The following is a 72,089-nucleotide window of genomic DNA, read 5'->3' on the forward strand; positions in this document are numbered from 1 at the left end:
CAATGCCCCTTTGTGACACCATAAACCCCAGGAACTTGCCTGAAGAAACTCCGAAAGCGCACTTTGCAGGGTTGAGCTTCATGTTGTATTTTCTTAGAGTCCGAAAAGTTTCTCGGAGGTCTTCTATGTGTTTGTTTGCCCGAACACTCTTAACCAGTAGGTCATCTACGTATGCCTCAACGTTTCGGCCAATTTGACTTTGAAACATCCGGTTCACCAGTCGTTGATATGTGGCTCCAGCATTCTTCAATCCGAAGGGCATCATCTTATAGCAGTAAAGTCCTCGGTCTGTGATGAAAGCAGTTTTCTCCTGGTCTGTTTCTTCCATGCAGATCTGATTGTACCCCGAGAAGGCATCCATGAAGCTCAAGAGCTCATGCCCGGCCGTCGAATCCACCAATAAATCAATCCGAGGCAGGGGAAAGCTATCCTTCGGACATGCTTTATTCAGGTCGGTGAAATCTACGCACATCCTCCACTTCCCGTTAGACTTCTTTACCAGCACTACATTGGCCAGCCACTCGGGATAATCCACCTCTCGGATGAATCCAGCTTTCAGCAACTTCTCTACTTCTTCAGCAACTGCCATGTTTCGTTCGGCAGCAAAAGCTCTTCTTCTCTGCTTCATAGGGCGATAATTTGGGTCCACATTCAGCTTATGGACTATAACCGAGGGATCAATCCCCGGCATGTCTTCATGGCTCCAGGCAAATACATCTTTGTTGCGCCTCAAGAACGCCACCAGATCTTCCTTCAGGGGTTGAGGGAGTTGTGAGCCTATATGAATTTTGTTTCCCGAGTCGCCTATCTCGAACTCCTCCAAGGCTTCCACAGGCTCCCCCAACGGTGATTGCTATTTTCCATCCTCCTTAGTTTTCTCCCCCCGACCGTGCTGCCTCGGGGTATCTTTCAAGGACAGATTGTAGCATCTCCTAGCCTCCTTCTGGTCTCCTTTTACCTCTCCAACTCCTTCTTCTGTTGGAAACTTCATGCTGAGATGTGGTGTTGAAGTCACCGCTTTGAAATCGTTGAGAGCCGTACGTCCTATAATTGCATTGTAGGCCGAGACCTTATCAACTATTAGGAATTTCACCATAATGACTTTTTGCCTTGGATAAGTCCCGGCTGTCACAGGTAAATCGATAGAACCGAGAGGCAACACCTTCTCTCCGGCAAAACCCTGTAGCTGGCACGAGACCGGAACCAACTTCTCTAATGGAACACCCATGTGATCGAAAGCTGATTTAAACAGAATATCAGTCGAGCTTCCAGTGTCAATGAGGATCCGCCGGGTCTGATAGTTTGCTATGGTCAAGGTGACCACAAGGGCGTCTGTGTGCGGAAGCGAGACTCCAGCATAATCATCATCAGAAAACCCTATAACCAGAGGGTTATACTTCCGAGACTTTGGGGGCCTCTGGACCGAGTAAACTTCGAAATCATCGAGCTGCCTGGCGTATGCTTTCCGAGCCGAGTTGGACTCGCCTCCTCCTCCGAATCCTCCCGAGATGGTGTGGATGATAGGGATATTGCCTTGCTGTGCCCCCCGAGGCCTGCTTCTACTTCTCTCCCTTCTTTCATCCCTCCGAGGCCGAGGTGCTGGCTCTCGGCTTCTTTCTCTTCTTTCATCTTGTCTCGGTTGATAGTTTCTTCTATTATCCCGATCTTCTTCCCTCCTAGGCCTCGGATAGTGATCTCGCTCCTGTTGATTCCTCTCATTGGCGAGGAATCGGACTAGCTTCCCATTCTCAATGAATTTCTCGATCAACTGCCTCAATGAAACACACTGCTCGGTCAGATGACCGTGTGAATCGTGGAAGGCGCAGTACTTGTGAGCCAAGTACGGAGGGGGATTTCCTTGAATGGGTCTCGGTTTCTGGTAATTCGGATCTTTCTTGAGTTCCATGAGCACCTCGGTGATGGAGGTGTTCAACGGTGTCCACTTATAATCTCCGAAATTTTTCTTCACCTTCTTATATTCTGCGGGACTAGCATCCTGTACGGGCTCAGGATTCTTCTTTTTCTTAGGCTTCTCGGTGGACGACTGCTGTTGTTGCTGGGAATTACTGAGGAGGGCTCGGAGCGTTTCTTCCTGGTTGATGTACCTGTCCATCTTCACCATAAAGGTTTGAAGATCTTTCGGCAGTTTCAACGCCAATTCCGCCATCAGAGGTCCATCTTTTTTCAAGCCTTGAAAAATTGCACCGTAAATGAAGTCGTCTGGTGCACTCTCTGTGTTCAGCTTCTCCTGGTTGAACCTCCACAGATAGTCTTTTAGAGACTCATTTGGTCCCTGCTGCACAGAGAGTAAGTACCCTCGGGGTTTCCTTCTAGCTCTCCCGGATACGAACTGGGCCAGGAATTTTCGTCCAAGGGTGTCGAAGCAATCAATCGACCTTGGTGCGAGATTCCTGAGCCAGTCTCGGGCTTTTCCTGACAGGGTGAGAGGAAAAGCTCGGCATGCCACAGCATCTGGTGTCTTGTGCAGGGAGACATGGGACCTGAAATTGTCCAGATGCTCCACTGGATCTTCGCTGCCTGAGAAGACAGGAATGTCAGGTACCTTGAATCTTCCAGGTAAGTCGCAGTTGGACATTTCTTCGGTGAATATGGACTCCTTGTGCTGGAAGAGGTTGTCAACAAGGGACTCCTTCCCATCACGCCTCTGGTCAATCGTCTTTGACAGCATATCATATTTCGCGCCCAGATCCTGGACCATCTTCTGCAACCTCCTTTCTGCCTCCGTGGGTGGAACCGGATTGATGGGCTCTCCACGATTCTCGTTCCACCCGGCTCTCTCTCCATGGTTCTCGTTCCGCCCGGCTCTCTCTTCATGGTTCTCGTTCCGCCCGGCTCTCTCTTCACGATTCTCGTTCTGCCCGTCATGATTCTCGTTCCGCCCGTCATGATTCTCGTTCCGCCCGTCATGATTCTCGTTCCGCCCGTTTCTCTCTCCTGAACCTTCGTGGTTTGTCCCATCGGCTACATCATGATTGGGCGGCGGAGTTCGTGCGGCTAGGAGCACAGCGTTCTGAGCCAACAAATCCTCCACATTCTTCTGCGCCTGGGCTAACTGTTGACTCAGTTGGGTTATCCGGGCCTCTGGATCCGCAGATTCTGCTTCTCCACGAGCATCGTCTCGGCTGGTTGGCGGCACTTCGTTTAAGATCGATTTGGAACGTCTCGTCGTCACCATTGCGGATTTGTTTTTTGTAAGAACAATTGATCGTTCCCACAGACGGCGCCAAACTGTTGGTACAGTTTCCGGTATAGTGACGTGTCGCCTAAGGATTCGCTGCCTGATTTTCTACCGAACACTTCAACCCTACAAAAAGGAACAAACAACTCGTCGGGGGTGCCGACCACGCCCACTCCGATGCCTAAGTCAGTCTAAAAAGTTTTCTGTAGAGAATTCTTAATCTTAATCTCAAGAGCTTAGAGAATTCGTGTCTTTATACCTGGTGTGACGGTCTTTATTTATAGGCCGGACCCTCTTGACATTGAGTTGGATTAGGAGTTTGAGTCCTAGCCTGGTTTGAGTTTTAATCATATCTTCTGGGAATTTGAGTAGGAGTGTTGAATCCGCAGTTGATTGCGTTTGTACTTCTTTAAATTCGATTCCATGTCAATAACCATCTTATCCCATAAATCATGGATCTGTAGTTTATCCCTGATCTCCTGGGATTCTATCCTTATCGAATTCTGAGACGGGTGTGGCGGATGGCACCTTCTTAGGAGACTGTAGCACATTTCAGCTGACCTCCGAGGTGATGATATCCGAGACGTTTCCGCTCTTACCTGGAGATCTCGGGATATATCCTCACCATAACAGGGTTGTGTAAGTCCGAGATGTTTATACTCTGAGATGTTGACTCATCCAATGGATATCACCCCGAGAAGATACCGCACCGACTCGATATCATACCGAGGTGTTATTACTCCGAGGCACAAATATCCGAGATATGTTCACACCATCTTGGCTGGGAGATCTCGGGATATTTTACATACCGTAACCTGGAATGTTAAGACCGAGACATCGTCATATCTCCGAGATGTCTTCGGACCTAAACGACCTTCCCTTCACTGGATGGAACCATGCGGAACAAGTAGCCGAGACATAACTCCGAGATGTCATTGGATCCACGTGTCTCTAGGGTTGATTTTATCCCTAACACCTTCGAACTTACAAACGCATTACTTGCATTTTCTATTGAAAGAGAATGAAGGCGGATATCAAGTAGTTTGTCACTGAATGTGAGACGTGTCAACGCTAGAAAGGATAAATAGTGGCGAGCCCTAAACTATTACAACCATTGGCAATACCGAAGTGTGGATAAACATATATATGGATTTCATAGATGGGTTACCACCATCACATGGTAAAACTACAATCCTAGTGGGTTGTGGATCGGCTCACAAAATATGTTAATTTCTACCTATTAATCGCATCCCTACGCTATAGTCACTATTGCTAAATTATTTTTTAATAATATTGTGAAGTTGCATGGAATTCGTCAATCTATAGCAAGTGATCAAGACAAGTTGTTTACCTTGAATTTTTGGAAAGAACTTTTTCGATTACAAGGAACGTATTTACAGATGAGTGATAATAACTTAAATGTGCACAATTATTTTAATTAGTAAGCATTATCATACCTTATTTTGTACAAATTCTTGCATTTGATATTAAATGTTGGAGTTTTGTTCAATTATTAATCTTGAGCTTAAATGAATATTTATGCAAATAATTTTGTTTTGTAGAAAAGAAAAGAAAAGAAAAAAAAAAACATATATATATATATATATATGTGTGTGTGTGTGTGTGTGTGTGTGTGTGTGTGTAGGCAATTTAGACTTTTTTTGGTCTTCCAAATAGTGTTTTAAATGCATGTCACATGAGTGTTTAAAATAAAGCTAAAGGAAGACAAAATGTGAAAAAGAAAAGCCAAAGGAAAACAAAGGTTTGTCTTGTAAATTATAAGGTGGAAAGAAGAGCGCAAAAACAAGAAAGCAAGTTGTCTTTTGTACCAACTGCCAATGATTTTGTTCAAGGTCAAGTCTAAAAGTGAAGCAAAATAGAGCAAAAAAAAGGATGTTGAAACAAAGACCAACGAGAGACAATTTTTGGCTCTTTCAAGGAACTGTGGAGTGTGAGATAATTTTTTTGTGCAAAAATAGGAAGGAACAAGCTTTCTTTCATTCTGAAAAATATAGAGAAACAAAAGCAGAAGGAGAGACAGCCATGAAAACCTCAATTTTGTTTTACAGTCCAAATGCCCCAACCTTGGTTGGAAAAAGGACACAGTATGCATTCTGATGAGAAGAGGATCAACTGGTATTTTGTCTTGACTCCTATAATCATGCTTCAACGGTAATTCCACGCTAGTTAAGAGACAAATTTTGTCTCAGCAGTTGTGTCTGAATTCAGCTGGGAGAGAAAGAACGCAACAACCATGAGGCTATGGTTGGGCGTAAAACAAAATAAAGAAGAAGAAAAAAAAAGAAAAAAAAAAGGCTAAAGTGTACGTGGGTAGCAAGCTGTGTGGAAAGAATAGGGGAAAAAAATGCACGAAGTCTCCAAAAAAGTAGGGGGGCTGGACGTGAAGCTCTCTGAATTTTTTGGAGTCAAGAACTTAGTTTTTTTTCTCTCTCCATTCGGCTAGCCCATTTGTTGTTCTTAGTTTTTATTTTTCTTTCGTTTAATGCTTAGCACTTTGAACATGAAAATTATTTCTATGATCATGAATGACTAATCTTTTAGCTAGGGCTAGAGGTCAATCTTAGTATTTTTATTATATGTTCTTGAGACTATGTTTAATGATTGAATGTTAGGGATGATTTTAATTTGAGAAAGATTTCATGTTGACTAGTTTTTTTATTCATTATCTTTTTTTGTTTAAATCAAATGCTTACTTTTTGTTTGATTTGTTATGATTCGAATTTATAGTGAATGCTTAATCTCTCTTAACATGTCATTGAAATCAAATCTTCAATCAAATCATGTTCAATTAATTTTATTTTTAATTAGTGCTTGATTGTTCAATCTTTCAATTAGGAGAGTTGATTCTCTGATAAATACTAAATGTTATACATTCAAGCCCATTAATTCACATATGTTAATCTCTTAGGTTTGTTATAATTGATGTTTTGTGTTGTTTTTATATTTTCTTGTATTTTACAGGTTTTGGAAGAAAATACTCAAAATTCATCAAATTTCAAGATTAGAACAAAGTCTGCAAGAATATTGAAGTCGGCAAACTCACTTTTGGAAGGATCCAACTCCAAATCAATTTTGAATTTAAGAAAAGAGAAGTCGACAAAATCTGTTATTTTTTGAAAGAATCCAAATTGAGCACATCTTTGTATTTTAATCATAACTTTATGTTCAAATATATGAATATGATGAAATTAGCGGCATTGGAAAGCTAATACAAAAGGCAACAAATATGTCTGAAATAAGGCTTTCCTAATTCGGACGTTTACTTTATCAAAATCACCTCGCAATAAAAAGACCGCAAATATAGACGAATTTGGAATCTTTTTCCACCTTGGATTGGGTTTTTCTTCTCCTACTTGGACTAGGAACTAACCTCCGATTTTTCAAGGATTTTTAGGGCTTCTAGGGCTCTCTTAATCCCTATAAAGAGACCTCTAATTTATCCATTAAGGGCAAGCCACAATACATAGAAGAAATCAATAGGATTAGTGGCTAGTTTTAAGGAGAAAAATACTTCAAAGTTTCAACAGCTTCTTGGAATTGATTTCTCTCCAACAAAGACGATCTCCAGCAACTCCATGAGCGGCTAATTCATTCGTAGGGTATTGATGTAACCATTTCCAAATAATTATGGTGTAATTGTGTTTTTCTTTGGAAATTTCTATGAACTGAATGATGATTGTTTAATCTTGAAAATTGTGCTTTAATGTTTATATTCAATTTTGATAAACTTCTTATCTTGGCTTAGAAAGTTATTTATTTCTATTGTACTCAACCTTTATATTTTCTGGATTGTATGAAGGATGGTTTTACAATGGTATTAATTGACATATGATCAAAAGGGTTAAGTAGGCCATACCTAAGGAAGACGGATTGTATTATACCCTAGTTTAGTGTAATTTAGGTAGACGGTTCGTGCTAATCGAAGATGAGTTATACTATTCCATTGATTATATGTATGCTAATTAAGCGATTTAATACTTCATACCTAGGGAAGACGAATCATACCACATCTTAGTGGTTAGGTGGACGATCTATGCCAACCGAAGATAGGTTATTCTTATTTCTAAATAGAAGAAAATTCTTGACGACATCATTGGGTACTTGACAAACACACACAACTCATATCATTCATGTAAGTGAAATTCCCATGTGAAAAACAATTTTTCATTATTATGATGTTAGTGGTAAAATCAATTCCCTACATCTTCTCCATACTATCTTATCTTTACTTTTATGTTTTTATTTAGTTTCAATTATAAAACAAAAAATCAAATATCTTTTCTAAATTATATCAGAGTTAATTTCAATAACTTAACAACAACCCACAGTCCTTGAGGTTCAACACATTCACATAGACCCTATTTTACAAAGATTTTTTCTATTGCGAGTGGTAATTTATTATTGATATATTTTTACTTTAAAAAGACCACATCATTCTCTACCTAGTTGAGCTAAAAATGTCTCGAGAATATGTAATAAAAGGCTAGGTGGATCCGTGAATCCCTAGTGTTTTTCCTATTTATTTTCCTTAGCTCTATTTTACTTGTTAATTTAATTGTTTCATTGCTCCACTTCTTAATGGAAAAACAACAATCATCTCATTTTATTTTTCTGTACGATAATAAAAATTTCACTTGAGTGTCTACTATTCCTTGTGGTTCGACCTCAGTCTTACCTAGAATTTATTACTTACGATAACCTACACTTGAGTTTTGCAATCTTTTTGACGTAGCAATGAATACTGCCTATCATCTTCAAACAGACGGATATATTGAAATGATGAATCGATGCTTAGAAAATTATTTGCGGGAGATAAATCCAAGGAGTGGACTCGTTGGATTTCATAGGTTGAATGGTGGTATAATACAACTTATCATTCAGCCATTAAGATGACTCTGTTTGAAGCTGTATATGAGCAAGCTATGCCACTCCCTAATTATACTATAGGATTTTCATCGGTTGATGAGCTAGATTGCACCCTTCAAGATTTAACTAAAGTATTGTGGCTCCTCAAGGACAATCTCAATGCCGCCCAAGCCCGAATGAAACAACAGGCTAACAAGCATCAAAGTGAGTGGGAGTTTGAAGTAGGGGATTGGGTCAACCTTATCGTCAAATTTCTGTCAATGTCCATCCTTCCAAGAAGCTTTCACCTCGATTCTATGGACCTTATAAGGTGTTGGAACATATCGATCATGTTGCCTATCTTGTAACGCCCAGTAATTTCAAGCTCTTAAGAAATCATTGATATTGTTGAGGAAACAATATTCATAAGTTTTACAAGCAAACCTAAAAGTGGTTTTGAAAACTTAAAGATCAAGTTCTAAAACCCTTAAAAACCTAAAAATAACATTTAAGCTTTAAACTTTGATTTAAACCGAAAACAGGTCAAACAGACTCAGATTTAGTTGATTCAAAAACCGTTGTGCTCACAAAAGAAAGATCTATCCTATGGCAAAAGTCTGTACAAAAAGTCCATTTGTTGACTTTTGACCTTGAGGATTGACCATTTAGCGACAAGTGACACTTTTGATTGAACTTTGACTTCTAAATTTAGACTTGATAATATGTTTTTGTGGCTTATAATTACTCTATATAGTATATATAAAGTTTATACTTCAATTCTGTGAAGTCAGAATTCAATTTGGCGGTAGTTGACTTTTTGGCCAAAATCGGTGCCTTATTAATCCAACTGTCGAAATTATTAGCAGAAATGATTTTTAGTACACTACCAGCCATCCCTAGCCGTCCCATAGACTGAATTATTTACCTTCCAACAAGTACTGGAATTTTAGTGGGAAGCAAAGTCCAAGTGATTGGCAAATGGATTATTCAAGTAGAAAAGCATGGAAAGGAAGGTGGTAGAAATCTTCCCTTGTTTCCTGATTTTTCCAACAGCCCTCCACTCATGCACTAATTCCTTTCATTTCGTTGATGTTCTAAGACTCCTATAAATATGAGACAAGCCTTGTCTTCCATTTTACCTTATGACAAGTGAAAATTTCATACAAAACAATCTAGTCTTTCCTTTGTACACTATTTGGTCTAGGTGAAGATTAAGTGAAACTTTTCTATTTCTCTCTTTTGATTTTCTGTCCAGCAGTCTTAGGGGAGCTAGATATACCTCTTACCTTGCTATTTCATGGCCTAGATTTATAGAACCAAGATCCGAAACCAAAACAGCACTAACAACTCCAAAACCTGTCACTAAAGGCTTAAAAGAGGACTTTTGTTTCAAGAATTGTTTGATAAGTTTTCTATGTGTTCAAGTGTCCCATAAATGATTTCTAAGATATATTTGATGTTAATATGATGTCTAAAATATAGAACACAAAAGAAATAAGGTTTGAAAAGAAAAGAATTCAAGAAAAGGACCTACAAGAACACATATGCCTCTCTTTGATCTTATTTGATATTATTGTGTATTATTCTTGTTTTATTTTAGCCTTGTGATGGTATTGGATTGTCATAGGTAATTTTTATTACTTGAGTATTTATTATATAGCATTCCATATAAATTGTTAAGATTCATGTTTGAGCATTATGTCACCTCGTTTCAGTGCTCAACCATGAATCAAAGAAATGATTTTAATTGATTTAATGACCTTTGGTAAAATAGTGAATATATTCTTGTTAATATATTTATATATATATTTATCTTAGCATTTGCATTCCTGCAAAGAGGCTCAGCCACCTGATTACCCTACCCCTTGCATCATAATATCATTTAAGATTCATGTGCAAGCGTTATGTCACCAAGAGCTACGCTGTGTTTCAGTGCTTAAACATAAATCGTTGTAGTATTTATATTTACTTTTATGTTCTTATGATATATTGTAATAATTCAAGTTCATATTTGGTAGTATTGGTCATATAGCCTTGTCATCAAATCATGAACCAAAGTTTTAAGATTGTTATAAGTTATTGTTTTAAACATAATGAAGTGATGAATAATAATAAAAATAAAGAGATGAGAGTCTATAAACAATATTTTGTTTGATAGATAATTGATATATATTTCATTGTGTGGATTGATTTATATGCAGAAAAAGGAGCTAAATTACACCAAGGAGAGTAAGTATGGATGTACTTACGGAGGAATGATTCTATGTTTCATTAGGATTGTGTGGTGTGTGTTCATTGCATGTGGTTGCTCATGCATTGCATGTTGTGTTCAATTAATATAACGGCTGATGAGATAGCCATCAACAAGCTGATTTGGTAGCAAGTGGAAGAAAAGCTAGTCAGTGGTCCCAAGGGGTTCATAGTGACCCAGGGGTGTCCGAAGTCCTAATATATAACTAATGCTGGGACCGGTAGGATTCCAGTGCAAACATGTAAGACTTTAAATGGGAGGCAAAGGATATGAACGGGTTCAGATAACCTAGAACGAGAGGTCTAAAGAAAGATGATCATAAAACACCAAACTAAATGGTTACTATGATGCATATTCATAAAACCCTTGCATTTACATTCTTTATGAACTGTTATTAGTTTGATGGTAACTTAGATATGAAAATAGATGACTCACTTGTTTGTCTATGCAAATATGATGACGTCATATTTACATAGTTACTGATGGGGATTTGGAAGTTGATAGCATGGACCCATATGCCAGTTTTGATGGATTTTGAAACCATCTTCGGATTATTATGTACTAGACTAATAACTACTTGTATTTATGTATGTTTTGTTTTATGGCATGCAAGTATGTATAACGATGTTATATTTGACATGTTTTATGTTATATGCGTAAGTGCCGTCTGTGGCACTAATTTTGATGCACCTAGTGTGCATATGTTATGTAAAGATAAACCTAAGTAACTTTTAATAAATGTATTGAGGTATTTCAGTCAGCTCTAATGTGTTATACTATCAATTCCTAAGACTTTAGAAGAGAAAAATATATTTCGCTGCGAGAGTTTATCTTTGATGTAGTAATGTCACGTGGAAACCAGAGGTTTCTGCTTACGAATTTGCTGGCTCAAGTTCGGGGCGTTACATATCTCCTCAATTTGCCTTAAGAATCTAAGATTCATCATGTCTTTGGTTTCTGCTTACGAATTTGCTGGCTCAAGTTCGGGGCATTACATATCTCCTCAATTTGCCTTAAGAATCTAAGATTCATCATGTCTTTCATGTCTCTTGCCTCAAGAAGAAGTTAGGAGAACAAGTCTTTTGTCAGCAACAATTACTTGATGTTACTTCTACTAGGGATGTGCGTATCAATCAGCTGCAATTTCGGATCGAATGATGATCAAGCGATATAATCAAGCTGATGTCAAAGTTCTTGTCCAATGGGCTCATTTACCAAAGGAATATGCCACGTGGGAGCCATACGAGACCTTAAAGGCCCGATTCCCTAAATTCCTTAATCATTAACCTTGAGGGAAATGTTGTTTTTAAGAGTGGGGGGATGTTAGAAACCTTCAAATTAGTATTATTTTAAGCTAATAAATCATTTCCTTATTAGTTTAGAATTCGTTTCCTTGCTAGGTTAGGATTATTAGATTAATAAGGAAAGAATTTATTAGCTTAATAATAATAATAAATATTTGAGAATTGCTAACAATACGAAATGTGGGAGTACTAGTTGTAGGGGAACCCTTTTTATTTTTTTTCTTCTTCCTTTAGGTTTCTAATCGGCCAAACAATGAACTAAGGATTTGAAAAAGAAAGAAATGAATTGAAAAACCAAGTGGTACAAAAAGCTAAACATGTCTAATGGAACCTGTTAAATGTTGTGATTGTGAAGCGAACTTAGAAGGGCTTCGCCAAACCGTCTCTGGGACTTCGAGAGAGATTGTATGTCAGTTTAGGCGTGCAAGCACCATTAATATATATATATATATATATATATATATATTATTTGTGAGATGTCATCTAATATAAATCTAACGGCTGAGGTCAAACTTTGTTTCTATAATATTCTATAACATTAATTAACGTTGTTTTTTTTTTTTTTTAATGAAACAAAGCTTTTAGAACCAACAAACAAAACAACCCTCCAGTGGAAACTAGAATACTATCCTAGTTAGGATAACACCTACAACCACTGCCACTATAACCAGCAGCAAAAACAACTAAAATACAAAAAGAGCACACAACACCCTGCATAACAGGAATCTAACAACAACCTAGTGCAAAACAGAGCAATTTACAACAACGAGTGCAGATTCCATATAGATACAAGTGCCAAGTTCTTTCCTAGACTCTTTAAGTGACCTTTAGCCAACACTCTAGCTCGGACCTCTCATTTGATTTGAGCTATGATGAACTCTTTTGTGCGAGGAGTATTACAGTGAAGAAGGTCATTCCTTTGTCTCCAAAAGTGATAGACAATAGCACCAAGACAGAGTCTTCCCAAGCTAGCTTTAAGGCTTCTACCTTGTAGCACAGTAGATCCCCAGCTTTCAATAAAATCCCAATCCACCGACACATCCGTAAAAGAACAATCAGTCATGATCTGCAGCCAAATCTGCCGGCTTAAACTACACCTAAAGAAAAGGTGTTCCTTGCTTTCCTGTTTCCCATGGCAGAAAAGGCATAGACTCCTTTCTGAGTAACCCCCAAAACACATTTTCTGTCTAGTGACCAAAGCATCTCGAAATGTTAGCCACAAAAGAAAGGCATGCCGGGCAATAGCCATTGGATACCAAACCATCTTCCACCAAGTAACAACCGGTTTCATCTCTCTCAAATTCTCCCACGTTTCAGCACAAGAGTACTTTCCACTCCTAGACTTCCACACATGCATATCCTCTCCACCTATCATAACTTCATGAAGATGACCCTGAATTTCCACTAGTGCATCAGAACGGGCATGAGACCAAAACTAGTCACCATTTTTAATAAGTGATGCAAGCTTGGTGTTAAGAGAGAGGCCCGAGTCATAAACAACTCGATAACCAAACATGTCCAGTAGGTAACCTGCAGGGTGCCAATGATCCCACCAAAGGAACACCCTACTTCCATCACCTACTTTATACTGGATGGTAGCATTTTCACCGATGATTAAAAATAGTGATTTTGGTTTTGAAAACTAAATCGGCTTTGAACGACTACTTGGATTTTAATATTTATAACTGAACCACTCGCAATAATACAAATCAGTTGTACTATAGTAAAGGTTATCAAACCACAAGGATTGAGAGGTTGTTTTGCATAACAGGATATCTAAGAACTTATCTAACTTAACCTTGAAAAAGAAAATATAAGGGTTGTAGAATTGAAGCTACAACAAATAAATTGATGAACAATGGACAATGAAATAAATGAAAAAGTAAACTTATGGTATTGATCTTTATCTAATCTGCATACTAATGGAAAGCTTAAAGACTCATGTGGATCTTCTTAACATGTACGATATGAGCGCATAATGGGTGTCAACCATACGACAACCAATACATGAAATTACTTAAAAATAAGCATACATGATTTATGAATACCATACTAAAGACATAATGATAAGATATCTTAGTTTCACACTAATCACTCCACGTAAAGATTAAACTATAATTGAAAAGCTTTTTAAACTACGAAATGTGTGGAGTGATTGATGTTCCCTGGTGAAAAATAAAGTGACTTCTAGTTTAATGTGCATGTGTGCAACGGGTAACAAAATATTGTAAAAGCGGAATTTAAATGGCACAAATATATTGTTAACGAAGTGAAAACTCAATTAAAAGAAAAACCACTCTGGGGCAGCCAAACCCAGGAAATCCACTATTCAGAAGACAAAGCTAGTTACAAAGTAGTAGCACTCACATACCCCTAATACAGTGGTCGTACTTTGAACTCTGACGCATAACTCAATGCGAACGCCTCCTAACCAAGTCACCTACTTGAAGGGGTCTTCAATGAAATCCTTTACCTTAGGGCTCCTCACTAAGATAGACTTCACACGAACACAGCAACAGCACTTCGGCAACAGCTTGAGAGCAACTGGATTAGCACAACAATTCCTAAGATATACTCTTTAAGCACTATGAAATTCAATACTGAATTCTTACAAATTACATGCCTAGAAGCCTTTATTTATAGGCTACAGAAGACCTAAATCGAGTCTGAATCGATTTTCTCTAGGTGACGTCCAGACAGTAGCTGATAGTGTCTGGACGGCCAACTGTGCAACCAGTTTTTCAAAATCGCTGATATTCTTTTCTGAATAGGGCCGCTTCCGGACGGTGTTGCCCTAGCGTCCGGACGATTTCACTTCTGCTACATAGAATTTTCATAATAAGGACTGAGCGTCCGAACAATGTAGACTGACGCCCGGACGGTTGTAAATCTTCTGCATGTCTTGCCTTATCAAGGATAGCTTCCGGACAGAATAACCACGTCGTCCGGACGGTTGTAGTTGTTTTCCAAATAAGAAAATCCTTTTACTTGTCGAACACTGAAAGGTGTCCAAACGTGTTGCTGAGATGTCCGAACAAATGCAACCTAGAACAGTTTGAAGCTTCTGGACACAGATGGGAGTCCGGACGAAAAGTTCTCGTCATCCAGACGGAGTACTATGTTGTCCAAACGGATGCAAGGGACTTGAACTTTACTGTCTTGAATTCTACATAGAGTCTTCTTGAAACACATAACTGAAGTGTAGACTCTGAATATAACAATATCCCTGATTAAATAAGCAACATTACATAATAGTGAGTTTATTTAACAGAATGTAGCCAATCACAAACTAACACCTGGCATACCCTATAAAACGACTCTAATAAATAAACATTCATCATGTCAAATGGCATTATTGCAGACATCGTTCCCTCAATTACAGAAATTGGGAACGTCGATTTTACTCAAGAAATCAAGAAATCTCATAGACAAGAATAACTCATTTTCATGAACAAATATGGATTGGAATATTAAAAACAAAACTATTTGCAATTGTAACAACAAGGTTTCAACAATCCTCAAGTCTACACAATCATCATACATCTCAAGAAAAACCTTAGAACATTAAGAAAAATCCATGGTTTTTGGAAAAGATTTGATCAAACCCTAAGAACGGGCTTAGCTACACATGATAAAACTAAATCTAAGCATTAAATCTGTCAAACCAGTAAAGAAAACAAGAAGAAAATGAAGAACAAAACTATATTAAAGCTTAGAGAATTCGGATTACAAAAAAGAAAATAAAAGGAAATATAAACTAAACTATAAATGAAAAGACAATAAGAAAAACAAAGAAAACGAGCTCTCTAGATTTTGGCCCACAGAGTTGCATCAAAGGAAACTAAAAGGTACGGAAATTTAATCTAAGATACACTTGGAAAATCAAACCCAATAAAATGCATGTCTAAAACCCTAGCTATCATCTCATATTTGTAGAGATTTAATCTATCAAACATGTCCAAACAATCCATCTCAGCCGCACAAATGAAGAGCGTTGATATCTCATTTCAATCGCATAACTTGATTTTGAAATTTGAATCGCATGAAGATTGGGTTGATATCTGCAGCTTTATTCGTAAGATTTGAAATCGCTCGATCGACCCGTGAAGTCGCTCGATCGACTTTTGCTTGATCGATTTTTATGTGTCTCTCGATCGCATGATCGATTTTTCTTCGACCGAGGAATTTCGATTGATCGATTATAAAGTCAATCGCTCGATTTACCTTGGCTGATTTTCCAATTGGCAGGAGCAAACTTGAACTCTGGAAATGATTAAAATCATTCTTGATGTATTTTCATGTCTAAGTCAGATGTTTTGAATTAGTTTTCAATGAAGACTTAAAAATAAGACAAAACACAAAAGCACAACAAAACATTATATTTACAATACAAACTAGGTATAACATTTGTGAATTAAGGGGTCTTGAATAGAATATTTCAAGACTTATCACCGGATGAAGCTCTTTGCAAGGTCACAAAGTTTCAATATTTTCTTCCAACTCTAAGAGCAGGAAACTGGAACAGAAACCTGCCACAAGCTCCTACCCTTTAGCCAATTAGCTTCAGTCCAAGCTACCCATAAAGACCCAGCCTTGGTGAACATATTCCATATATGATTAAGCATAAATGCCTTGTTCCACTCCTCAATTCTTTTAATTCCCAGCCCTCATTCCTTCTTGGGGAAACAAAGCTTTTCCCAAGCAACTTTGGCATGAGCCTTAGAGTCTTTACCACTCTCAAGAAACTAGTTGAACTTTTGTTCAATCAACCAGATAATATTTTTAGGCAATATGAACACTTTAGCCCAGAAGACTTGCAAACCTAGGAGAACTGAAAACAGAAGCTGTAATCTGCCGGCAAAAGAGAGATTCCTGACCAGTCAAGAATCTATATGTGCAGTAATTTTAGCCACTAAAGTCTCACAATCCACAGAAGTAAGCCTCTTAGTAATTAGGGGAACTCCCAAGTATCTTACAAGGAGAGTACCTTTCAGCATGCTCACTAAATCCAGAATAGATACCTTCAGCTCTTGAGAAACCCCAGCAAGGAAAATGAAACTTTTGGAGGGATTAGCCCACAACCCCGAGATAGTCTCAAATTCAGCAAGAATCCCAATGATGGCAGTGACTGAATCAAGAGTAGTTGGAAAAAACACCAAAAGGTCATCTGCAAAACAAAGATGGTTTAACCGAATAGCCACCTCTTCTAATAAGAGGGAAAGATCTTTTATCGCCAAAACAAATAGGTAGGGGGATAGGGGATCCCCTTACCTAAGTCCCTTCCTTCCTTGAAAGTACCCGACCAAAGTACCATTAAGAGCTATAGTGAAGCTTGGACTAGTGATACAAGCCCAGATCCAAGCTATGTATCTAGCAAGAGCTCCTAAACAATTTAGATAATGCAAGATGTAATCCCAATTTAAGGAATTGTATGCTTTCATTAAGTCCACCTTTAGGTACACCTAGGAAATCCCTTCTCCTTATGGTAGTCACAGACAATCTCTTGAGTTAGGAGAATGTTCTCTACAATACCACATTTAGGGATAAAACTGAATTCTTCAAAGTGTGCACGCTTGTTTTCACGACCCCTAGCCTCCTCTTTTCGCTCATGTCATGGTACTTCTGCCGATGGAGGAGAGGATCTCTTGGCATCAACTTTGCCAAGTGAGGTGAGTCAAGCCTTAAAAAAATATTATTAATTTGTTCGTTATAAGAAGGCTGGCTTCTTCGTGTTGGTGCTATTGACGGTGAAAACATCTTCAATTGTATGGTGACAAACCAAGAAACAAATGAAGAGACGTATTTGCACAAGATTCTCTGCTTGCCCAGAGAGAGAGAGAGAGAGAGAAGAAGAAGAAGAAGAACTGCGTAGAATCTTCCTGGAACTTCTAAAATTGCTTTCTTGAAGCTTATGATACTGAAACTTATCATAATATGACCCTTTCTATATTAGAGAAATAAACTCTAATAAATTGGAGATTCTGAATAATACGGTAACCCTATTTCAGACAACAACATTACATGATAAAAACTAACAGAATGAAATATGGTTCTTGACTGGTGGAGAAAACCAAAGATGGTGTATGAGATTGTCAAGGTTGGTGAGATTTATGGCGATTTGACGTGGGTCTCAGTGATTTTGTAAACAGAGAGAGGGTAGGTACCATAGAAGGGGAGTGGATGATGTTCAAAATATATTTGATGAAATGGATAAGAGTACATTGTATAAGTCCAGAAGATGTTTGATGAAATAAGTAAAAACAGATGGTATAGTATTACATGGTTCACAATGGTTCTTCAAATTTTATAAAAACTATATGGTGACTATTACATGTCTTTGAGAATCAACATGCAACATGCTAGTTAACTGGAATTGAAGAAGGATCGTTTCTTCTTTGATTTCCTATTTTGGAAATCTATAAGAAAATAGTAAAATTGCCATAATTTAATTCTAGGAATTTTGGGCGTCCTAAAATAAGATATTTCTAGGAGTCTTAGGCTATCTTACAAACAACTAAGTTTGGAATGGAAATACATCTCCCACCCTTTTTGTTCACTTTGAATGTCTTTAAATAAGACTTACAATGTAATGACAAGACATTATTTAATAATTAGAGTATAAAATTTGAGTAAATATTAATTAAAATTATTTGTAAAGGAATATTTTTAAAGTCCAAAGAAAATAGAAAATAGAAATAATAGAAATGAAAAATAAGATATAAAAGAAATTAATGAATAAAATAAAATAAAGAAAATTAAAGAATTAAAGAATTTAAAATAGAAAAGAAAAGAAAAGAAAAAAAGAAGAAGGAATAAGTAAATAAAAAAAAACGTGATGTGAGGCGCTAGTTAGCACCCCACACCACGTGATGCGCCCCAAAACGGGGCGCATCACTAAAACTTGAAGGGCTAAACTTGAAGGGCTGAATGGCCCTTCAGTGTAAGGCGCCCAGGGCCTTAAAATTTAAGGCACGTCCGGACCGAGATGGGGCCTGTTCGGACGGCACTTGATTATAAAAGGGCCGAATGACCATTTTTCTCGGCCATTACGGAATATAAATGCCCCACTCTCAATTTTTCATGGGCTTTTGATATAAAAATCATGAACTACGGAGATCTAACCATTCAAACTCAAATTCGTTTTTGATAACGTGATCTACGAAGTCCGATCTACATTTCTACCGATCGTTTTGAGGTAAATAGTTAAATTCATATTTTGAAATTTTTGGTTAAATCTAGCAAAATATGAATTTAATCTAGTTTTTTTTTAAGTAATGGGTTACTTGGAACTTGCTTGAGGCTACCCAAACCATGGGTTTTGGTTTGGTGAATTTTGGTGAGTTTTCTCATACCCTAACTTTTGGGTATTTAATTTTAGTTGTATTTTTATGTGATTAACCTTTAGTAAATGGTATAGATTAATAATATTGTGTTTAGGGTAGTGATTTATAAATTATGGGTTAAGATTGGAAACCCTAATTTGATGGGTTAAATTGATTTGGGGTTTTTAGTGTTTAAAACCTAGATTATTAATTTGTGGATTAATTATAGTTATTGTGATGATTAATCCCAAATTAGTTATGGTTTTGTAAAAATAAGTATTTATGGGGATAGGTTCTAATATTAGTAAAAACAAATAATTATGTGTATTTTGTTTAAATAGTATTGTGAAGTTAACCCTAAGATTTTCTTATGGGTTAATATTATTTTAAATGTGCTAATGATTTAAGTAAATTAATTAGTAATTAAGTTAGTAATTATTGTAAAAAGATTAGTGAATGTAATTTTAGAGTTAATGTTAGCATAAAAATGTTAGTGAAAATAATTGTGAGCTAGTAATTAATATTATAAGTAAATAATTAAATAATAATTTTAATATCTAACATTTAGTAAATATTTTTGGGGTTAGTGTTATTTAGGTTTAATTAGTGTTTGTTAATATGGGTAAGAGAATAGGATGTAATTTTAGTGTCTAATCTTAAACAAGTGTTTTGGGTTAGAGGTGTTAGATTAAAATTAGTAAATAAGGTTTACAGGTGTGTAATTGGGATCCTTAAAAATATTAGGGGTTTTCCAACGGTTTAGCCTTGAACGATTCAAGTGCTAATTAGGGTGTTAATTATTTAAAGTGCTAAATAGTGCAATGTGTTATTCCACAGTGATACATTGTAAGGTGGCATCTAGGAGACCTAAACTTGATATCCGCGCAGCGAAGTAAGTATTCTACTCACTGAGGGATCTTAGGAATTTAGATATATGAATCGCTATGTTTAGTTTAATTTGATGTTAACTTTATGATGATGATTTGATATGTGTAATTATGAACTATATTTTGAAAATATGTTGCTAAACTGATGTTGAAGGATGCATGAGATTATGTTATAAATGTGATTGTGTTGTAGAAAGTGGTATTGTTTAAAGAAAGATGTTTGGGAATACACATGTGATGATATGTATGTAGTGTGGATGCTTTGGTATTATGAGAACTCGGTAGTAGATAGATGGTAAGTCCAGTGTTGTAGTATCTGGTACAGTGGTAGGTCAAAGAGTAGTGGCTCTTGGCTGAGATATGTGGTAAGCCTAGCATTGAAGTACTAGCACTCGTGAGATGTGTGCCCTGCGAGTATGTGGCTTTACGGGCGGTGTTAAAGGTAAGTCTAGAGTATGTAGTTCTAACACTTGTGTATTGTTGCCCTGTGGGTATGTGGTTTTACGGGCATGTGGTTTTACGGGCGGTGTTAAAGGTAAGCCTAGGGTATGTGGCTCTAGCACTTGTGTATTGTTGCCCTGCAGGTATGTGGCTTTACGAGCGGTGTTAAAGGAAAGTCTAGGGTATGTGGCTCTAGCACTTGTGCATTGTTGCCCTGCGGGTATGTGGCTTTACGGGCAGTGTTAAAGGTAAGTCTAGGGTATGTGGCTCTAGCACTTGTGTATTGTTGCTCTGCGGGTATATGGCTTTACGAGCAGTGTTAAAGGTAAGTCTAGGGTATGTGGCTCTAGTACTTGTGTATTGTTGCCATGCGGGTATGTGGCTTTACGGGTGGTGTTCAAGGTAAGTCTAGGGTGTGTGGCTCTAGCACTTGTGTATTGTTGCCCTGCGGGTATGTGGCTTTACGGGCGGTGTTAAAGGTAAGTCTAGAGTATGTGGCTCTAACACTTGTGTATTGTTGTTCTGCGGGTATGTGGCTTTATGGGAGGTGTTAAAAGTAAGTCTAGGGTATGTGGCTCTAGCACTTGTGTTTTGTTGCCCTGCGGGTATATGGCTTTACGGACGGTGTTGACGGTAAGCCTATCATTGAAGTGCTAGCACTCATGAGATGTGTGGAATATTGTTTATGGTATGCGTAGAATATTGTTAGTAGAAACCATGATAATATATAAGTGTGTGATGAATGGTGTGACTTGTACTTAATGATGTGTTGTTGTGTGGACTTAATGATTTAAGAAAAATATTGTTGAATCTTGTATGTATGTATGTTTGCGTGCATTGTTTACTCCGTAGTGAGTCTTATACTACGGAGGTGGTGAACTCATACTTTCACCTGTACAAATGTGGTCAACCCTACAACCGTATAGACTTTGATGCTTTGATTACAGGTTCAGTGGATCTAATGAATGACGTCATAGCATAGTACTTGAAATGTTATGATTGAAGCCCGACGGGACAATATAATGGTTGGACCATGGGTTTTCCGCCTTTTAGTAGACTTTGTTTATGGCCCGCGTCGCCTGTGACACTTGTATTTATGAGCCAGTCTTTTGGTATGTATTTAATGGTTATGTAGAAGCCTTAAACAGATAGACATAGTAATTGCTCTTTTGTTGTGATTAACTGTTGTTATAGATGTACCTTCCGCTATGTTGATAATGTTATGATGTGTTATCTGCTGCGTAAATATAACTCTAATTGTCAAATATATGTTATGGAATGTATACCGTATGTTGGTTGAGCGACATGTAGTCGTGCCACTATGAATATCCGTTTGTATGTTTAAAAAAAAAAAAAAAAAAAAAAAAAAGGGTTCTCATATACGAGGCTAAAGACCCTGAAACTAACAATTCACAAGATAAACTCCTAAGCTAATATGATGAACTACTAGATGATTGACTCACTAAATAACTTAAGCCCCCCCCCCCCCCCCCCCCCCCCCCCCCCCCCCCTAGGCCGCTACCCTTAAGGGAAGAAAAAAATTGTTATATTACCCTCATGCCTCATCCAAATTGTCTCCACCCCTGTTGTCATCATCTTCGATCTTCTTCAAGGTAGAAGCTTTCAATGAGAAAAAGCTTCTTACATCCATGGCCGAGACTAAAATTTTCATCATGATTGAAGCTTAATCCCTTCTCATGCCTCTCATTGAGTTTCATGGTTGTAAGTTTTAGAATGAGAGGTGCTCTTGTTTGAGGCAAATTAGAGGGTGACAATGATGAAACTTACTATATATCTCTGTTGGTGAAACTTTTTGTAGGGCTTGATACTTTGCTTCATAGAACCTTGCCAGACCCATGGCAGTGGATAGAGTAAACCCGGGTTTTGCAGCTTGCACTTCGATTAGAATACTCTCCTTCAAATAGCTCATAAAACAACCCACTTGTTGAGATGATAATTAACAGCGTTCTCTCCCTATTGCACAATCTTTCAAACTGCCATTGGTATTCTTGAACAACTCCCCATTGCTTCACTTTATAGCAAGATCACCAAAAGATTATTCAAATTAGGTAGGTCTATACATGCAAACCTTCTTTTGAGCATCTCTCAAGCTACAAATGAAGTTTTTCCTCCTCTTCCATGCATTGAAATTCGAAAGAAAAAAAAAACTATGGCTTGCAATGTCTCTTCCATGTGCTTCATCAAGCACTTTTAACATGTGCGCGATTCTCCTTATGACTCTTGTTGCAATGTTTGCTACCATGTGCTTAGAGAACAAACCTTGTTCTTCAAACGTTTTAATGGTGGTTAGACATGACTAGTTGTGATATTTAGCTTGGAATGTAAATTTAATTCGAGCTATGGTTGTCTATGATTTTTTTTTTTTATTATTTTTTATTTTTAGCAATTAAATATGTGCATTATCTTCGTTGCTCATGAATTTGGCAATCAAGAAAATAGTTTCTGTTTTTTCTTTTCTTTTCTTTTTGGCATTCTTGCCTACCAAATGGAGTATTTTGGATGCTTTACAAACATGAGACTTGAGTTAAAAAATCTGTGAAAAGATAAACATATACGAAGATGGATGACTTAGGCGTGAAAGATAATTTTTTTTGTTTGCATCTCAAGTTCATGGTGCTGATGAACCCATAGGTACTTTATCTTGTACTTTATATTTGACTGTAGCATAACCAAAGGGAGGAGTGTCGTCACCAAAGAGGGTGGAAACCAATTTTGCTTGAGAGAGAGAGAGCAAGAAAATAGTATTCTAAGGAGGAGTGTTGCCCCCAAGAGAGCAAGGAAATAATCTTCAAAGAGGACCATGGATGCTATCAAGAGAATAATGAGGACCATGAGTGTTAAACATTAGGTTTAATGACAGTTTAATTCTAACTTTAGGTTTATTTTTTAACAAGTTGCATCTATATATTTAAAGATGGGACTGGATGGGTGGGTTTTCAATGGGGGCTAAGCCACTCCCCTAATCACATCAAATTTACAGTATATGCATATATTTAAATTCTACCGAATATTAAATTATGAAAATAATTTTCCACATTACACATCCCTTCAATACAACCCTTATAGAACACACACTACACATCCCCACCATATTTCCCTGTCACTAAACTGTCTCTCATAGTAAGCCTAAGTAAGAAAGCATTCCTTAGCTCTTACCCTAATCGTATTAGAACCATTCCACAAATACCTATTAAATTTAATAATTTATGTTCCAAAATCTTCCCAACCTTCTTTGACAAAATAAAGATTCCAGACCAAAAAGATTGCACATGCTGTAAAGCACTGCCGAAATGAGCTAGCTGAAGTCTGTCAGCAAAAGAAAATTTATTGGCCAACCAAGAATCAATCTTGCCAGAAATCTTATCTATTATGATGCCACCACAATCAGCAACCATGAGCTTTCTTGTAATGAGAGGAACTCCAAGGTACCTTATAGGTAAATGCCCTTCTCTAATCTGCAAGCACTCAATTAGCTTTTGTTTCTCTGCTGGATTAATTCCTGCACAAAACAAAGAGCTTTTGCTAGGTTTGCCTGAAAGACCTAAGAGATCATCAAAACTCTGTAACACTCCTTTAATGGTTTGCATCGATTTGATAATAGCAGCCGAGAAAACTAATAGATCATCGGCAAAACTACGAGTAATCTGTAACCTAGAACATCTCAGATGATACTCAAATAACTCCTCTGCCATCAACTTACTTAGGATTTCCATTGCCACCACAAGAAAATAAGGGGAAAAAGGGTCCCCTTGTCTCAACCCTCTACCTCCTTCAAAATAACCAACCAAGATCCCATTTACAGAGAACCGAGAGTTGGTGATTCCTCTCTAACCCATTGAACATAGCTTGACGACACACCAAAGCAGCTTAAACACTTAAAGATGACCTCCCATTCTAGAGAATCATAGGCTTTCTTCAAGTCAATCTTGAGTGTACGTCTAGCTTTTCCATGTTTTTTATGATAATCTCTCACCAACTCCTGTGCAAGAAGCACATCTTCTGCTATTGATCTAATCTGCCTTTACTTGCTGGATCGACATTTTCTGCTATGTCAATCCTGCACCAATTCTGCCTTTACTTACTGGATCTAATCATTGTTAATATCTAAAATATGTTTTACTCGTGATTTTTAAGCTTGGTATGGAGGAAAAAGAAATGAAGAAAAAAAAAAAAACTACAAAAAATGAAAAATAGAAGACAGAAAGAAGAAATCTTCCTTATGAAGCATACTACCAAATCACTAACAAATTAGCAAAACTTAGAGTGGGGTAAACTAAGAGTTTCCCCCTTATATCAGTTATCTTTACAGCGATCCATATAATATATTTCAGACAAATACACCTAGCCTCTTATTCCCACATATTACAAAGAATATTACAACCATAACCCATAATTTTAAGATAGACCAATCCAATCTATAATCGACCAACCCAACTATCGTTGGTATCCCATAGCTACCACTGTAATCCTCACCTTGTGCCCTCGGCTGCCTTTCATTAAAATCTCTCCAAAACTGTATGTTCCAGTCACTGATCTGACTGTGAGAGACACGGAGAATTTTCGTGATGCACCGGCTCTCAAAGTCATTGCCGGAGGGCTGGCTTCAATGGCAATGGCCGGTGCCATTCTGGTGCTGAATACATAGGTTTCTTCCTCGGCTACATTCGTGACTGTGCGGGTAACAGTCTGAGTTCCCACAAGATGGGAGACTGTGATTGATGGTGAGTTGAGGTTTGATGGGTGGCCCATGGTGTAGTTGCAGGGTGAGTTTGTGTAGTTCCTTATCTCATGAGCATCAATACCAGGAGTTGTGCACAGGAACCCCACGTAATCCTCATAACCTACAAGAAACAACTAGCAAATATCAGTAATTGATTTCAGATTTCACTTGATGTGCCAATTATGATTGCCAACCCCCTGTTTCACCCCAAGAGGAAACACCACAGTGACTGGACAAACAAGCTACAAATATTTTATTAACATTTAGGAAAAATACGATAAAAATAACTCTGCCCTTTATATTCTCCTTATGCTATTTGCCTCACATAAATTCTGCCCCTAGGTTTCTCTTCCACTTTATTCTATCATGTTCATGTCCGCTACATGTTCAGTTTCCTAGTCTGGTTAGTGTTTTGTAGCTTAACCAATCCTGCAGGATGTCCCAGAAAAGCCGCTAATAATCTCTCCTTTGACTCCCTGTTTTGATAAATCCATGCATTGTTGTGCCAAATTACCAAGCAAAATGTTAAAACAAAATTTTGAAGAGAAAGGTAAAAATAAACCTGCGTCAAAAATAAGTCCTGGATCCAGAGCAGCTCTCGGATTAACATGGCCACTTCCATAATCAAAAGGTGTAGCAGCAGCGAATTTCATGGCTTCTGTTTCAGAATACTGTTGTGCTTGAAGAGGCCTTCCTGCTCTGTCCAACGTTGTTGAAGTTGTCATCAAGGCTGACTTGATGGCAGCAGGGCTCCAGTGAGGGTGCTTCTGCTTTACAAGAGCAGCTATCCCTGCTATATGAGGCGCAGCCATGCTAGTTCCAGATATCATGGCAAATCTCTCTCCTGCACGAAGCAAATAATCGCTTAAATTGAAATTTTTTTCATTTACAGCAGCACGGTTTTTTTTTTTTTTTTTTTTTTGGGAGTGGGGGAATAAGGATGCTTTTAATTTCTTTTTGTTTTCATTTTATGGCCAAAAAAAAAACTATCAATGTTATTAGTTGCTCATATCTTTTCCCTTATCTTCTCGGCAGAAAATGGATAAAAAAAATTAGCAGAAATTCCAAAATCATGCTTCCAAATTTACTTGAGTAAACACTGATCTCCAATATCTATTGCTAATACTTTTCTTTTTGAGTCACATAAAATTCAATCTCCTATGTGAATTTGTGGGACTAAGTTTGACCGAGTCCCAATAATTGAAGCATTGGCAGAAAGTTTGAAACATCAAAAACTAGAGAGAGAGTTGAATGGATCCATTTAACTCTTTACCAACGTAATTAGGTTCATCTGTTCCATTTGGAGACCAAGCAGCCCAAATCAGAGAACCAGGAGCTAGAATGTCTGGTTTGAGCAGATCTGCATCTTGGAAGCTGAAATCTCTTATGTTGGGCCCTCGAGCAGAAAATAACGCCACCTGTGGTGCTGATTTGTGGAGTATAGGCATCAAACCATCCCCAATGCTACCTATAGCTTTGAAGCTTCTCACTCGTCCAGTCCAATCTCTTGGTGTAGAGATGTTGTAATAGTGTATAAGATCCTACATATAGCAGTGATAGCACATAATTATAAGGATAGTGTACAAGTGAGAACAACTATAAAGAAAAAGAGAGGGCGGGGGGTTTGGGTTTAGTGGATATGAAAACCAAGACCAAAAGTAGTCCACATGAGTACCAAGTATTACTGCCCTTTTTCCTTCCCTCCCTGCCTCCCTCCCTCTCATCTAAGGAATTATGTAAATTTTATATAAAATAATACTTCGTACTTTTTTTCCCTAAGTTTCTTTTCTCAGTTTGATCTTTTTTTGCCACATGAGACATACTCGTCCCTTTCCCGATCACAATTCAGGAGGAATTATACGGAAAAAAAAAAAAAACGTATATTATAATCTTGAAGATACAGATATACCCCCACATAAGAGTGTCAACCACTCAGCAACATACCGACGCTAGATTGAGATTCAGGAAAAGTTAAGAACAATTCTCAAGTTAAGGATCTAACCCATCATGGACAGCTATGAACTTTGGGGAAAGCCACGGCACTGAAGGAAAGGAGTAAAGATAATTACCATTGACTTGCTGACATCTGTGATAAGAATCCCAGGAACGCCAACAGGAACAGGATCAAATTTTGTCCCTGGAGAAATATTTTCCACAGCTAAAACAAAGCCAATAGCACCAAGGCTCCTGACTGTTTCTGAGACTTTCTTGATTGATGCAGTACCCACAACAAAATTAAAGGAGTAGCCACAAAGAAGAATGTTCCCCTGAACCAAGTTCTTGTTTAGAAGCTCTGGTCTCTGGCAGTCTGAGGGGTTGAACTTCATTACTGAAGAATCCAGCAGCACATCATTTGCAGCAACCAAGGTGTATGATTTATTTGGATGTGTAGAAGCTGCATAAGAGCTTGTACTTCAGCTTTAGAAAGCAAAAGAACATAAAAGAAAATAGCAGGCAACTGACTGGCAGCTAAGCAATTATAGATAAAATGTGCTTGAGCATATAAGATTATGAAGTACAGTAAGCCAAATAAAATTATAATAATGAAAATAACTGCACCAGAAGTGAACTTTAGAAGAAAAAATTTTTGAAACTTCTTACAGGATTCACATGAAATTACACAACTCAGTCTCAAGTCAAAAAAGGCAGAAAGAGCACATATTTTAGTTGTAAATATATTTTTCTCTAACTTTATGGGTTTTATTCTTGTCCTCAATTGTCGAGTACTTTATTTCCAATTTTACCATATTTTGATAAAAGTGAAAATTTATCATAAAAGCCAACTTAAAATCAGGGTAAAGGAATGAACATGGTTTCAAGCGTGTTCTTAAGTAAAGAAGCCACATCTCCATCCAAACTCTATTATCATTTTAACAAGGTATAGGAATCATGCAAAAATGTCTTGTTTTCGCAAATTACTAATTGTCAGCAAAATTTCATACCATGTATAAACATGGATAGGTTACGGATGCGCAATATTCCAGAGAATTTGAAGATTGGCTTTTGGAATATTTAAGAATATAACATGAAAACTTAGCTTTGATAAAATCCAATGACACAACATCACGAGTGCCACAACACATAGCAGTGGCTGCTTGAAGACACTTCACAGAAATTAGAATCATTCTAGTAAATTTCTGCTAGACAATTTTTCCACAAAAATGACTAGAGCAGTCCATATTTTGCACATTGCCCTCAGTCTATGGAAGTAAACTTGAGTGGTGGCACACCTGTGAACTTGAATTCAGGAAATATTTGCGCGTCTGTGTCATTTATGTGTATATATATCGACTGTTTTTTTTATAAGTAAAAGAAGTTCATTAAAAGTGCAAGGGACGCAACTCAAGTACACAAGAAGTATACAAGAGAAAACACCCAGCAAATCAAGAACAAGAAAAGAGAGCACAAAAATCTACAAAGCTAGTGACATTAAGAAGGGTGTTAGTGGAGATCCACTCAAAGGGGATTTAAGAAAACAAAACTGTAAATCCGAGCTCGTCTTCTCGCAATCATCGAAGCTTCAGGTGTTCATTTCTCCAAATGTACCACATTAAAAGGGAAGGGATTACATTCCAAACAATATTGATACCATTCCGACTGACCCTTCTTTTCCAACACACTAGGAGATCCACCACTCATCTAGGCATACCCACTCTACTCTAAACATTTAAAAGATCATATTCCACAAATCTCTCACGACATCACAATGAAGAAGGAGATGATCTGGGGTTTCACCATTCTTTACACATACAACACCAATCTGTCACTATGATGTGATGCTTGCGAAGATTATCCAAAGTGAGAATTTTTCCTAGGGATGTTCTCCAAGTGAAAAAAGCCAACCTCAAAGGAACCTTAGTCCTCCAAATGCTATTCCAAGGAAAAGGAGAAGTCAACATTTAGAAGAACTTTGTAAAAAGATTTTACCTCAAAAGATCGTATTTTCAAAGGAGTCCAACATAACTTATCGTGTCGCCTCCCAGACCCAACCTAACGGAATACAAAACATTGAAAAAAGAGGTGATGGAGTCCACTTCCCAATCATATGCTAGTCTAATAAGATTAATGTCATAATGTATACCATGTCATTGTTATTGTTAGAATATTAATTAAATTATTGAATTTACCCATTCCTATCATCTTAAGCTTTTGAGATAAGTAGTGATTTAACATGGTATCAAGGTCAGAGGTCATAAATTCGAACCCTAACTCCACAATTCACCCCCCATTTCAATTAAATATCCCACGCGTTGGGCCTCATGAGTTGATGGAGAGTTTGAGCCCATTCGTGAAGAGTAGTGTTAGAACATTAATTAAATGATTAAATTCACCTCTTTTTATCAACTTAAGTTTTTGAGATAAGTGGTGATTTAAAATTAATAATCCTAAAGTTAGCCACTAGAGCAACCCTATTCCTTGAAAGGCAAAATAACTACAAAAAAGTACCCTTCAAAAAACAATCCCCACACCAAACATCATGTCAAAACCTGGTACGAGAGTCGTCACCCACCTCAACACTAACAAAACTAGAGAAGGCATCCCACCCCTTCCTAATATGTTTCTAAAGACTCACCCCATAAGGTCTAGTGATACCATTAGTGCACCAACCACCCGCCAAACTCCCATAATTTCTTATCACTCTCCACAACAAACCTCCATAACCACTTTCCCAATAGAGCATGATTGAAAGTAATCAAACTCTTGATCTCCAACCCTTCAAGCTAAATAGAAGTACAAATTGTACTTCTTCCAATTAAAAAGATGGAATTTAGACTCATTATCCTAACCAACCCACAAAAAATCCTCTGCATGAATTATACAGGCTATTGAGGACTTGCCTTACAATCTGAAAAATATACAAGAATTATAAGGAATTAAATATTTAAGGAATCAAACAAAACCACTACTTTATTTTTTAATTGGAAGAACCGCATGTTAGAGCTAAATTTATTGAAGAAGAAACCAACTACAGAGGATTGAATTACCACTAGTTTGTGTTACAAAAGTTACAGGGTGTGTTTGGCATTCATTTTTATGGTTCCTTTCTTAAAAAGGAAAGATGTTTGGTAAGAGAGATCATTTTTTGCTTTTATGCCCCACACGGCTTTTTTGAGAAGACTTGCTTCTCAGCTTTTCAGAGAAGGGTCTCTTCTCACTGAGAGCAGAGCTGAGTCGTCCGTTTTTTATACAACCCACACGCTGCTCAAGAAACAAAAAGACCTCAGCAGTGTATGACATAAAAGGCGTTTGTTACTTCAGGACAAGTTCTAGAAAGAAGCAAAACGGCATTGACCCGAAAATGGGAACCCTACGGGTTGCCAAACTGACCCACAGCCTTTCTCAACCCCAATGTGAACAAATTGACATGATGCAATACCTCCACATGAATTTCACATATCAACTTCGATATCATGTGATTGAAGAACTATGTCAAACAAGTTAACTAGTGCTTCTTTCCAAAGAATGACAGATAAAAAGAAACAAATAGAAAAGGTGAATAAAACTTACGAGACAATCCAATTCCAGCTAAGATATTTCCATTTCCGAGAGTCAGATGGTTTTTGTATCTGCGATCATCAATTGCAGCTGCTACAGATGCTATCCATGGGCTGTAAGAGACCAAAGTTTTAGGAAAAGGACCTCCATTTCCAGCTGCCTGTGCAACAAATACACCTGCTTTCACAGCAGAAAGAAGTGTAGCATCAAAAGGATTTAAATACGTGGTCTTGGTGTTTGCTGAAGGACTGTTTGGCCCCACCGAGAGGCTGAGTATATCCACCCCATCAAAAACCGCCTGTTCACAAAAGGTCTCTCAAATTAAAATCACTCTACCAGTAAAAATTTACCATTTTTTAATCACCCTATTGGCAAAGAATAATCTATTCATTTAAAATTAATAATAGAGAATGCAGCTCTTCATAAGCAATTAGCTGAAAACTCTTTGAATTTTCCCCTCCTACCAGGAAGGCAGTAACCCGTCAAGATTTTTCTCTAGACAGTCAACTACAAAACATGCACAAGGATGCCTATCTATGTAAGAATTCCAAATAACAAGAGAACAGAACACCAGTAACAATATTTTGCTCAAATGTCACTTAGAAGAGATCAGAAATATAAACGTTATCAGGCAATGCAGCTAAACAATATTCCACCCAGAACCCAAGCTGGAATCCCCGTCTCCCCCCTCCCAAAAAAAAAAGAGATAAATAAATAAGCAACAAAAAGAAAGAAAAACAGCAAGACTAGCAGTATATTTTGTCAGGCGTTGAATTCCGGCAAACCTGATCTATTGCAGCTACCACATCCGCAACAAACCCTCCAAAAAGCCTGTAGAGTGCCTTGTACACAGCAATCCTGGACACATAATTTGTAAGTGTCTGTTATAAAGGAAAAGATAGTGATTTACTAATTTATTTTCCAATAGCTAGTGAAGGTTATTTTTCCTTACCTGGCACGAGGAGCCATTCCACTTGCCTTCCCAAATTCATGGCCATGTATCCTAACAGGAATTCCATTATTTCCAGCAGCAATTGACGCTGTGTGACTGGTAGCCGATAATACAGAGAAAGAGGGAAAATTGCATCAGATTTTGTACAAGTCTTGTCCAATAATCAGGGATTTTTTTTTAATTAAGAAAATAGAACAAAGGGAAAATATATATATATATATATATATATATATATATATATATATATATATTATAGATCTCCACAAACAGGAGAGCAATGTTGTCAACTCCAAATAGTTGGGATGATTATTGAAATAGGAACAGGCCATCACGCTACAGTGACATAAGAATAATCTATACATCCAATTCAAGGGTTATCAATATTTAAACAAAAAGAATGAAGGCTACTGAAAAATAGGAAATTTGGAATCTCCCCAATGCAAAATAATGTGAGAAATATTTTGAGGAATGATAAGCAAGACCTTCAGCAGAAGATGTTTATAAACTATAAAATTTAGGAGAAAAGTAAAGTGTTTGTGCTTGACTGAGCTTCTTCTCTAGTTTTTGAAGTGGCTAGAGGAATGTTGAAGAGTAAGTGGGCGAAACCATTCTATTTTTCTTTTTCTCTGGGCAAAAAGGGGGGATGCCATTCTTATTTATATGTTGAAGTTGCCTTTTCTTCCCTAATCTGCTTTCAGCAGAACCTTTCTACACCAATAAGTGGGCAATTGCCATTGATTTCAATATCTTCAGAAAACCAAAGGTGGAATGTCCCATATGTACCACAATCTAGAGTATGAAGTGTCCTGCAGCCTCATTTACCTTCTAAGAACAAAACAATCCATGTTCCAGATTACTCAATGCAAGTTGAGTAATTGTCAAGATTTGTTACTAAATGAATATATTTATGCATATGTAAAATAGAAGATTTGAGTGGCACACACAGAATAAGGTTTGAAGGTCCATGATTGTCACAATTGCATTAAAATCATATTGAAACGTTCTCACAGCACCACCTATATGTGGCACTAATTTAAAAATTAGCTTTCATTCATTTAATTATAATCCCAGAGGTACAATTCTTTTTTTTTTTTTTTTTTTGATAAGTAAGAGAATCCCAGAGGTACAATTCTCATTTTATACAATTGAGTGACACACCTTTAACTTATCAATCTTTTATATTTATCATTTGGATTCTTTAACAGTCACTGCATTTTGCATATTACACCCATAAATAATTGCCAAACATAGAAGTTATTTTTGACTTTTTTTTTTTGCAACTACTACTTTTCCCTTCATGTAATGCAATACTAATATCAAAATGAATATGTGGTAGATCAGGATTGCGCATCAAAATTATTGAAGGCATATGGAGCCTAACCTTCCATGTCCATCGCCATCCATGGGAGAAGCAAAATCAATAGAAGGGTTAAATGACCCAGCAGCTATTGCAGCTTTGGCAAAATGTTGGGCTCCAATAATCTTCCCATTACAGAAGTCCCTCTTAGTGTCAGGATCAAGCTCACATTTACCTCTGTACTTTGGAAGTGGTCCATATGGTTCAGTATTATAGGTTGCAAAGCTTGGATGGTGCGGATAGATCCCAGAGTCCACAAATCCTATTACAATGTCCTCTCCAGCCCTATCAAAGCCACCTCCTGTTGGCCATACTCCAGTTGGAAGCCCCAAAAACTGTGGGGTATGTGTTGTAAGTCTCCTCACCTTCCAATCTGTCTCCACAGATTTCACACCAGGGGCACGTCTTAGGATTTCTGCCTACTAATCAAAGGTAATAGAGTAAGAGAATGAGAATGCAAGAGGAATGAATATGACAAAAATCGTAAGAATTAGAAAGAGATAAGTCCTAAAATAAGATTTTCCCAGGTTTTCACCTGTTCAGGGGAAATGTGAACTGCAAACCCATTTATAAGATGTCGATAGCTATAGAGCTTATTATAGGTCCCATGCTGAAACAGCCTCCCAAGAAGCATATCATGTTTCTTTTCAAGGTGACCAGCATAGGATGTGACCGTTTCACTGAAAGAAGACCCACATGATGAGGAAAAATAAACGTTATAAAAAGCTCCTATATATAAATCACAATATTTATCTAGATTCAGAGAGAGAGAGAGAGAGAGAGAGAGAGAGAGAGAGAGAGAGAGAGAGGAGAGGGAGGGGCCCTTTGTAAAATTAGGATCATCCAAATGCATTATAAAAACCATTTACTTATCTTTGGATGACAAATTGCATCATACACACTGTAAAACATGATGTTAGAAGACAATCTTTTCTCAACAGAATAATAGCTATAATTGGTAGAAAGTCGGTATACAAGATATACAAAACAAATGCATAGCTTCCATATTCAGAATAAGTAATATTCATAACTAACAAACATTACTACAATCTATATAGGATAAGCAACAAACTGTAAAATTTCCTTTTTACCATCCCAGAAGAGGTCTTTGTTCACAAAAAACATGATGGTTTGGACAATTAGCTAGAGCAGCAGGTGCTGTTTGATATCCAAAAACTGCTCAGCAACAGCCGGACAAGTAGGGAATGTTGGGGTGATCCAGAAAAGTTTGGGTTCAAAGCAGCATTACCAGAGCCATGATTACAAAAATATATACAAACATAACAAAATAATGTGAAATTAATACTTTGTTCATTAATCCTTTATCTCTATTCTACTATTCATAGCAGGTGTTAATTATCAATAGCAGAAATAATTCATCTCTTTCACTTGATCCCATCGATTTTGTTGCATTAAGTCTTTTAATGACTTTGCAATGAAATTTGGCTCCCAATTTGCAAAAGGTGAGCTACAAAGAGTGAAGAACTAAAGAGGCAACCAGACTGATGCTACCTAAAATGAACGTAATGGATCAGGTCAGGTCCAGGCAGGATTTTATGATTAAAACGTCCCAATCAACCAACCTGATAATATTAACAAATTTTTAAGGTGATATTTATACAAACCAAAAAAACATAGAACATTAAGAATATAATGACCAATATCTAAATACACTTGAAATTTTCTAATCAGGTCAATTGGATCATAGACCAAACATAAACAATTAGCTCCAGCTGGCAAGGGTGGAAGTCCAAGTTAGACCTAACCAGCTATCTACAAATTCCCGGCCTTGAAAATTAGTTTACATTTTTATTCACCTAGGCGTACTCAAGAGCTTGCTTACGCATGATTTTGACAATACAATTGCCTTTGAAAAGTCAAATCAAGAATTCATAAGGCCCAACAATGTACAAATTATCCAACAAATGTCCAGAGTCCGACAAAGATATCTGACAAGACAAGATCCCACTAAGAAAAGGTGCTCACAAACAACACTGGCTTCAACATTCTACACGTTATTAAAATGGTCAAGGCATATCAGGCTGGCAAGCATTGTATGGCACTGGGATAGTAGTCTCGTCCAAGATTAAAATTCCTCACACATTTCAGAACTTCCAAATTTTTCAGGGAAAAATAAAATAAAATTGAAGATACCTGGTGGTGTCAATCTTCTCATCGGATTCCACAGCTGTGGCTTCAAAACCATCAACCCCACCTTTGTAACTTATGATAGGCTCTCCTTCAACTCTTACTATGTAAATTTCCGCCTTCCCAATTGTGAAGACAGTGAAGAGCACCAGAACAGTGCACCCGAGAACCGATGCCCACATTTTCAATGATTTAGTGCGACTTTGGTAGCCCAGAAGATCTGTTCATGAGACTACAGACATTTTAATATTGAGATGATCATAGAAATTTCTATGATAGCAAAAGAAAAAAAGAAAAAAGAAAATCAATTAATAGATATAGTAATGAAAAGAATAAATAACTTCAGATTTTTGCTGCTCCTGCGAAGGACAGAAGAAAAAGGTTTTAAACAAAAATTCATATCAGTTGAAAGAAAAACCCCACCCAATTGCGATATACATCTATAGCGAGTAGCTGATGTAATTTTTCCATATTTTTATCATGAACAACATCAATCAAAAGTATTTATTTTTTCTTTTCCCATTTTCATCAGCAACCCACATGAAGCAATAGAAAATCCAAACGTTCCCACATTAAAAATTCTAGAAACGGAGAAAAAAAAAGAAAAAAGGAATAATATCTATCAAAAAGTCAAACCGAGACAAAAAATAATAATAAACAACAACAACTCACTTCAGAGAAAATCAGATTGCTCAAGAGATAAACAAACACACAGAAAGCGTTTGTAACATTTATACAACTACAGAGAGTAAACAATATAAGTAAGAGAAAGCAGCTTTGATCACCAAACAAAATGTCTTCAACTAATAAACAAAAGTAAACAATGAAGAACGGAGGAGAAGCACAGAAGTGATGCAATTTCTGACCCTGAATCAATCACCAAAAAAGTTACTCCAACATTTGCATCAACACCCAGTTGCAAAAATTCAACCACATTCCACCAAAAGACACTCTCGAATCCGATCCATCTCTCTCTTATTCCAAATTAAATTATAAAAAGAGAAAAGAAAAAAGACGAGGAATCAGTGACTTCAAGCTCCATGCGCGATCCAAGCAAAGAATATTAAGCACCCAAAGCAACAAAAAGCGCAAACAAAAGCTAAGATTTTATACCAACAGCGATCCACGAAATCCAGCTGGTCGAAGAAGATAATATAGCTTTAGCAAAAAGAGTCAGGTACACGCTAGATGTTGCCTGGGAGATAGAAATGGACGGCCGTGATTGGATGAGAGAGCTTTGATCACATTGCAGCGATCGGAGATCCAGCGGTCCGCATTTCGAGCCGAAGGTGAGAGTCAGAGCATAGGATGAAGAGCAAGATAGTGACAGTGAGCGTGAGTGAGAGGTAGTTAGGGTTTCTTGCTCTACAGACAGGAGCCGAAGATGGTGGAGACTGGAGAGTCATATAGACAGCATTTATTTATTTATTTATTAAATCAATTTTTTTTTTTTTTTTAATTTCAACGATTTTAAGTTTTTTTTTTCTTTTTTTAATTCATTGGCAAGACAACATGCTCTATGAATATGACAATCTAATCTAATAATTCCGGAGATTATTTTCATTATAAAGAAAATATTATATAAATATATTTATTGATTTTATTTTTTGTTTTATTAGTATGAAATTTTTGGGTGGGGTAAAAGCAGTTTTTTTTTTTTATTGGGGGCATTGGCGCGTAAGCTGTCGGACGGTTAGTGTGAGATGACGATATTGACCTTAGCAGTTTGATTATGATTTAGGTGGGGCAGCCTGCAAGAGGGACCACCTGAGCCTGAGCTGCATAGTCTTTTCGCGTATTCAAAACTCAAAAGGGAATACTATTGTATTGATTTTTGAGCAAACCACTTTATTTTAAATTAAATATATGAAAACATTAAAAATTTTAATTTTATTTTCAAAATTAAGAGGTTTAATGTAATTTCTAAAAATTTTAAAATTTCCTACTCACGTAATTCCTTCAATTTGACTTAAGGTCCATTTGGGATTCAGATTTTAAAATGTGTAATTTAAAAATGTATGATTTTAAAAAATGTGATTTTTAAAAAACGAAATTAAGCGTTTAGCAAAATCAAAATTTTGCTTTTAAAATTTTAAGTTAGTCTTTAAAATTATGTATTTTCGAAAAAGCACCCCATTACCTATAATTTAAAAAAGCAAATTTTATACGTTTTCAAATCGTAATTTTTTAAAAATGCAATTGTCAAATGATTTATTTTCTACGATTTGATTTAAAATTACACTTTTTGTCTATGAAATCGCAATCCCAAACGCACCCTTACAAATACAAAGTGGTTTTATATTAATTTTAAAATAATATTATTTAGTAGACTGTTATATGACTACTATATAACTTGATGACGTAGTAGTAAAAACCAGTCATTGAATTAACACTTAAAAATTTTACTTGTTTACTCAAAAAAAAAAAAAAAAAAAAAAAATTACTTGCAGTGTTTGTCTATGTAGATAAGAACTTCATGTGTTTTTCAACTACCAAAACAAGTGTTTGTCTATTGTTTTTTTTTTCTTTCTGAAATTCATAATTTAAAAAATTCGTTAACAATTATTGAATTTCGAAAAATAAAAATAAAAATAAAGAGGATGAGTGTGTTAATGATAAAGTTGTTAAATACAACTATAAAGGGGATATCACATGTTTTACAACAACAAAAAAGTCACAAGCTCACATGATTGTCCAAGAAAAAAATCACGACCATCATGGAGGGTGAATCTCAAACAGTAATAAACACCACTCAAAATCATCATACTAGAGAAATTATAGACATTTTGCTTTTCCTCAGTCGAATCAAGATATGAATGACATCTAAAAAAAAAAATTAAAAATTAAAAATTTAATTTTTTTTTTTTTTTAAAAAAAAAAAAAAAGGAAAAGAAAAAAGAAGAAGAAGAAGAAGATATGAATGACAAACATAATACAAGAGGCAACTTAGTCATGCACAATTTACCCAAATATATAGTACCTCAAATAAAATTTTTTTTACCCAAATAGACCCCGAAGTGGAATTAGAAATTTCAGTGTGGGAGGCAAACTTATAAAATAAAATAAAATAAATTGGGGGCCCGATGGTAGGAAATTAATTTTTTGAGTGTCTATCTCATAATATATATTTTTTGGAGATATTTTTTAAATTTTCAGAAGAACTAATTTATGACTTGGGGGCCGAAAGCTATAAGCTAGTTCTGCCCCTCCATAGACTCATTATAACTCTATTTTATATCCCACCTTTTGTATCTTACATTTTCTTGACAAAAATAATTTCACATACATCCTACTCATCTACCATATAAATTTAATGTAAACTTGCTAAATTGGTCCCTATGATTTGAGGTTGTGACTAATAACTCCTTAGAATTTCAAAATTATAAATAAATTCATGTGATATGTATGTGTAACAAATAACTCCCTACCGTACAAATTCGAATCAATTTTTAGACAATGTCATTAAGAAATTTTAAATTTATCCTAAAAAATTATTATTATTTTTTTAAAAAAAAAAAAAATTTGGGCTAGTTCTGGGATGGCCAACCGCCATATCGCTATGGTAGTTGTTTGCCCACCCTCATAATCGGCCAAAAGGATTGGCCCTTTTTCTTTTGTTTTTTATTTTTAACTTTTTTAATCATTTTTTTTTTAGGATAAATTTGTAGTTTCATAATGATCCTATCAAAAAAATGGTTGAAATTTATACGGGGAGAGTTATTTGTTGCACAGGCATATCAGAATGAATTATTTGTCGTAACCTCAAACCCCAAAGACCAAGTTAACAATTTTTCCTAAGTTTCATGCGTTGAATATGCTACTTAAACAATGGATGTCACATGTTATTCTTGACGCCATTAAAACTATCAACATCAATTTTTAACTCAAATTTTTTACAAAAAATTATATATCCTCACATCACTCACAATCTTGCTCCCTTAGATATAGACCTTCACATTTATTTTGAAAAATATCAACAAATTATTGAAAGAAACAAATAGTTTTTCGTCTTTTTAGTTGATTGATATCTAAGTAAAACTAAGTCACTATTGACCCATTCTATAACGTTTTATGGAGTCATGTTGTAACGATTTTGGCATTAGAGAAGATGTCATTCTCATTATGGTAGTCAAAGATCAAGCCACTTGGGTGAAGTCTGCAGCTTCACCCAAAAGTATTAATTATCATAAGCAGGTTGATAAATCTTGAAATGAGTCATCAAGCGATAACCAGATCAATATCATTATGCTAAACGGCCGCATCTATCTCGAAGTCCTTCTTACTAAAATCCTAATTGGCTTCTATGTAAAACATATACGTTTTACAGTTGGAAAAGATAAAGCGTAGTGAGTAGAGCACACGTGAAACACAATTATGTAGTAAACCCAATAACATTGAAATATAAGAGTGAAATCACACATGCAAAAATGTCTCTCAATATGGTAAGGCCAAAAATCATAATGATGCATATATAAAACACAAGTCATAACTCGAGCATATAATCTATCTGTACTCTTTACCCTCTTATAGTAAGGTTTACGAGTCTCAATGGACCTCTGGTACAACACTAGTGTCTCGGTTAGGCACAATAGCTAGCCACCACTAGTGGACCAACCAGGTCCGACCTCGGGTAATCCATACTACTAGTGATGCCGCAGGATGTAACCACCTCCATCCGTGGATGGTTGTATTGGCCACTTTGACCAATAGATCCATGGCAATATTAAACTAATGGGGTCAACCTGTATAGTCTAATATGCACATGCCACATATTTCTTTCACAAAGAAGTTTCATATTATTTAACAAAGGTGGCCATGATATACGAGCACATTATTATTTCATTTTCATGCATGTAAAATAGAAGTGAAAGTCACATAATCCTTCATTTTACAAAATCATTAGCTTTAATTAGAAACTCAAGGTTCACAACATTAAATCGCAAAGTATTTGACAAGTGTTTAAAATATGCACATTTGATATAAAAACTAGAAATGCTTGAAAATGTTGGTAAATAGTATCACGTGAGTTTTACTCACCTTGGTCAAAAGATTATACTATTAGTTGCACATCTATGCTAAACCACAACTAAAAACCTAAAATTTAGACTTCTAGAAATTATGCAAATCTGACCGTTCAATCGTTATTGTGATCATTCGAACGTTCTGGTCGTTCGATCGTTCTTGGGACAGTTTGAACATTTTGGTTGTTCAATTGGTCTTGGGACCATTCAAAGGTTTTGCACGTTCGATCATCCCTCGCACCGTTTGAATGTTTTCTAGACAGAAACCCTAAAACTCCAAAAGGTCCTACATTTAAACTATCTTTCATGTTCTGAAGCCCAAAAGAATTCCTTACACTATCCGAAGAACAAATCAATCCTTAAAACAGAACACAAACACCATAGTCCAAAATTTTTTACCCAAAGGTCCAATCTTTCTTTCAAAAGATCAGGCTTTCCTTTACCACACTTCAAAGATGCAACAATCCGACACATCAACACCTTAAACAATAATAGATCTACTCTTCAACAACATGAAAAACAAAGTAGCTCAAAGCATCCATGAAACTCCAACTTTCTAACCATAAAATCATCAATAATCCACAATTAATCACATACACATTCCTCTAATCTTGTTTTCCACTCCTATAACCATTCTTGCTTTATATATCCCAAAGTCTCAAGCTTTTTGAAAAGCTTAGGTCTTTTCATGGAGGATACCTTCTCCTCTACTATTCTCATAAACACACAAATCCATTAAACAAGTACACTCACACAACACATAATGCTCGAAAGAGTAGATCCATGTACCATAAATCATTTGAGACTTCAAGAAACTTAAAGAGAATAGTGTTAGGATCTTACCCTTGAAGCTTGCTCTGTGCTCTCTTGATCCAAACACACTCTCTTCTCTTCTTCTCCTCTAAAATCTCTCAACTTGCTTTCTATCTCTCTATTTTCTCTCTCATAGGGTTGCTAGTTCATTTTTTTGAGGTTTGGAGGCGCACACAATGAAGCCCTAGCTCCAAAACCTCCTTTTTATAGCTCAAAAAGTGACATTTTTGCGTTCTAGGCCACCATCGTTCGACCATTTCTCTAGAATGTTAGATTGTTGCTTCAGATAGCATTGCGTAGTGGTTGGTAAAACAAGCATAACTTTTGTTATGAGTCTTGGAATTGTGCTATGACTCTATTCCAGAAAGCTCTTTTTGAAATGCACGTTGTGATCATTCTTCCAAGCTTAATGAGTGTCGTTTTAGAGCTCAAAATCCAATGTTTTTCCCTTCTAAGACAATGTTTCCAGTGCTTTCATGCATTTTAGGGAACCTACATTAACTTTCGCACGATAATTGCCCTTATAATCATTCCCCTTTAGTCACCATGTATTTATATCAGATTTATCAATAATACACCTTGTTTCACATTTTAAAACTATGATTTTGAAGCGGAGTGTTACATTAGGTTTTTTTAACCTAGAAGCAATTTCACAAAAATAAGACACACATAGCATAAACTAGAATATTAAATGCATGAGTTTAAGAAGTCTTTATTGAAAATAATTGCGGAAACGTAAATGTCTAAAACATAATATAAAAAATGAGTTTAAAAATAATTATTTTTTCTCTCATGCCCACACTTACTGAAAATGAGTAAACTTAAAACCTGTCATCCCATGACTTATTCCCCCATCTAATTTGCTTTCCAGCCTTTATTGCAATTCATCTTGACTTGAAAACATAAAAACAAAACGAATGAGCAAAAAAAGCTGAATAAGCAATCTTTCCCAACTAATTTAAAATCGGTTGGTTAAGAGCAATTTTTCTTTAAAACTCATGAAAACATTTACTTGACTTTGAAATGAAACTTTTAAAATTCCTTCTTCAATAGATTTGAACTAAAGAAAAATTTCTTTCTTCTTCTCTTACTATGCCCCATGCATGTTGTTACGCATCCTATGTTACGATTGTATGATCCAACCTTTGGGATCGTGGCATCATTTGTGGCCACGGACATGCCATTTGGCTTGCTAATTAACTTCTGGATACACTCAGCTTGACAAACATGGAGGTAGACTACACCTTCAATAAACGTACTTCGATGGGTTACACTCTATCCCAATTCTGGTACCATGTTGTGCATTCTCTCTTTTTTTAGGCCAAATATGTTCATATAAAAAGACCACATTTTTCATGTTCATTTACTTTATTGTTTCTTAATCTCTTTTCTCTTAATCTGAGGGCAACATGATAGGGGCATTTTCTCTTCTTTAACGTAAACATTTCTTTCTCTTAATCCCTCATATATTTGATTAAAATAATAATGTGTACTTAAATAAAACTTTTTATGAAATAAAATTCATAATATGCGGTACATAAAACATAATCAATTTAAAATTTTGATAATCATATTGTTTGTAAATCATAATATAGAATCATATCATAAAACATTTTCAAAGAAGAGGTAAAGAATATCACTTACTACTTAGCTGCCAGTAAGCCAGACTGACTTTTAAGAACCTAAGTAACAAGTTCCGATACGTCAACCATATCATTCTAAATCTGAACATATTCTAATCCTAATTAGAAGTTGGCCCTAACTAAGAGATTTCTTTGCTTTATCCTCCTTATAAAAAAAAAAAATTCTTTGTGGAATTAGGCTTAGGGTTTAATTGTGATTAAACCCATTATTTTTTCAAAATAATTCTATTTTGGGCTTTCAAAATTTTTAATACATGTTCATCTAGAAAAATACTTACCAACCTATTTTTATTTTAGAAACTCCCAAAATTTTTAGAATTTCTTAAAATTTTTTGTTGACCTTCTAAATTGGGGAATAGCCAATATTGGCCCACATGGACCTTCTCCTAACTAGTTTCTAAATTTTAAAGCCCAAAAACACTTAATCGGGCTTAAAAAACACACTTAACTCGTTTCGCCCCAATTAGCTACAAATGCTTGTTGGGGCTTATAGCAAACTAAATGGATCAAACATATGCTCTAAAAGTTTATTCCTGTAACTCAATTTGTAACGCCCAAAAAAATAACATGCATAATTGATAAGAAAATAAAAAAGAGCATAAAATACACACTAAGAATACTTTAAGATAGAGTACAAAAGTACTTGAAGAAGATAGGACAAAACATAACAAAAAAGAGGGTAGAAATCACAAAGTTAAGGCTTCTGCAACTAGCACGATCAACCAAGGATGGGACAGATTGAAAAAATCTAGGTATTTTTGAAACCCAGCTGACCGAACACATGTTCGATTGACTGAGACTACACCACGATTATGGGAGATTGAGTTGACTCGGATTGGACTGATTTGACTCGCATTAAATGAGAATCATGATGGCTCGGTAGACAGAGAGTCGGGCTCAATTAACCAAGAGATGTGGTAAGATGTGATGACACGAGCTCGACCGACCAAGCATTGTAGTGCCAGTGTAAAACTCTATAAATAGAGGTAAGAACAACGTGAAACTCACTCATTCCTTCACTCCCAAACATTTTTAAACGTAGTAAAACATTCTGAGGGGATGTAATGAGGGCATAATGTAGTGAAACTTTGTGGATATGAGCGTGTGAAGTGGGGTTTAGACGTAAGGTGTAAGGAAGTTCTCGCGAGATATAGTTTTGAGAGGTGTAAAATGTAACGCCCAGGAAAATGAAGCATATAAATAATTAATAAGAAAATGTTAAAGTGCATAAAATACTCACTAAAAATACTTTAAGATAGATAGAGTATAAAAGTACTTAAGGAAGATAGGATGAAACTGAATTAAAAATGGGATTGAAATCACAAAGTTTAAGGTCTCTACAACTAGCTCGATCAACCGAAACTTGAGGAAAATTGTCAAACTTTTAGACTCTTCTGTTGAAACGCTAAGAAACGTGTAAGGCTTGAAATGGAGGTTATAGGAGTGGCGAAGCCCTGTAGGAGGGAAATCCTAACGTGCGAAGTAAGGAGGTACCCACGAGGCGTAGCTTTGTGATGAAAAATTTGATGTTTGTATGATATTTCATGTATGCTACAATCATAGTGTAACGCCCCCAAAATTACAGAATTATATTTACTTAATTTGGAGTGTTACTCGTGGTGTCATCAAACCAATTTACTAGTACTTGGCTGAATTCACCACGCTACACTAATCATTAGAGTATAGTATAGTGGAAAGCAGAATTAATAATCTTAGAATTCTAACCATAAATCTTTAGGTAGAACAATATATCATCAATCATAGACTTTGAGCCTTCAAACAAACATTATTATAAAAATAACAATTAACTACTAGCTAATCCAACCTGACAATACAAGCCATTCATTTGGCATTATCATCACAACAAATTTCTCACTGTACCACCTGGTAACTTGCTAATATGCAAAATATAAAGGTATTTCATAGTGGAAGAGAAATAACTGCGTAAGTCCACGACTTGGTAAGCAAATTATTGCAAAATTGGTTATGCACTAAGCCTTAAATGACAATTCATAACTCTGGAATATTAAATGTGAGTTTTCACAAATAGAATGTGTATTGCCTCTGTTATTGTACCCGTAGTACAACTGGTGCCCCGAATTTTTTCGCATACTGTCTAATACTAGTAGCCTTACCTTGGGTGCCCCACACTACTAGCAAAGTCATAACTGTGACCCTATCCGTACATGGTGGGCCAGTCACAAAAACAACCATTAGATCCAAGGTCAAATATAAAAGTAAATCTCTGTGACCATAGGGTCAAGCTCGTATAGTAGTAAGTCCATAGCCATAATACCGCACGTATTGGTGTACCATGTCATACGATGCAAAAAAATATTGTTCATTTACTTTAAGAAAATCATATATAATTATTTATCTTTTTCAAAGCTATCTAAACATATTACCAAGCCAAATATGATAAAAATTGGACTATTTCACCATATTTATTTATTAGTTATATTTCTAATTCGATTCTTATAATTTGATATTAATTAATCAAAATTTTGATTCGATTAATATATGGATCTAATTAAAATAACTAATTATATAACAATTATTTTTTTATTATATAAAATGTATAATGATAAATGAAAAATTAGTATTTTTAATAAAAACAAAATATTATTTGCTCACATGTTGTGGACATTTGTTTGTTTGAACCAAATTGAAAAATCTAATATTAATGTGATATTAACCACACAATTTTGAGTATGCTAAACAAGTGTAGTAGTAGGCTCAGAACATGCTATTCCTAAAAAATCAAGCGTGCTCGATCCTCTGACATATTGCACGTTTAAAGTAAAATCAATTTCGTAAGCATTTACTTACTTGAATTGCTCATCTACAAACTCAAACATCTTGAACTCTCACTACTGTGAAATGTACCATAATATTAAACATAATATAATGAGAGTTTTAACCATGCACGTAAAAACCCTAATAACGCATTAGGTACTATAATCTATTATTAAAACCCTAATTAACAATTTTTTTGTCACTGTCGAATGTTCGGTTTTGAGGTCAAGCATCAGACCAACAAGAGTCGAATGTTTGGTCCAATGCAGTGAACGTGCGATGGGTACTGGAATTCACAAAAAAACTCAAAACTTCTACCCAGACACTATTCTATCTTAACTAAAGTTCATAATAACTCTATAAAAATATGTTAAACCATATCAACATGGAAGAAATATCAACAACATGAAAAATGAGTTTAAGGTCCAAGGTTTACCTTAATGAAGATGGAATAACACCAAAAATCACTTTCTTCTCCTTAGAATCTTTCTTTCTCAAGAACTAGGGTGGTTGGGATGCATGGGTGAGGAATAAAGTCCAAAGGGCGTAGGGGGTGGAGTAGATAAGGCTAGGGTTGTACATGTGAATGTGGATATGATTATTTGCAACATCCGCAACCGCATCCGCATCTTATTTTTTAGGGGTAATTACCTTTTCCCCCCATGAACTACAAACTTTTGGGCAAAACCCCCACAAATTACCAACTCGACCAAAATAGAGCATTCAACTGCCAAAGACAACCCTTTTCCCCCCTTCCGTCAGTCAAAGGGGTTAAAACAAACGGTCAACGGGTCACGTGACCGTCACGTGCTATTTTACATGGGGGCATGTTCAAAGATGGTGGTAGTTCATGGGGGGAAAAGAGGAAGAAAATGAGGGTAAAACGGCATGTGACGGTCAAGTGACTCGTTGACCGTTTGTTTTAATTCCTCTAACTGACGGAAGGGGGGAAAAGGGTTGTCTTTGGTAGTTGAATACTCTATTTTGGTTGAATTGGTAGTTTGTGGGGGCTTTGCAAAAAAGTTGGTAGTTCATGGGGGGAAAATGTAATTACCCCTATTTTTTACTAACGCATTTGTGCGGTTGTTAAATGCGGTTATTATCCACTATCCGTATATCAGGTAATGATGTTTTTGGGCCTTCTAAGGGACTCTATTAAGGCCTATTTTAAACGATTTTTAGTGCTTTGGGATTGTTTTAATTTTTTTTTTAAGCCTTAATCTTTTGAAAATATATTGATTTTACATTACTTTTACATTTTTGCCCAAGTGTTACAGGAGAAAGCAATACACCCAACCAACCCAATGTAAACATAACCGATATCTAATCCAAAACGACATCATTTTGGTATTAAACACCAAAACGAAATTGTTTTGGTGAATTTATTAAATATAATATATATTAGGAATATATAAAGTATGTATTATATAAAAAGGGTTTGCATATGTAGTTAATAACCGCATCCGCATCCGCATACCCTATAACCACTATCTGTATTCACATATACAAATTTTTTTTTTGCTATCTACATCCACATGTACGGATAAAGAATAGTTGCAAATAGCAGATGCATATGGTTAATATCTACTCACATGTACACTCCTAGATAAGGTTGGATGGTGTGAACATTAAGTTAAAATTGCTTTTCAGGCAAGTTCAAACGTTCAGTATACTGTTGGACCAACAATCCTAGAGTTATCCTCGAACGTTCCAAAGAAGTATCGAACATTCAAGTCTAGGGTTAATTTCGGCCATGGTTTAAAAATATTTAATTGTTTGGATTTTTGGAAAAATTATTTTATGGTATTTGCAAGAGAAACTTTTTTATAACACAAGTATTGGTTTTTATAAAACATGATTTAAATGGATAACTATCTTTATTTTGTTATAGTATTTCGGGCTATTACACATAGAGATCAAAAGTTCATGAAAAATTCTCATGTTGCATATTAACTAGCACAAACTTGTAAGAACAATGCATACTTTCAATTAAAACTAAAACTACACCATAAACTTGAATGAAACTTAAAATAAAACTTTGAGAGAAGGAGATTACTTATAATTGAACTATGAAAATCTTGTGGTTGAATATTTTCTTGGCCATGTGGTATAAGAAAATTAGAGAGAAATCAAAATTTCTTTAAGAAAAAGAGAGTTTGTTAGCTCTAGAGAAACTTGTGAAATTTTTTTTAGAAAATGGGGCTTATGGGGTGCGTGGCCAAAGCGGGAATTTTTTAAGCTTGAGTTTGCTTTCTTTTCTAAAATGAATTAGAGTTTAAGAGTCCAAAATAGTCTTGGATTTAATTTTAAGAAAAATTTGCAAATCGTGACAAAAATACCCCTGGAGTTTGTGGCTAGGGGTAGGACTTCCAAAAATAATATTTTCAAGCTTTATTTTATAAAACTAACATGCTAGAATGTAATGTCAAAAAAAAAAAAAAAAAAAAACACATGCTAGAATGTAGCATAATTAACATAAACATGCATAACAAAAAGTATTTATGCAAGGGACACACGTATGCTGATAAATATGTAGTTAAAAAGCTTTGAAAAATAAAATTTAACACTAACATTTTAGTGTTATTTTCTCCCCTCCTCCCCAAGAGCTCAGGAAAGCTGACTTGGACATCAGAGTGCCTCCAATAAAAGGACTGGTGGCCTACTAACGACCCATTCCTTATTTTGCAGGATTTGAAGAAGGCTTAGTTTGGATGTGTGAAAGTTGGATCTTCTAGGATCTATCAATAAGACCAAATTTTTAACACCTATATAAAATTATCTTGATATTTTAATTAATGAATTTTGAGAAAAGGAAGAGAAGAAGAATAAAAAAAAATTAAAAAAAAAAAAAAAACCATTCTAAACCATGTTAAGATGGTGAAATAATAGCACCTTTTTTTTTTTTTTGACATATCCACAGAAGAAGGAGAATTCAAACTAATGATATCCGCTTCATGAAGCGTGGTCCCCAGCCAAGTGAGTTACCCATTGGAGACGAAATAATAGCACATTACACTTATAGTGAGCTGCATGGTGAAAGCATGGCATATAACGTATAGTTTAGGGGTGGCTTAACATAATTTGAGACTTTGAGCAAAAAGTCTAAATGAAGCTTTATAATTTTAGTAAAATAATATAATAAATTTTTATATTAAATAGAAAAATATTGAAAGGTTTTATTTTAGAACACTTGACCATAAGTGACTGAAATTTGAAGCTACAAGCGTTGAGAGTATATAAACTTTGCTTAAAAAAAAAAAAAAAAGTAATATTGGAATGGTTGAATGGCCACAAATGTTTTAGCAATTTCTTACGGGGATGAATCAAGATAATTTTAAATCAAAGCTCTAGATTTTTGTTCATCCCTCGTTGTAATAGCTTTCAGTTCCTAGTTTTCATGTACCTGGATCTTCTGGAACCACAAGAATCCTTAATTAGAATGGAATTCCCACTCATCAGCACCATTTGAGATTTTGAAAAGAGAAAAAAGAAATGAAAAAAAAAAAAAATAGAGTTATGGATTAAAAAAAAAAAAAATGCTAGAGATATATATCGGGTCTCTTTGAGTGTTTAAGTAAACTTTTTGAAAATGAGATCTTTAAGTTATAATTAAGTTTCTACGATAAAGCCATGGTTCACCTTAACTGATTTTATTTATTTATTTATTTTGTGAATATATCTTTCAAATGGCAATTATATCTCTCTTTTAATAATTATAGATAATAGCTTCTTCTTTTTTGAGAGAGAGAGAGAGAGAGATACCTTTCTTGATTTTCCCTTGAATATTCATTTAATTCAATTTTTTTTAATTACATTTTTTTTTTCACATCTTGAAAAGCAAAATAGATAAAAGATATATAAGACATGTTGCACCTTATATGGAAATTATTATTGTTTTTTGCCATCATTAATTATTAACTGTTTTTCAAGTGGACCTTTTAATGCATTTATTAAGAAATTTTAATTTCTAAGGGGCTTTTAATGCATTTTGCCGATGTTTTCTTTTTTATTAATATTTTTTTTGACATTCTCTAAAAAATATATTGACAAGATTTTAAAAAGTGGCGGACAGTCACCCATTATGCAACTGTCGTGCTACTTCCGGACAGCTCCTATTTTATATGTTTCACAAAAGACAAAAATTAGGTGCAAATTACATAACATGTATTTTTAAAAAAATATATGAGAAACGTGCATTTTTATTAATGTTATTTTAAAAACATATATTTTTCGCATATTAAAAAAAATACATATAATTTTATTAAACTGATTTAAACAAATTAGTTACAAATACCGGTTCTTTGGCATGGGGGATGGGCATTATTTGTGACATTTGAATGCCTATGCCAAATCAATTGAATCACATCATAATATCTTGATTAGATCTCGTAACTTTAGAAATTAAAGGATAAAGTTGGTAATAATTTAATGCAATATTCTAATTTATTTTTTTTTTTTCAATGTCTTTTTGTAAAACACTTAAGGGAGTTATATAGGGTTGAATTCATCCAGAGGGAGCACTTGCCATCTTCTCTCTTATTGACTAATTCATCTCAAGGGAGCACATGAGCCCACCCAAGCCATCTAGTCTCCTCTTTACTAATTCTCTGACAGGTAGAGACTACCATGTTCACACCAAGGGTAATGATGCCATAGTTGGTTACCTCATATAGCGACGGTATGCCAAGCACAAGAAGTCTGTAGACAGAGAAACAAATGAGAGAGGTCTATTGAAAGTCCGACAGAATCATTTTTTATGATTAAGTTAGAATGTACGAGAAAAAAGATAATAGACTGACAGAGTATAAGGGTACGAGAGAATGCATGCGTATCTCATGGAGTGGTCTTGCATGCCTTATATACATAGACCAGTGTTCCCACCTTCTTTGGCCTAGGACTTGAGGGTCTCTAGCTCGCATTCTATTGAGGGAATTTAAGACCGTTTTAGTCATGCGGTTAAGGAGTGGTATTCCCTTACATAAATATTTGAAAGGTTTTCAATATGGAAAGCTGTTACTTGGCTTAGCAAGAGAATGAATCGATTGTGGCGCGTCCTTTAGGGTGTAGGTTCACCCTAAAGGTGAATTAGCATCGATTGCTAGGTTGGCCGTTGGACCTTCTCCTATCTTGGGTCCTTCTGGTGGCTTACCGGCTGTTTTCTTGACCGGCTTCTAAGCGAATCTGACGTCCTAGCCATTTAGATGATCACGAGGGAGAAGTTTGGGCTCATTAGTAGGCCCTGTAGCACTTGGGCTTCGAAAGCCCATCGAACCAATATGTGGCCCACAATGAGGGCCCTACCTGGAATTGGTACACCATCTCTAAGGCTCTAACCCTTTTTGCCCTCTCAAAAAAAAAAAAAAAAAAAAAGTTTCTGAAATCAGATTCTTTTTTCCTCCTCTACAAAGAAAAACTAAAATAGAATATCTACATTTACAAATCCGACGTGCCAATATTTTACTATTTTTTTAAAAGTTTGATGTACCAATAATTAGTACTAATACCGACAGATCTTTTTCATATGCTGGCCTTCAACTTTTTGCTGTGGCTTCCTGTATGAATCCTTGTATGATTGAATCAACAATTGGAATGTTTGTATAGGGTGTATTTTTTTTTTCTTTTTTTCTTTTAATTTCATAACAACAATGAAAAGGGTGACGGATCAAGGAGGGTCTTTCTCACTCTTGAATCTTATTGAGAATTAAAAAAAGAATGCTTTCATAACAAAGATGAAAAACGACATATTTAGCAATGGAATGTGTCATGAAATTAGCTCCTAAAAGCTTTGGCAACATACCAAGAAGAAAAGGAAGAAAGATTACAAATAATAGCACTTACAAAATATCATTTTGTATTACTTTTAGGGATATTATCCCTTGAGGTTTTGAGTTCGAGACTTACTAGGTGCTACCTCTTATTTGGGACCAGTCACCCGGACATAATCTATGTTTCAAGGCTCCATTCCTACAGTTTCATTGGAGATGGAGCCAGAGATTAGTTTGCGGATCCTAGCTAAACCTCTACGCTCAAAAGCTTATTATTGTATATGAATCAGATAACAAGATATACTGTTCGGCTATAAGTTAAAGAGCATAAGCTCAAAAGAGGCATGTGGTTGGATTTTAACTCTAGTGACAAGTGTTGCATGCTGGGGATCTTTGCTCCTCATAACGACAATGAGATGACAATACTCTAGAAAAGCCCCTAAATCACAATACAAAAACACGCAAGATAAGGAAAATGACACAATTCTCTAAAGTCATTTTCATATTATTCACATCACCTGATTTAATATATATATATATATATAATATAATGCCACGTCACTTTGAGAATATATTGTTGGTTTGATTTAGAGAAGAATTTTCTAAAAGCACATGTGACATGTGATGGTTGCCCCCACCAGACCTGTCGCTACTCTTATACACACCACATGTGACTCGAGTGAGACCGTTTTAGCGGCAGGGGCGGAAATGAATCAAAAGATTCCAAAACCGGAAATATTATACATTTTAAATAAAATAAAATGGAAGCTTTTATTTCAGTATGACACGTCCGTATAGTTCCTAAAATAAATGTACTGCACGTGTTGTGGGTCCAATATGGTATCAATTATCAATTTTCTAACCTTGTTGTTTTGTTCCAAAATTTCCTTTCCTAACCACTCGCTTCATCACTATTCACTCAAGTGGTATGTGAATAATTTAATAGTAGCTTTATGATACTTTAGTGCTATCTAAATTTTTTTTACACGATTTACGAATTTGACACGTATTTATAATAAAATTAGCGGACTAATAGTGTATATAGAATTACGATTTCGTAGATAAAAAATGTGATTTTAAACTAAATCGTAGAAAATAAATCGTTTAGGAATTGCTATTTGAAAACATAGAAAACTACATTTTCAAATTACAGACAAGGTGGTATTTTTTTTTTTTTTTTTAAAAAAAACGCATAATTTTAAAGGCCAAAACTCAAACTGCAATTTTACCAAACGCTTAACTGTGTTATTAAAAATTATTTTTTTGTATCATAAATCTAAACGGACCCTAAAGTTGAGTGGCCTGACATGTATAATTAAATAGATCGAATTATGGTTGACTTATATAGTCTTATACTAAGCCTTGACACGACCCAAACCCGACATACGATATTTAGAGCTATCAATTTTTGGCACGACCTGTGAACTTAACATGAGTCCAACACAAAATTAGCGGGTTATGGTTGATATGTCTGACTTGTTTAATTCAATTGGTCAGATTATGGTTGACCAATATAATCTTATACTCGTAACTCGACACGACCCGAACTGACATGTAAACACGAATGGCTACCCGTTGATAGTTGGTTAATAAGAATTAGGTAAATGTATACCTTTTCAAATTCATATAACTTGAATGCTTGAAGTAAGACATGACCAAATTTTCTTTGCATACAAAAAGATAGTGAGTCATCCAAGAGACAATAGATTGTAGAAGAAAGCAATCTTTGACCTAATTTACTACTTTTTAAGAATTGACGTAACTTTATCTTATCATAACGAATTTTAAATGTAATGCTGAACATTGGGTAAGACTCTCAATAAAATAATGCTCAAAATAGTAATAGCATAATTAAGTTTTATTTTAATAATTAAAAGAAAGACTTTTGAGGCTCCAATTATTATTATTATTATTATTATTTTTACATGTCCACACAAGAAAGGGAGGGGAATTAAGATCCCCTCAAATTCTTTGCCCGAATTTGATAGAATTCGAGCAGGTAGTTGTGAGTGAGCATTTATGGGATCCACCTGACCAAATAAAAGTTGGGCTGCCCAACTGCTTATCCGGTCAGGTGGATTCCATAAATGCTTACTCACAACTACCTGCCCGAATTCTATCAAATTCGGGCAAAGAATTTGAGGGGATTCGAACTAGTGACCTCCGCTTCATGAGGCGTGGAACCAACCGATTGAGCTACCCATTGGAGACTTGAGGCTCCAATTAAGGTAAGCTAATCAATGAATTAAAACTCAATTAATGGTAAAAAAAAATTGAATAAATAAATAATGGCAAAAAATAATTACAAATAATTGAATTGAATATATTGAGACTTTAGTGGGGGAAGAAAGAGAAAAATAGAAAGTGACACTAATGGTACCCCTAAGCAGTAACTAAACTAATAATTTTACTTCAACTTAAAAACCAACGCGTGGGTTAAGTTCATTCATTAAAATAATGTTTAAAAAAAAATACGATTTTAAATCAAATCACATAAAATTGATTGTTTGAGATTGCGTTTTAAATAAAAAAATAAAATAAAATAAAAATTGTGATTTGAAAACGTTAAAAAAGGCCACGAGAGTGGTTCAGCCACCCCATGGGCAAACCCTCTAAATATTTTTAGAGGGTTTGGCCCTTTGGGGTGGTTCGGTCACCCTCAATCGCCAAAACCCTTTAATTTTATTTATTTATTTATTTTGCCATGGTGTGGTTGAACCACCCATGGGTTTTGACCCTGAGCCACCCCTCTTCTTCTTCAATTTTTTTTTTCTTAATATTATTTTAATTAATTTTTAAAGATGTGGGTGATTTGGCAATTATATGAGTACTGACGTGTCGCAATGGACAAGTGGCGTGTTCTTAGTAGTGCTTAATGGCAGTGACATGGTGGGCCGTTAGTTTTTTTACGGAAAACTTGATTGAGGTACTAATTTGGTATTTTTCCAAAACGGATATACCTTCTGTGATGTAAATTAAAATCAGGTATCAAAAAATAAAATTTTTAAAATTTAAGTACTAAAAACGTATTTGACTCTAAATATTAAATTTAGAAGATAATAATGAAAATGAGTATGTCTCAAATGATGATATTGATGCGATATATATATATATATATATATATATATATATATATATATATATATATATATATATAAATAAAGAAAAGAAAAAAAAAAGAAAAGAAAAGAAAAAGAGACAAAATAAGAATAGCTTTTCCTACGTACTTTGTGTGGTAAAGAAAACAAAGTAGTATTATCAATTATGGGTGATTGGAATTCAAAGCACGTTAATTGTTAAGATGGAAGATTGAAAATCGGAACGACGTCGATCAACGGTGGAGATGCATTCCTCTCTCTTTCTCTCTCTCTCCCCCCACCCCACCACCAAGCTTAATTCGTGCTCTTACGCGGTGAAAATGACAGACACTCATGGGTTTCTGTTAGAGAAGGGGACAAAGGTTGTTGTCAAATGTGACAAAAGTTGATGGACTTTTTGTAAAAACCAAATCATCCTCAATAATCTCACCTTTTCTTCTTTCCATCTCTTTTTAGGATTTGTAGGATCGTCATCATCATCAAAGTCATTGAAATTGCTGCATTTTTTCTTGTCAATCATGGCAGCTGATGCCCATGCATGCTCTTTAATCAATGTATTACGATTATTTAAAATTATGTTTAGAGAATTTGAATCAATAATTATGAAAGACTATTTATGAAAGATTAAATAAAAATTAAATTGTCCAATCCAATTAGGTGGATCCTATAAATAGTTTCTCACAATTATTTATCTAAATTTTCTCAAATTCAAACAAATAATTGTAAAGAATCCGTACTCCTTATGAAGACCTTTTTAGTCCCACTACATATGCCAACGTCATTCTACTCGGAACAATTATATCCTATGCCTAAATACCCTTACATGTTACATTTTTATCTTACCCTTGTTTGTTGGATTAACGTGACAGTGTCTATCGGTCATTAAAATTTTTATCCAAAGGCTGATGCCTATCGACATACACTAACATTGAACTTGGACTAGCAAAAAATACCAAAAAAATTTGCACATCATTTGGTTAATTACTTTGGCTAAAGATTTTATTAGCTGTTGCAGTACTCAGCCAATTATTAAGTTAAATTAATACAAAAAAAAAAAAAAATCAATCTAATTCTCTCTCATCTTTGAAAATAGAGAAAATAAAGAAATAAAGAATATTTAAAATACTGACTTGCATGTAAGTGCTTTAAAAAAAAATTGGTAACTAAAAATTTAAAATATATATATATTCTTTATGAAATTTTTTGCTTGATATTTGTTAGGCAAGATGTAAATATTTTGAAATATATAGCATTATTGATGGCAAGCTAAGCCGAGCTGGCTCTATGATCAAGGCTAATTAAAGACATCAATAGGGTTGAGGTAGCCCTATGATCATGGCTAATTAGAAAAAAAGAAAAAAAAGGGGTTGAGCTAGCCCTAAGTCATATCTAGCTTATGCCTTCTCAGTAACACAAAAGAGGAAGATTTGTGAAAGTTGGTGCCCTCTAGAACGATTGGATTTAATAATTGGGTCAAATCAAAAAGGGTTAAATATTAAATGCTACCCTTCAAAAAACACAAAAAAGCCACAGTCGAATGAATGAAGTCACAAATTGGTTGGATCCAGCCCGCTCCATCTTCTTGAGAGGAGTGAGGGATGGGGACAATGAATCGGGTCAAACTTTTATCCCAAACCAAAAATAAATAAAAAGAAGAATTCTTTAGCCTTTATTATGGGGAAAAAAAAAAGAATGGTAACTTCTTCACCGCCCACAGAAAAGAAGAAATAACTTTTTCACCGAAAGGGGGGTACGAATTTCCACTTTCTACCTACCAAAAGGCAAAAGGTTTAATATAATTTTCATATCTTGATGATATCCACACTTCTAAAATAGGATAATAATATTTGAACAACTACTTTGAGGTAAATCCGGCTGCCATGCATAGGCTTTAAATGCTTCTCAGTTCGTCTGGGAGTGAAGCAAAAGCAACTCTTCTCACTAGGGTTGTTAATGAATAGCTTGAGTTCAATTTGTACAATTTCGATTTAAGTTTGATTCATTTATTAAAATAATTTGTTAAAAATAATCATACTTCAAATTAAATTGGGACAGTAGTTCTAATTCGAGTTCAATAAAGACTTCTTGAAGAATCTGGTTAACAGTTCAACTCTCAGCTGAATAGGAATAAGACTCATATACCAAATTAGTAAACTTAATTCGGGTTTGACTCCATCTATTTGCTTATAAATAGGCTCATACCCCAAGTATAAACGACAGACTGATTATTTTATGCATTAAACATACTTTTCTCTCAGAGACTGACTTAAGCATCAAAGTGAGACCTCCATAAGGGTATCTTAATTTTAGTTGTTTTTCAGTGATCGTTGGAGCATGAAGAACATCAAAGAACGTGCAGTTTACACCGTACTGAAAACTGTCCCAACAGTTTGGCATCGTCTGTAGGAATGATTATTCGTTTCTCATACAAAAATAAATAAAAAATAAAAAATCCATCATGGTGATGAACACGCCTTTAAAAAATGCTAGAAGAACTAGGACTACTCAAGATGATGTGGGGACTTGGAATGATCCCATGCGCAGATAGCAAATCCAAAACTCATGTATAACGGATCTGTACGGATCCACGCAAATCTATGTTTACACACAACGAATCTGCATCCAACTATAATATATATACATTCACTCACCAAATCGACTTTCATCTCCCTTAGTTATACAAAGATTTATGCTCAATGGCCACAGATTCGTACGGTGCTGGTCTTCACCAAGCGTGCAAGATAAGTTTACGTTCTTCCTTTCATCATTGCTAGTAGCAGTTTATTGTCTTATTCTGTGACTTTCCATTCAAATACATGCATTCTGTAATTCCTAGGTTTGTAAAACTTTATGACCATTAGTTTTACGAGAAAAAACAAAAGTTTGAATGAGATAAGTATTATCTCTTGAATGCTTTGTTATTGGAAGCTAAAACTTAGTCCTTTATGAGACTAGTGCTGGAAGGTTTTGTTGAGATAAATAATAAATAAAAAGTACTTACTTTTATTAACATGTTAGTACGTAGCCTCTCATAACTGTGTAAGTATATAGAACAAGAAATAGAGAAAACCCTAAGGAAAATCTAGGGAGACAATCCTATAGATAAAACAAGGTAGGGATACAACCCTATTAAAAACAAGAAAACCAGAGCCCAAACCGGAGATAGGGAGAAAACCTTAAGGTAAATCCAGGGAGATAACCCTGCAGAGAAAACAATGATGGGAGGAAACCCTAAGGTAAATCCAGGGAGACAACTTTGCAGATGAAACAAGGATGAGAGAAAACCCTAAGGCAAATCCAGGGAAACAACTCTGCAGAGAAAACAAGGAAGGGAGACGTGTTGGAATCATGCATTAATCAAAATATGCGCAGCGGAATACCCATTCTAGAAAAAATTTCTTCAAGATAAATAAGGCTAGATTAATTAAACTAATATGTTCAGTGTACTTATAATCGAAATCAGCCTTTCCAAGGCTACTAGGGCCAATTGACTTTGGTTAATTTGCTCATTGCATATTGCATGTTGAAGAACGTGTTCTTCGTGTTCTTGAGTCAACCTCCAGGTATTCTCTCTAATGACTAAATATGACCATGAGTGTGGACTCACAACTTGAAGTAGTGAATTGGTAAATAATACTTCACTATGGCCCTCTATTTGTAGACTTGGATTTACACTTATAATAGGGTTAGGAGATAAGAAAGGGCTGTAACACAAATAGAATTGGAGTCATAAGAGAACTACAATTCCAATCTCTATTATCTAGGTAGCATAGATATGATAGGAGTCATACGAGGAATAAAATTCATCCTCCTTCCTAATAGGGTGCATGACAAAGTGGGAGTGAATCACTCCCCTTGGTCATGCACCACACGTCCATCCCATGCATCTAGGACTAGGATTTTAATCTTAACTCAATTGCTACTAATTTTTCAGCATGGGCTTGGGTTTTATCCCTTAGGCTCAATTCTCATTAATCTCTTCTTAAGCCTTTTGGAATTAATTTCAAGAGCCCATAGCTCTTAAATATTTAAGTCCATAGGGAAATTAATTCCTTAAGCTCATAGCTATTTAATTACTTAAGCCCATAGGAAATTAATTCCTAAGCTCAATCATCTATAAGTGATAAGCCACTTAGGAATCATATTCCTTTGGCCTATGTTTTATCAAATAAAACAATCTAAATAAATAAATATATAACCGATGCACATAGCATATGGCCAATTTACATCACCTCAAAGAATGACCTAAAGGGAAAAATACAATTAACTTTAAATAGGTTTGTGACAATATCACACGATCCTATTTAATCACAATTGATCCCGCTAAACAAATGTAACTGCACTGTAATATGTATTTTCAAATTAATGAATCAATCCCCCCGACATATTTATTTATTACATATAACCCCTCAATTGAATCATTTCATAGTCGAATCAAAGTCAATACACCGTTATTTAGTTTACTACCTTTTTTCCTTGATACTCCTCATTTAATTATATGATATACCATTTTTGTACCTTGTGAATTTTTCATCTCACCTTGCACAAAATAAAGTTTCAGTAAATACCATTGAAACACTCAGGCCTAAGCTTTAGGATAATCAATCCCTATAAATCTATATCAAGGAAAATATTTCTTATCACTTTGTTCCATGACAAAGGATTTGGATTCATTCTTGAAGAAGGTGTTCTCACAATGCTACATGCAATCATCTAACGCACAAAAGTGTTGACCAACGATTTGATCTCATTATTGTACATCAAAGTAACTTACACTTTACTATGAGTTCACAATGTTCTCAGGATTTAGAGTAACTGTTATAAGTCGTTATGCACGTACATCATTCTTAATCATAGTGTTGAAAGAATGATAACTCACGTAGTTCGTTTGGTGCATAACACTACTTTGCTCTTACACCAATATATTAGCCCAAAGCCTTTCATGTTTCTCCTAATCAAGATAGATCGTTCAAATTGACATGTTATAGCCTAGATGGATTTTTCAGTTTCATTTATAACTACGACCAATCTTTTATAAATTACAAGGACCTATGACTATGATCTTTTGTGTGATAATCTCATTACTCAAACCTTAGTCAAATATAATGTAATTTAGGGATCTTACATGTATATCATATGAAATATTTAAACATATATGTACATGTAAAGCAATAAGGTATGTGTGTGTGTATGTGTATCCAATGATCAATATTATACAATTTAAAGAAAAACAACATTAATACAATTGAAGTTTTGGATACCAGTCTCAACAAGACAACCCTCGGTTTTCAAGTAACCCCCTGTTTTAGGTTTCGGGCTTACAGGTTTGCAAGTTTTCAGGAGGCATGGGGTTATCTCTGGAGATAGAAAAAAAACCCTAAGTAAAAGCAAGAAGGCATGGGGGGTCAAATTTATCCCTCACTTTCAGGTTACAGATTTACAAGTACAAGGGATTTACCATGGAGACAGGGAAACAACCTTGCAGAGAAAACAAGATAAGGAGAAAACCCTCAGTTTTCAAGTTTAACCCAAGCTATGGGAGGTACATATATTATGTTGCGCGTTAACAAGTTTGATTGCAGAAATCACAAAGGTATCACACATTCCTGAAGATATTACAGGAAAAAGCTCATTCATTCATTAACGAAAGAAGATTACAAAGTTCACTAACGAGCACCACCCTCAGTAACTTCAGACCTGAGACATTCGAAGGTAGGAAGCTAAAGATTATTCAAACCTCAAAACAAGCCAAGGCTCGAATTTTTCGAGATATAAAATTCTCATTGTTTGAGCATGTTTCGGATAAGGGAATTGGGGGTAACTGTTAGGAATAATCCTACTCCAAGTTGAATTGGGGTAGTAGTCTCAATCTGGGTCCAATAAGGACTCATTGAAGAATTTAGTCAATAGTCAAATTCCTAGTTGAATGGGGATATGACTCACATACCAAATCAAACACTAGGCACTCTTAGTTTAAGTAGGAGTAGTAAACCTAATTCAGGTTTGACTCCACCTATTTGTCTATAAATAGGCCCATAACCCAAGTATAAACAACATACTGATTATTTTATGCATTGAGCATACTTTTCTTTCAGAGACTGACTTAGGCATCAGAGTGAGACTAATACAGGGTGGCATAGTAGGTTCACAATAGCAAACAACAATAGAATCACAACTCTTCTCAAACAAAGATTCTATCAAGGAATTAAGGTAAAATGGATAGAAAATCACTCATAGAGTGTTTCATATTGATAAATTGATAGAAAATAAATAAGATGGAGGCTAAGCCATCTTAATAGGCTTATATAGAGCTAAAATTCGAAACCCTAGAAAATAAAAATAAAGAAATAAATAAAGAAATGAAATAAACACTTTGTAGTACAAATAATACGAAACGATCACTTTTGCCTAGTAAATGTTGCAATTACAAATTTTTCATGAAATATGAAATTGTATTCCTCTAAATAAGATTTTCAACTCCACCAAGTTTGTCTCAATCTGATGTCGAAATCGAAAGATATGAGTTTTTAAAGTATAATGAGTCTCACCAAAAACTTGTAAAACTAGCTCGCCTCACTCTCACAGGGTTTGAGAGAATTCATCCTCGATTCAAATGGTTCTTGCCCCGATATCATTCGAATGCCCAATTAATCCATTCCATCCCTTTCTCTTCCAAAGCAAAAACAATGTAACATCCCAGAAGGAAAAAATACTTCACTAATCACCACAAGACTGCGATGATCAACTTGAAAGCTTTTTGCACTGGATTCAAAGAACTCTACCTTCACACAATTGTCACACATCTTCTCTTGTTCATGCGCCATTAATATCTCCAAAAAGAGATCAACGATCTCTTCAGTTTTAAACATAAAACTCTTCTGCTCATAAAAATCGGTAAAAGCATTAACATCAAAAGAATTTGATAAAATATTTTCTACCCCAAGAAAATCAACTTCGTTAACATCCAAATCAAAGACTTCACTTTTAGAGCTTTCATCAAGCACATGATATATAGAACTCTCATCAACAAAATTTTCAATATTATCTAAGTGATTTACCTTTTCCAACGTTTCATCTTTCTCAAGATAAATATCATAGATTAGTGGAAAGACCCAATGTACTACAAATTCTTTCTCTTGGTCATATGACAAAGAACATCCACAAGATCTTCATCATTGATATCGGTATCATAGGTTAGTGTTGAATCCCAATCCACGAATCCTTGTGAAGGATTTTCAACATCTTCATGTTCAACATCATCATGGACATCTCCATGTTTGAACTCCTCATCAACGAACTCGTCTTCTTAGAACTCTTCATCAACAAAGTCATAATCCTCCTCCACATAAAATGGATTTGGTAGATGAATTTGATGCTCGCGAATAACAGTTAAGGTGGCCCACCACGGACTCCGTGTGTCAAACCGTACCTTTCTTCGTTGAGATCGCGCCTCACTAAGGGTAACCACGTCATCCTCATCCACAAAACATCAAATTGGTTGACAATGACGATCGTTAGCAACATCCATGGCGTCAAGTTAGTCGGATAAGGCTCTTATTTGCTCCATCAGTCGCCTAGATCGCGAAACAAATTGCTCCACTAGCTGCGAACGAACCGCTAGTTGTTCATCATGTGTTGTTTCTTTGCGCTCATGCACAACACCAAAACTTGCATATCTGCTTCCTCCGTCACATTTTCTTCGCGCTATGGCATGAAAGTTGCTGGGTTCTGATACCAACTGATACAAGATGGCGTAGTGGGTTCGCAATAGTAAACAACAGTAGAATCACGACTCTTCTCAAACCAAGATTCTATCAAGGAATCAAGGCAAAAAGGATAAAAAAATCACTCATAGAGTGTTTTATATTGATAAACTAATAGAAAATACATAAGCTGGAGGCTAAAGCCATCTTAATAGGCTTATGTAAAGCCTAAATTTGAAACCCTAAAAACTAAAAAATAAAAATAAAATGAAATAAATATACTTTGCAGTACAAATAATACAAAATGATAATATTTCCTAGTAAACATTGGAATTGCATAATTTTCATGAAATACAAACTTGTATCCCTCTGAATAAACTTTCCAACGTCACCAATTTTGTCTCAATCCGATGTCAAAATAAGAAGATATAATATTTTTAAGTAAAATGGATCTCATAAAAAACTGCAAAACTGGCCCGCATAAGAGGCCCCCGGAAGGGTCTCTTAAGTTTAGTTGTTTTCAGTGATTGTGGGAGCGTGAAGAATATTGAAGAACGTGTGGTTCATACCATATCAAAAATCATTCTAACATGATTGAATATTAATAAAAATAGAAATATATATATATATATATATATATATATATATATATATAAATAAAAAGTCCATTAAACTAGCAATCGTTTTTGAAATAGTCCCATGAAGTGACTAATGAGCTAAAGTGACACATCAAACAATTAAGGTGTGTCAAAAAGACTTATATATATATACTAAACTAAACTATTTTTTTGAACAAAAAAAGAGGGGGGGGGGGGGGGGGGGGGGTGGATTAATTTCAAAAAAAAAAAAAATTGGGATAAATACAAAATTAGTCCATGCATTTGGCCTAAATTACAAATCGTTCCGTGTGCTATAAAAAATAATTCAAAGGTCCTCAGGGTAGGCCGAAATTACAATTTAGTCACTGCAATCAAATTTTGTCAAAACACTTAACGGATTTCGTTAGTGTCCATGTTAGTACCAATAAAATGACGACATGTATCACTCTTAATAAAAAATATATATTTAAAATAAGGATAAATGCAAAATCAGTCCCTGTAATTGGCTTCAAATTACAAATCACTCCCTGTCGTATCAAAATAAATTTAGAAGTCCCTAGGGTATGCCAAAAAAACCATTTAGTCTATAGAGTTAAATTTCGTTAAAACAATTGACGGATTCCATTAGGTGCCACATATGCACCAATAAAATGATGACTCTTTATTAAAAAAATAGTTTTATAAATTTATTTTTTAATATATTTCTATTTTTTTTAGTAAGAAAGACACGTATTATCATTTTATTGTTACAGACGTTGTCACTAATGGAATCCATAAAATATTTTGACGGAATTTGACTGTAAGGACTAAATTGTCATTTTGGCCTACCCTGAAGATCTTTGAATTATTTTTCATTCCACATTTAGTGATTTGTAATTTAGGCCAACCACATGGACTAAATTTACATTTATCCTTTTTTGGTTGGCACACATTGATAGTTTGATGTATAACTTTAACACACTTATCACTTAATGGGATTATTTAAAAAATGGTTGTTAGTTCAGGGAGTTTTTTTTATATTTTTTCCTAATAAAATTTAAACTCATTTATTAAACAAATCAAGCTCGTGTAAACTGGCATAATTCCATTATTATTATTTTTTTGATAGTATTGTTTCTTGAGGGCTACTTTTTTTGTAACCCAAAAAGCGTCGGTTCTCATTAAATACTAAACTAAAAGAGGGTCTAGTTCGAGGAACGCTCTAAGCTCATCCTAACGAGTCAACAAAAGGGGCCCATCAAATTTATTCTTCAATCGATGCCATCAATGTTGGATCGATATGCGCTACTATTAAGGGATTGCTGCTGTAGGACCGCATGGTTGTTGGATGACTATTGTAACGTCCCCAGACCATTAGGGCTAAGTTCATCAATTTACTTATTCAGAAACGCAAAGAATCATAAGATCTTCCAGAGAATTTAACTAACATGTTGAATTATTAAAGTAAAAGAAAATAATTTTAATTCAAAACCTCAATAATTGCGGAAATAATTATCTTAAATAACATTTAGGGATAATTACCTTTTCCCCCCATGAACTACCAACTTTTGCGCAAAGCCCCCACAAACTACCAACTCGACCAAAATAGATCATTCAACTACCAAAAACAACTATTTTCCCCTCTTCCGTTAGTTTGAGGGGTTAAAACAAACGGTCAACGGGTCACGTGACCGTCACATGCCGTTTTATCCTCATTTTCTTCCTCTTTTCCCCCCATGAACTACCACCATCTTCCAACATGCCCCCATGTAAAACTGCACATGACGGTCACATGACCTGTTGACCGTTTGTTTTAACCTCTCTAATTGACAGAAGGGGGGAAAAGGGTTGACTTTGGTAGTTGAATGTTCTATTTTGGTCGAGTTGGTAGTTTGTGGGAGCTTTGCGCAAAAGGTGGTAGTTCATGGGGGGAAAATGTAATTACCCCTAACATTTATGTTCGACAACATAAATAAAAACCCAACGAAAACATAAGTTTTGTGCTAATGCACTTATTATGGTGAATTCGATGTAATAATCATATTGCTATCCTAGATTGTCATTTCGGTCGCCGAAGTCCCATTGCTCAAATTTTGAAAACAAAAACAAAGGGTGAGCGAGAAATACTCAGTAAGGAAATCCTCAACCGTTTCAACCGTAAAACGGTTGAGTTAAAATTCATTTTTTTTCCAAAGTTGTACATTTAACACTCTTACTCTTTAAATCTCAAAAAGATATAAATCTATTATTTGTCAGACACTTAAATCATAGAAATATTTGCTTATAAATAAAATTCTTCATTTTATGGCCCATGTACACTATGACGTCATGTGCACTAGGGTTGTGCAGTCCTTATGACCATGGTAGCGATTGTGGCCGCAAACCTGCCTGACAGCTAATTAATCAAAGTGCACTTAGTATGACATATAGATGTATTACCGCATTCTCAACGTCCTTTAGCGGTTACGCTTCCATCTCGAGCAACGGTACCGAACTAATACATATGTGAATATCTCTAAGACTAAAATACCCTTTTCCACACCATGTCCTTGACATAATAAATCATTTATCTTTCCTTTACTTCTCATAAAACTTGTTAGGACTACGTGTGAGAAGGTTTTCATAATATTATAATTTTATTTATTAAAAAATTTTCAAAATTGAAAACTTACCTTCAATAGAATAATTGGAAACTTTCCAAAAATAGTTAGTTCTAAAAGATTGTCTTTAATTTAAAACTTTGATAAAAGCCGAGGGTTGTACCATACCAAGTTGAGTGATATAAAATAATTCTAGGGATTTAAAATTCTCTTACAAAAATTATTTCATGTAAGTACAATTATTAATGTAAACATAAGGATAACATAGCATAAGAAATTTTCATAAATAAATTAAGAGATTTTATAATGATATCATGCTATAAAATTATATTTAGGAGGAGTTAAGGATCCCCTTACCTCAATACTGCTGCTAAAAGACTGATATGAAATATCACACACCTAAATCGACTTAACTATGTCAGCCCTAGACTAGAATGCAAATCCTAAATAAAATTGGATCCAACATATCCCGGCTTTTCGATCTCTAGCTATATCATGATTATATGTGTTTTATTATTATTAGGAAATTGTTAAATAATATTTGAGTGTGTATGCTTTGGGTTTCATCAAAACTCTTGAATAATATTCATAAAATAGGGTATTAACATTCATCGTGTAAAAAAAATGTTTTTAGAAGAATATTAGTTGTTCATGTTAAAATCAAGAAAAAAGAGATATATATATATATATATATACATATTCCTTAAAGGCATGACAAGTGAGAAGTCACAAGTTGTATTTTTTTTTTTTCCCTAAGACATACGTGATTTAGGTGGCCATGGTTTCAAGACATAAAATAAGCCATATATATGCACTTAAACATGATCACTACGAGGAATATCTTCCACAAAAGATGAAAAGCATTACAAAATGTTACAAGAAATACAATAAGAGAAAACAATGTATGATAGAGGTACCGAAGAGAGAGAGAGAGAGAGAGAGAGAGAGAGAGAGAATTGGGTGGCTACTCGGCTAGGGAGAGAAAAGTAGGCTAGGTTTTCATCATATTCCTATTTATTTGAGTAATGGAGAGAACAAAGGAAGAGAGAGAAAGAGTGGTACAATTATAGTGATTTAGGAGGTTGGAGTTTTGTCTCATTCTTATCTTTTACTTATAGGGTTTAGATACAACGAGGTGTATTTTTAATATAGTGAAAATAAAATGATAAGGGGTAATTACCTTTTTCCCCCATGAACTACAAAAAAATGCGCAATGCCCCCATAAACTACCAACTCGACCAAAATAGAGCATTCAACTACCAAAGACAATCATTTTCCCCCCTTCCGTCAGTCAAAGGGGTTAAAACAAACGGTCAACGGGTCATGTGCCGTTTTATATGGGGGCATGTTGGAAGATGATGGTAGTTCATGGAGGGAAAAGAGGAAGATGGTGGTAGGTCATAGGGGGAAAAGAGGAAGAAAATGAGGGTAAAACGGCGTGTGACTGACGGAAGGGGGGAAAATGGTTATCTTTGGTAGTTGAATGCTCTATTTTGGTCGAGTTGGTAGTTCATGGGGGCAACGCGCATTTTTTGGTAGTTCATGGGGGGGAAAGGTAATTACCCCAAATGATAATGATGGATAAACTTCCGTAAATGCTAGAAATAATTTTTTTTATTTAAACAAATATTGTCTCTTTATAGATTTGGGGAAAAATATAAAATTGTGAGACCATATTAAAATTCCATAAATGCAGTATTAACGAGAAAAATTAAAATCTCGTTGAACAGTATTAACAAGAATTTAAGGGATTCCTACTGCACGATTACAAGGCCACTAAATGATTGAAATCTCGGTGAATGACGCAATGAGAGCCAACGACCTAGCTCAGGTGTTACTATCGTAGGATCATAATGTAGCTAATATTACTACTAGAAGCATGCACGTCAGCTTGCGAAACATCATTGATGGTGATCTATGACTCACATTACCAATTAATGGGCAATTGAACAAAGCACGATCATATACCCCAAGTTATATTTCAATGGACAATTGATTGAATCAAGTTTATGTAACTCAAACTATATCTTAATGGGAAATTGGCTAGCATATGGCCATGTATCCAAGTCAAATTATATTGAGAAATTGGCTAGCGTATAGTCATGTATCCTAAATTAGATTATATTGGACAATTGGCTAGCATATGATCATGTACTCCCAAATCAGATTACATTGGGTGATTGACCAACATATGGTCATGTATCCCATAACATATTATAATGGGCAATTGGTCAACAATGGTCATGAACCCTAAACAAAAACCAATTAATGGGCAATTGAACAAAGCACGATCATATACCCCAAGTTATATTTCAGTGGACAATTGATTGAATCAAGGTCATGTAACTCAAACTATATCTTAATGGGAAATTGGCTAGCATATGGCCATGTACCCAAGTCAAATTACATTGAGAAATTGGCTAGCGTATAGTCATGTATCCTAAATTAGATTACATTGGACAATTGGCTAGCATATGATCATGTACCCCCAAATCAGATTACATTGGGTAATTGACCAACATATGGTCATGTATCCCATAACATATTATAATGGGCAATTGGTCAACATATGGTCATGAACCCTAGATCATATTGTATTGGGCAATTGGACAACATATGGTCATGTACTACAGATAATTAATTGAAAACTCGGTTTTTACAAATAAAATATAATTAATGGTAACTTAGAACAAGTCATGAGATAGCTAGTGTCTTAGGCCCTTTGGAGCTAGTCTTACTTTCCCTTTAGGTACCTTCTCAAGCTGATTATTACCCTTTTGGGCTTGACCTAAATGCATAAGGAAAAGACTCCAAGGTGGTCGTGTATTTGGTGTGAGAGAGACTAAGTTTTCCTAATGCTACTTCAACTAGGATTCACATGACTATATAAAGGGGTCTTGTGTGTATGAGAGCCCACACTTTTGGTCTCAAATCAGAATTGAGAATAAGATCTTCACATCTAAAAAATCCCATCCTTGGCCGTGCAACACCAAGACCTATCCGACTTACCCTACGGTATGTGTTCATACTTTTTCTTGCATGCAATTTTAAGTTTTAAAAAATATAGTGCTATGCTTTCATGGAGCTCGTTGGGTTGTTTCGTTGTTTTTTATGTGAGTAATTCACATATATGTTCCCAACTGGCTCATGGTTACTTAAAATGATAATAATTGTTTATCATCTCTGGTTAATAGAAATGAATATATTCTGCAAGTTGTTGTATTGGTTTCATACAACACCAACCTAATTTCCCAAATTGAATCAATTCCCACTTATCACAAAAAGTCGTCCTCTAAAAAACACTAACCCATCAAAACCCTAAAAACCACTGTTAGTTTTATTGGCTACATTTTGTTGACAAAATCACTACCATGTAAGGTTGCTACTTTATACAGGGTTGCCGTATTTTTCAGAGTCTTTAGAATATTCAAAGATTATTTCTCCAATATGGAAATGGCCTTAATATGACAAGTATTAGTGTCACAAGCATCAAGAAGGTAATTTCTGGTTTCTAGGAAGATTCTGCATATGTTTCAGTATTTTTATCATAACTTTTTGCTCAAGTATTGGATTGACATAGAATTGATGTCGTTGGAAAGCTAATAAAAAATGCTACAACTTGACTCTCCAGATGGCCAAGAGAAACGTCCAGATGGCACAGCGTTCGGACGGAAGATGAGTGGGTCCGGACTCTATCCAGAGTTTGAGAAATTTTAGAATTCCTTTTCAAACATAACTTCCAAACCTATGGCTCAAAACAAATTAAGATTGTAATTTGTTGACAGCCAGCACCGCCTCTCTTTCTAGAAGTAGATCCTACCATATGTATGATAGAATATTCTCCCTCCACAATGTTAAGTTGTTTTTGTTTTCAAAATAGACATTATGTAGGCCTATGATTATGTGAGTTTGGATTTTATTATTCATTGCCTTATTTGTTTTGCTGCTCTTTCTAAATATGTTGCTTGGATAAAAGAGTGTATTTCTTGTCCTAGTTACTCTATTGCACTCAATGGATCATTGGTTGGGTTTTTTCAAGATAGAAAAGGGTTAAGGCAAGGAGACCCTATTTCTCCATACTTATTTGTCATAGCTATGGAGGTTCTTTGTCGGATTTTGGCTGAGGTTACTTTGATTGATCCTTAATTTGGTTTTCATCCTAAGTGTAAATCTTTGCTGCTTAACCATTTGTGTTTTGCTGATGATTTACTCATTTGTTTTTGCTATTGAGATGGATTCCCTTCGAATCATTAAGGCTGCACTTGCTAAATTTGAGGACCTCTTGGGTCTAAAGGCTAACCCTACTAAGAGCACTTTCTTTTGTGCTAGAGTCAATGCAGAAGATAAGAAAGGTATGGTGGAGTTGATGCAAATGGCAGAGGGCTCTCTTCCAGTTCGGTATTTGGGGGTTCCTCTTATTACTAAGAGGCTTACTGTTGTTGATTGTGAAGTCCTTATAGCTAAGATTTTGGCTCGTATTGATTCTTGGCTTGTGAGGCATTTGTCCTTTGCTGGTAGGTTACAACTTATTTCCTCTGTTTTGTTCGGTCTTCAAGTTTATTGGGCTAGGGTCTTCATCCTTCCCAAGAAGTTTATCCGGATTTTAGAGTAGAAGTTTAACAAAATTTGTGACAAAATTTGTGTTCCTAAAAAAGAAGGATTGAGGCTTAAAAGATTAGAGGTTTGGAATCAGGCAACCATGTTGAATCACATTTGGAATTTATATGCTCAAGCGGGGTTTCTTTGGATTGCTTGGATTGAAGTTAATTGGTTAAAAGGAAAGAGTTTTTAGCAAATCTCCATTCCTCACTCTTATTCTTGGAGTTGGAATAAATTACTTAAGCTAAGAGAGATAGCTAACAATTTCATTCAGTTTAAGGTAGGGGATAGAAGCCGAATCTTCTTGTGGTATGATGTTTGGCACCCGGTTGGATACTTGCTTGAGAAGTTCGGTTTCAGAGCAGTATATGATGCAGGAAGTCATATTGGAGCTCGTGTCTCTTCTATTATTCGAAATGGTGAATGGTTTTGGCCCTTTGTTCATTCGCATAGTATTGTTACTGTTCAAAGTCAACTTCATGAGATTGATATTGGGGAAATAGACCTACCTATATGGATTTTGAAAACTGGAAGTTATTCATGTGGCGAGACTTGAGAGACTTTAAGGAGCAAACTTTCTATTGTTTCCTGGTATAAAGCTATTTAGTTTTCTATGGTAATTCCTTGTCATGTTTTCATGCTTTGGTTGGTGTTTAGAAATGCCCTTGTAACTAAAGATAAAAAGTGTAGTTGGGGCTCTGGTGGAGATACTCTTTACCGGCTTTGTTTTGGGAGACAAAAAAGTGTTAAACACTTGATCTTACAGTGCAGTTTTAGCAGGAGGATTTGGAGAAGTTTAATGGCTGATTGCTTGGTTTCTGACTCGGTTATTGAGTGGGCAAACGCTGTACACTGGAGTGCTAGAGTCCTTATAGGGAAGAGCTTACAAGTCAATCTGTGTAGGCTTTGTTTAGCAACAACAGTGTATCATATATGGAGACAAAGAAATGACTTGTGGCATAGAAATACACCTAGGACAGAGGAGGCTAAGGTGGCTTAAATTAAATGGGAGGTCCGGTCAAGATTCATGGCCAAAGGTGCTGTCAAGAAGGCTGCTCACAATATAAATTTAGTGCAAAATTGGAACCTACATAATATATTGTAATTGATAAGTTACTGTAGGTTTGCTTTGTTCAAGTTTGTTTCCTAGTAGTCAGTGCAGTTTTATCCCTTCTTCGGGGATTTGATTCTAGTTTTCTATTGGAGAGTTTTGTATCCTGAATTGTGTTTGTTCTATAAAGTCTTAATTCGTCCCAAAAAAAAAAAATATATTGTTTTGTTTCTTTTGTTATGGGTAGAACTTTTGGCACCCAACCCAACATGTGTGGTTGTGATACAAATGCTTATAACAATGTAAAGAAGATTGTAGTGGAAACTAGAATTCTTCTAGTTAGTTTCCTAAAGAATCCAATGCAAAATATTATTTGTTATATGTTTTAGTAAATTTCTGTATTTTCTCTTGGTATCACCCTATAGCTGAGCATAATCTGATAGTAAAATTTAGTTTAATTTTCTTTTAGAATTTCATTACAGAATCCTAAGGGTGTGCACGGGGCAAGGCGGTTTTCCGCCCCGCATTGCGGGTTGATGATTTTCAACCCATAAACTGCTTAGTAAAGGGTGACACCGTGCGGGGAGGTGGGTGTGAGTTGAGCAGGGCGGGGCTGGTGTTTTTGTCCTAGACTTTGTAGACTAGTGTTTTGTCTTGTTCCCACCTGTAAATCAGCAACGCAGAAGCACCAGATCTAAAAACAAAACACAAATCAACACCAAATCAACACCCAATCAACCAAAACTAAAAACAAAACACAAATCAACACCAAATTGCACAGGTCGAAACAAATAAGATTTATAAATTATAGAACCAAACAGATCAAGCACAAAGAGGGAGAGAATGAGAGCGTGAAATAGATCTAGAATTAAAAATGTTAAGAAGAACAAGGGAAATCTTTTGAGTGACAAGTGCAGATCTTGTCTTCTTTTTCACACTACTCTCAAGGGATCCAGCACAAAACATAAAAATAAAAAATAAAAATAAAAAATAAAAAAAAGAAGTGAAAGAAGAGAGACCTAAAAAACCAGACCACCAAAAGAAGTCCCTCTTCCCTGCTGGAAAACACCTTTTTACGTCTGCCATCAAGTCACGGATGGGAAGTAGTGCATCTTGCCACGTCCAAGATCGCAGGATGAAGATTGAAGAGGTTAGAGGCTTAGTGGAAGTGGAAGAGTGGGGCTAGGGTTAGACTGTTAGAGAATGAAGCGAAGACCCTCGAAAGTAGAAAATAAGAAAAGAGGAAAAAATGAATCAAATGATGTGGCACTTTGCTTTGGTTATGGTTAAGTTAGGGTTTTTTTTTTTTTTTTTTTTTTTTTTTTTTTTTTTTTTTTTTTTTTTTTCTTTCCTTGCAGGGCGGGGCGAGTCCCGGGGGTTTTTTAAAACCCCAACCTGCAACCTGCCCTGCCCCGTCCCGCATGACTTGGAAAAAATCCAATCAGTACCCGAACATTA

At 35.5% G+C, this 72,089-nt stretch overlaps 1 protein-coding gene across 3 annotated transcripts; it reads right to left on the bottom strand.

Moving 5' to 3' along the window:
• Positions 1-24,539: 24,539 nt before the first annotated feature.
• LOC133870671 (subtilisin-like protease SBT2.6) lies at positions 24,540-36,218 on the bottom strand. Of its 3 annotated transcripts, none has more exons than XM_062307837.1 (11): positions 36,078-36,218; positions 34,971-35,196; positions 33,352-33,496; positions 32,841-33,235; positions 31,460-31,555; positions 31,293-31,365; positions 30,520-30,805; positions 27,081-27,406; positions 26,285-26,552; positions 25,574-25,855; positions 24,540-25,132 (listed from the first exon to the last, which is right to left on the bottom strand). In XM_062307837.1, the coding sequence occupies exons 2-11, from the start codon at positions 35,144-35,146 to the stop codon at positions 24,726-24,728; spliced, it is 2,454 nt and encodes an 817-aa protein (XP_062163821.1). In that variant the 5' UTR covers positions 35,147-35,196; positions 36,078-36,218; the 3' UTR covers positions 24,540-24,725. The 3 variants fall into 3 exon arrangements, with proteins under 3 accessions (XP_062163821.1, XP_062163820.1, XP_062163822.1); XM_062307836.1 differs by lacking the exon at positions 36,078-36,218 and adding an exon at positions 35,831-35,985 and having other exon boundaries at positions 34,971-35,184; XM_062307838.1 differs by lacking the exon at positions 36,078-36,218 and adding an exon at positions 35,388-35,477 and having other exon boundaries at positions 34,971-35,184.
• Positions 36,219-72,089: the final 35,871 nt, after the last annotated feature.

The sequence above is a fragment of the Alnus glutinosa genome, chromosome 6 (assembly GCF_958979055.1).
Source record: "Alnus glutinosa chromosome 6, dhAlnGlut1.1, whole genome shotgun sequence".
Classification (NCBI taxonomy): domain Eukaryota; kingdom Viridiplantae; phylum Streptophyta; class Magnoliopsida; order Fagales; family Betulaceae; genus Alnus; species Alnus glutinosa.

Excerpts from the sequence above, each read along its gene's own strand:
- LOC133870671 (XM_062307837.1), bottom strand. The coding sequence starts at position 35,146 with ATGTGGGCATCGGTTCTCGGGTGCACTGTTCTGGTGCTCTTCACTGTC. Across the intron at positions 33,497-34,970 it reads GAGAAGATTGACACCACCAG|TGAAACGGTCACATCCTATG; the intron begins GTATCTTCAATT and ends GTCTTCTTTCAG. Across the intron at positions 30,806-31,292 it reads TGGTAGCTGCAATAGATCAG|GCGGTTTTTGATGGGGTGGA; the intron begins GTTTGCCGGAAT and ends TTTTGTGAACAG.